Source organism: Hyla sarda, chromosome 6 (assembly GCF_029499605.1).
Source record: "Hyla sarda isolate aHylSar1 chromosome 6, aHylSar1.hap1, whole genome shotgun sequence".
In the NCBI taxonomy this organism is placed as follows: Eukaryota; Metazoa; Chordata; class Amphibia; order Anura; family Hylidae; genus Hyla; species Hyla sarda.
In genome coordinates, this window is record NC_079194.1 from 260,413,641 (window position 1) to 260,485,729 (window position 72,089).

The 72,089-nt window shown below is 44.5% G+C and overlaps 1 long non-coding RNA gene across 1 annotated transcript; it reads left to right on the forward strand.

Moving 5' to 3' along the window:
- The first annotated feature begins 34,002 nt into the window (after window positions 1-34,002).
- On the forward strand, window positions 34,003-37,771 carry LOC130276987 (uncharacterized). The gene is made up of 4 exons (XR_008845324.1): window positions 34,003-34,243; window positions 34,344-34,586; window positions 37,189-37,320; window positions 37,561-37,771. It is a non-coding gene; the product is annotated as an uncharacterized LOC130276987 (long non-coding RNA).
- The last annotated feature ends 34,318 nt before the right edge of the window (window positions 37,772-72,089 follow it).

Consider the following 72,089-nt stretch of genomic DNA (forward strand, 5'->3'; position numbering starts at 1 on the left):
GCCTTTTTTAAAGGTCGCGCAGAGGGCCTCATTATTCCAGGATAATTCTGAAGCAAGAGTACGGAATTGTACGGCATACTCGCCAACGGAAGAATTACCCTGGACCAGGTTCACCAGGGCAGTCTCAGCAGAAGAGGCTCGGGCAGGTTCCTCAAAGACACTTCGAATTTCCGAGAAGAAGGAGTGTACAGAGGCAGTGACGGGGTCATTGCGGTCCCAGAGCGGTGTGGCCCAAGACAGGGCTTTTCCAGACAGAAGGCTGACTACGAAAGCCACCTTAGACCTTTCAGTGGGAAACTGGTCCGACATCATCTCCAAGTGCAGGGAACATTGGGAAAGAAAGCCACGGCAAAACTTAGAGTCCCCATCAAATTTATCCGGCAAGGATAGTCGTAGACCAGAAGCAGCCACTCGCTGCGGAGGAGGTGCAAGAGCTGGCGGAGGAGATGATTGCTGAAGCTGTGGTAGTAACTGCTGTAGCATAACGGTCAGTTGAGACAGCTGTTGGCCTTGTTGCGCTATCTGTTGTGACTGCTGGGCGACCACCGTGGTGAGGTCAGCGACAACTGGCAGAGGAACTTCAGCGGGATCCATGGCCGGATCTACTGTCACGATGCCGGCTGGCAGGTAGTGGATCCTCTGTGCCAGAGAGGGATTGGCGTGGACCGTGCTAGTGGATCGGTTCTAAGTCACTACTGGTTTTCACCAGAGCCCGCCGCAAAGCGGGATGGTCTTGCTGCGGCGGTAGTGACCAGGTCGTATCCACTAGCAACGGCTCAACCTCTCTGGCTGCTGAAGATAGGCGCGGTACAAGGGAGTAGACAGAAGCAAGGTTGGACGTAGCAGAAGGTCGGGGCAGGCAGCAAGGATCGTAGTCAGGGGCAACGGCAGGAGGTCTGGAACACAGGCTAGGAACACACAAGGAAACGCTTTCACTGGCACGATGGCAACAAGATCCGGCAAGGAAGTGCAGGGGAAGTGAGGTGATATAGGGAAGTGCACAGGTGATAACACTAATTGGAACCACTGCGCCAATCAGCGGCGCAGTGGCCCTTTAAATCGCAAAGACCCGGCGCGCGCGCGCCCTAGGGAGCGGGGCCGCGCGCGCCGGGACAGGACTGACGGAGAGCGAGTCAGGTACGGGAGCCGGGGTGCGCATCGCGAGCGGGCGCTACCCGCATCGCGAATCGCATCCCGGCTGGAGGCGGTATCGCAGCGCCCCGGGTCAGTGGATCTGACCGGAGCGCTGCAGTGAGGAGAGTGTAGCGAGCGCTCCGGGGAGGAGCGGGGACCCGGAGCGCTCGGCGTAACAATAACCAGCAGTTCACACCATTCTTAATACTCTGTGACAGAGTGCAATTTTGGGTTTAATGCACTTTCTTTTTCTTGTGGTGCTGCACTGTTGTGTCCTACTGCTGTGCAAAAATACGTTTTTTCAGCGGACTGTAGTGCATTTTTCTGTCCTCATACGTGCAAACCACATACCTACATCAAAGCAGTGTACTATTTTGTATCTATAAATCTATAACAAGTCTAATTACTGGGAAAGTCCAGGCAAAAGTAATCACCAGCTGGTGTTTTACGAAAATACGTTTTCCAAGTGTAGTGTAGCACATTTTTTTTCCCTCATATGTGCATACCACATACCTACATCTAAGTAGTGCACTTTTTTGTACCTGTTTATTTGTAACAAGCCTACATACAGTGAAAGGCCAGGGAAAAGTAATGACTGGCTGTTGTTTCCTGAAAATACGTTTTCCAAGTGTACTGTAGCGCATTTTTTTCCCCTCATACGTGAATACCACATACCTACATCTAAGTAGTGTACCATATTGTACCTGTTAATCTGTCAAGGGCCTACATACTGTGAACATCCAAGCAAAAGTACTCACTGGCTGGTGTTTTTAAAAAAAAAATACAGAGTTTTTAGGTGTATTGTAGCACATTTTTCATCATTGCATACCGCATACGTACATCTAAGTAGTGTACTATTTTGTACTTGTTAATCTGTTAAGGGCCTAGATACTGTGAAAGGACAGCCAATAGTACACTATGTGCTCTATGGTCTCCTCATGCTATTGCTACCACCTCCAGGCTCTCTAATTCTTCTGCTCTATGGTCTCCTCATGCTAATGCTACCACCTCCACACTCTGTCATTGTGCCACCATATGGTCTCCTCATGCTGATGCTACCACCTCCAGGCACTGTCGTTGTGCCGCCATATGGTCTCCTCATGCTGATGCTGCCACCTCCAGGCTCTATAATTGTACTGCTTTATGGTCTCCTCATGCTGATGCTGCCACCTCCAGGCTCTATAATTGTTCTGCTCTATGGTCTCCTCATGCTGATGCTACCACCTCCAGGCTCTCTCATTGTGCTGCCATGGATACTGCAAAACATAATTAAGGTGCTGGTCCCCAGTTTCAGAAATAACCTACATTAGGGTCACTTACAGGACTCCTGATGCCACCTCCAGGCTGTGCCATTCAGCCTCTATATGGTATCCTCATACTTCAGCCACCTCCAGGCTGTGCCATTCAGACACTATATGGACTCCTTATGTTTTCTCCACCTCCAGGCTGTGTCATTCAGCCAATATATTGTTTTCTGATGCTGCTGGGACTGTCTTGGATATAACCTACAATTTTTTATGGTAGCACTATCAAACATACATGCTCAATAAAGATTTCAACATTGATCTTTTAATGTTAGGGGTTATGAAGCCCGTGTATGTACACATCCTGCTGCCTGATCAAGGCTGTGTGTTTCAGGAACTACTTGGCTTACTGATGCTGTTGGGCCTGTGGCAAATTTTTTTGCATGTTAGCACTAGCTAACATACATGTTCTATACAGATTTCAATATTCACCTTTTAATGTTACCCCTCTTGTGTACCCCTCTTGTGTACTTCTGCTGCTGCTGCCTGTTCCAGGCTATGTGTTTCAGCAACTATGTGGTTCAGTTATGCTGCTCATCCTATGCCTACATTTTTTTTATGTTAGCATTAGCTAACATACATCTTCTATACAGATTTCAACATTAAAATAATGTTAGGGGCTGTGAAGCCCTCTTGTAAACTCATGCTGATGCCAGCTCCAAGCTGTGTGTTTCAGAAACTACTTGGCTTAGTGCTGCTGCTGGGCTTGGGCCTTAAATTTTTGGATGTTAGCACTAGCTTACATACATTCTTAATTAAGATTTCAACATTAATCTTCCAATCTTAGGGGTTATGAAACCCTCTTGTGCACTCCTGCTGCTGACTCCTCCTGTCTGTGTCATTCATCTTTTATTCTGAGAGATTGTGAAGCCCTATTGTCTCCTCATCTGCCGCCAACTCCAGGCTGTGCCATTCAGACACTACATGGTCTCCATATATTGACTGTGTATTGTAGGAAACATGTGGCTATCCTTGAGTTACTCACCCAGCATTATTGCCATGTTGATACCAGACCAGTAATAAAAGCAATATTGCCAAGGACTAGCAGAAACATGGAACTGTGGATACTGACCACCGGCTGTTGGAATTGACTGACTATCCTAGGTGGTAGATTTACCATTTTGAAGTTTAACAGTTCCAGTAGGCTTTCAGTCGTTCATTCTTTGTTCAGTCGTTCATTCTTTGTTGTGGTTCAGTTGCAGAATTAAGTTGTATCATGTTTTCCTGTTCCTCCGATGAGCTAATGTCACTGGAACACACAATACTCATATTGTCATCTAATGAAGGATCCTTATCTTCAGAGAATGTATCTATCATTTTATTATTTTGAATGTCAGGTGGTATTCTGACAATTTCTGATTATAAAGGAATTTTTTAAGTATTTTTAAGCATACTGTAGCACATTGTTCTGCCCTCATTAGTGCATACCACATACTACATCTAAGTAGTGTACTATTTTATACCTGTTAATCTGTCAAGGGTCTATATCAGTGATTCTGAACTTGGGTTCAGAACCCCAGGGTTTCTGTGAGCCAGTCTCAGGGGTTCGGCGGGGGAGGCCCGCTGGGTGTTTTTGCCTCGGCACATCCCTGTGTTCCGAAACATGCTTTCGGAACACAGGGACGCCTCTGTTAAGTCCCTGCAGCCCCGCGTTTACTTTAAAAACGTGGGGACCGCTGGGCACTAGTGCACGCAGGGACGTCACTGACGTCCCATGCGTGCGCCTATGGCAACGGAGCACGGAGGAGAAGCTAGAAGGAGGCGCGCTGGCAGTTGGTAAAGGTTTACCAGCGGCGCTTCAGCTTTGGTGTTCCGACCAGTGATCCTCCGGTCCTGCTATGGTTGGACCAGAGGAGCGGAGATCGGACCACTGAAGTGGGGCAGTACACAGGCATAGAGCCTCCAGCCATACTGTATGGCTGAATGCTGGATGTCTGTGGGGGAACATACTGCTCCTAATGTGGGGGGAACTATACTGCCAACGTAATGTGGGGGAACATACTGCCGGCCTAATGTGAGGGACTATATTGCACCTAATGTGGGGGACTATATTGCACCTAATTGGGGGGAACATACTGCCAGCTTAATGTGGGGGACTATATTGCAATTAATGTGGGGGAACATACTGCCGGCCTAATGTGGGGCACTATATTGCACCTAATGTGGGGGACTATATTGCACCTAATGTGGGGGACTATATTGCACCTAATGTGAGGGGACTATACTGCTGGCCTAATGTGGGGGACTATATTGCACCTAATGTGGGGGAACATACTGCCGGCCTAATGTGGGGGACTATATTGCACCTAATGTGGGGGAACATACTGCCAGCCTAATGTAGGGGACTATATTGCACCTAATGTGGGGGAACATACTTCCAGCCTAATGGTGCGGACTATATTGCACCTAATGTGGGGGGACTATACTGCACCTAATGTGGGGGAACATACTGCCAGCCTAATGTGGGGGACTATATTGCACCTAATGTGGGGGAACATACTTCCAGCCTAATGGTGCGGACTATATTGCACCTAATCTGGGGGAACTATACTGCACCTAATGTGGGGAACTATACTGCACCTAATGTGGGGAACTATACTGCACCTAATGTGGGGAACTATACTGCCAGCCTAATGCTGGGGTCTATATTGCACTTAATGTGGGAGAACACACCTCCTATGTTTTGAATTTGAAAAAAATCTAATTTTATTTTTCCAATTAAGAGGGGTTCGGTGAATGAGCATATGAAACTGGTGGGGTTCAGTACCTCCAACAAGGTTAAAGGGATACTCCGCCCCTAGACATCTTATGCCCTATCCAAAGGATAGGGAATAAGATGACAGATCGCCGCGGTCCTGCTGCTGGAGAGCCCTGGGATCCCCGCTGCGGCACCCCGCTCTCATTACAGCACAGAGCGAGTTCGCTCTGCACGTAATGATGGGCAGTACAGGGGGCGGAGCGTCGTTACATCATGGCTCCGCCCCTCGTGACGTCACGGCCCGCCCCTTTCAATACAAGACTTGCATTAAGGGGACGGACCGTGATGTCACGAGGGGCGGAGCCATGACATCACGCTGCTCCGTCCCCCGTATCGCCCGTCATTACGCACAGAGCGACGGGCGATACGGGGGATAGGGGATAGATGTCTAGGGGCGGAGTACCCCTTTAAGAACCACTGGTCTATATACTGTGAAAGGACAGCCAATAGTACACACCTGCTGCTGTTCTAGACAAATACTGTTTTAAGCGAACTGAAGGGTATTGTACTCCCCTCATATACACAATAAGTAAGTCAAGCAGAGTAGTGAAATTTCAATTACTAAATCCATTATATCAATTTCAAAATCTTACATTTTTATTTAAAAATCATAGATTTCAATGGTCTTGTCATGATGCTGCCAACTCCAGGCTGTGCCATTCAGACACTATATGGTCTCCTCATGCTTCAGGCAACTCCAGGCGGTGTCATTCAGCCAATATATGGTTTACTGATGCTGCTGGGCCTGGGTCTGGGAATAAACATTTTTGTTATAGTAACACTAGCTACCCAAAATCTTCAGTTAAAATTTCAAACTTGGTCTTTTTTTCTTAGGAATTGTGAAGCCCTGGGGTCTCCTCATGCTTCAGCCAACTCCAGGCTATGCCATTCAGACACTATATAGTCTCCTCCTACTCATGCCACTTCCTGGCTCTGTCATTGTGGTGACATGGGACTCCTTGTTAAATTAGGTCCTTTGAACCCACACGCCGGGGACGGGTATACTAAAACTTGGGAGTTAAAAGTTCCATTTCAAAATCCTCAATTTCAATTTCAAAATCTTAGATTTCTATTTAAAATTATTTTATTTCAATGGTCTCCTCATGCTTTAGCCACCTTCAGGCTGTACCATTCAGACACTACGTGGGCTCCTTATGCATTGCCCACCTCCAGGCTGTGTCATTCAGCCAATATATCGTTTCCTGATGCTACTGGGACTGCGATATTAACTCCAAATATGTTCTGGTAGCACTAGGTAACATAAATGCTTAATTGGGATTTCAAGCTTGACCTTTCAATGTAAGGGGTTATGAAACCCTTGTGGGTACTGCTGATGCCTGCTCCTGACTGCTCCTGTGTCTTTCAGGAATTACTTGACTTACTGATGCTTCTGGGCTTGGGCCTTACATTTTTGGATGTTTAGCACGAGCTAAATACATGCTTTATAGAAATTTCAACATTGATCTTTCAATGTAAGGGGTTATGAAACCCTCTGGTGTAATGCTAATGCCTGCTCCTGACTGTGTGTTTCAGAAACTACTTGGCTTATTGATGCTTCTGGGCTTGGGCCTTACATTTTTGGATGTTTACATAGTTACATAGTTAGTATGGTTGAAAAAAGACTTACGTCCATCAAGTTCAACCAGGGAAGTGAAGGGAAGGGTGTAAGAGGATAAGGGGAAGGGATGTTGTTTTATAATTCTGCATAAGCATTAATGTTATTTTGTTCCAGGAATGTATCTAACCCTGTTTTAAAGCTATTAATTGTTCCTGCTGTGACCAGTTCCTGAGGTAGACTGTTCCATAAATTCACAGTTCTTATGGTAAAGAAAGCTTGTCGCCCCTTTAGACTAAACCTTTTCTTCTCCAGACGGAGGGAGTGCCCCCTCGTCCTTTGGGGGGGTTTAACCTGGAACAGTTGTTCTCCATATTTTTTGTATGGGCCATTTATATACTTATACAGTATACGTTTATCAAATCCCCCCTTAAACGTCTCAAGACTAAACAATTGTAACTTCTTTAATCGTTCCTCGTAGCTAAAATGTTATCATAGGCGTGCGCAGCCTATTGCATTAGGGTGCACCCTAAAGCACAAACTCATGCCGCGTGCATGCATATTATATATATATATATATAATCTCTCCAAAGGAAACAGCAGCAATCGCCAGGTCCAGTATAGTAGCAAACTGATGTTTATTGCATCAATAACAGCAACGTTTCGGCTAAAAGTGAGCCTTTCTCAAGCCTTTCTATGCTTGAGAAAGGCTCACTTTTAGCCGAAACGTTGCTGTTATTGATGCAATAAACATCAGTTTGCTACTATACTGGACCTGGCGATTGCTGCTGTTTCCTTTGGAGAGATTGTGAAGTGTACCCGTCTTTGGCATTCGGGTGGATTACGGGCACATCCCCAGTGGTCATCCAGTGCTGGCTCCCCTTGTGTATTTTCTTATATATATATATATACGCACACATACACACAGTTAGTATAGTTCCCCCACATTAGGTGCAGTATAGTTCTCCCACATTAGGTGCAGTATAAGTCCCCCCACATTAGGTGCAGTATAGTTCTCCCACATTAGGTGCAGTATAAGTCCCGCCACATTAGGTGCAGTATAAGTCCCGCCACATTAGGTGCAGTATAGTTCTCCCACATTAGGTGCAGTATAAGTCCCACCACATTAGGTTGGCAGTATAAGTCCCCGCACATTAGGTTGGCAGTACAGTTCCCCCACATTAGGTTTGCAGTACAGTTCCCCCACATTAGGTTGGCAGTACAGTTCCCCCACATTAGGTTGGCAGTACAGTTCCCCCACATTAGGTGCAGTTCAGTTCCCCCACATTAGGTGCCACCTAGTGTGGGGGAACTGTACTGCACCTAATGAAGGGGAACTGTACTGCACCTAATGAGGGGGAACTGTACTGCACCTAATGTGGGGGAACTGCACTGCACCTAATGAGGGGGAACTGTACTGCACCTAATGTGGGGGAACTGTACTGCACCTAATGTGGGGGAACTGTACTGCACCTAATGTGGGGGAACTGTACTGCACCAGTACAGTTCCCCTACATTAAGTGCAGTACAGTTCCCCCACATTATGTGTAGTATAGTTCCCCACATTATGTGCAGTACAGTTCCCCTACATTAGGTGCAGTATAGTTCCCCACATTAGGTGCAGTATAGTTCCCCCACATTAGGTGCAGTACAGTCCCCCACATTAGGTGCAGTATAGTCCCCCACATTAGGTGCAGTATAGCTCCCCACATTAGGTGCAGTATAGTTTTCTCTACATTGGGTGCAGTATATCTTTCCACATTAGGTGCAGTACAGTTCCCCCACATTAGGTGCAGTATAGTTCCCCCACATTAGGTGCAGTATATTTCCCCCACATTAGGTGCAGTATAGCTCCCCACATTAGGTGCAGTATAGTTCCCCACATTAGGTGCAGTACAGTTTCCCCACAGACATACAGCCTTCAGCCATATACAGTGTATGGCTGGAGGTTGTATGTCTGTGTACTGCCCCACTTCAGTGTTCCGACCACCGGTCCTCCAGTCCCGGGACGGGAGGACCGGTGGTCGGAACACTGAAGACGACGTGCTGCCAGCTCGTGTTGGTCACTTACCATTCCGGCCGGCGCGCGCATCCTCTTCCTTGAATCTCCGCTCCTCCGTTGCTATGGGCACACGCACGGGATGTCAATGACGTCCCTGCGTCCGCTACTTCCAGTGGCCCCTGTGTTTTTAAAGTTAACACGGGGGCCGCTGTAGAAAGGTAACCGGGACATCCTTGTGTCCCGAAAAGATCTTTCGGGACACAGGGATGTCCCGAATGTGACGGGGGGTCCTCTGCCGGCTTCTCATTGGTGGCCTCTGATGCCCCCCTGGGCTTGATTAGGGTGTGCCTGGGCACACCCGGCACACCCCGTGCACACGCCTATGAATGTTATAGTTACATAGTTAGTATAATTGAAAAAAGACATACATAAGGAGCTAAATACATGCTTAATGTTACACTGAGCGCTCCGGGCCCACTGCTTGCCTCGGAGCGCTCACAGCGTATGTCCCCAGTCAGCGCTCCAGCGGCTCGGCGTGTGCGTCCCCGCTCTCTAGGGCGCGCGCGCGCCGGGACTCTTAGATTTAAAGGGCCAGTGCACCAGTGATTGGTGCCTGGCCCAAAGTGGTTATTAAGGTTTGTGAGAGGCAGTGCTGTTTTGACTTAATTAGGCATTCACCTGTGCACTGCCTATAAATACCTTCTCCTCCCACTGCCTGATCTTTATGCCTTGTGCCTTGAGAAAGCATTCCCTGTTGTGCCAGTGTTACCCTGCCTGTTGCCGACCCGTTGCACGTGACTACCGCATTAGAACCTGTGCTGCCTGCCCTGACCATTGCTACGTCTGACTACGCTTCTGCCTATCCCTCCTGTACCGCGTCTATCTCAGCAACCAGAGGAGTTGAGTCGCTACAGGGTGGAACGACCTGGGGATTACCGCCACAGCAAGACCATCCCGCTTTGCGGCGGGCTCTGGTGAAAACCAGTAATCCCTTAGATTTCGTTCCCCTGGTACGGCCCACGCCATCTCTCCTCTGGTCCAGTGGATCCACCTCCTGCCATCTGACCAGACCGTGACACTTAATAGAAATTTCAACATTGATCTTTCAATCTAAGGGGTTATGAAACCCTCTTGTGTACTTCTGATGCCTGCTCCTGACTGTGTGTTTCAGGAACTACTTGGCTTATTGATGCTTCTGGGCTTGGGCCTTACATTTTTGGATGTTTAGCGGGAGCTAAATACATGCTTAATAGAAATTTCAACATTGTTCTTTCAATGTAAGGGGTTATGAAACCCAGGGCCAGATTAAGAGCATCATGGACCTGGTGCTGAGAATTTTTCTGGGCCTTTTTATGAAAATATTTACATAATATATAAAATGAAAACGCAAAGCAATTTAATTACTCGGCCGCACAAAGATATCAGTGACTACAGCACTGATGGGACACAGTCAGGAGAATACACAGTGATTTAAGTGACTGACAGGCAGGGCTGGACTGGGACCAAAAATAGGCCCGGGCATTTTTAAATAAGATGCCCATTTTTATGGTGGGGGTCAGACTGCTGGGACCCCCACCAATCCCCTCGGTTCAAGTGGCTCTCCAGCTGTTGCTAAGCTGCTACTCCCATCATGTCTGAAGAGACTCAGGAAATAAGGAAGTTGCCGTTTTGAAACAGCTGCAGAGCCACAGAATGGGGTAAATTGTCACCCATCATCACTACGGAACTTACAAGTGACTCCAGAGCTGATGGGACAGTCAGGAGAACACACAATTATATCAGTGACCTGAGTGATGTCTTCTCTGTTGTCTTTCCTTTCCTTCTTTATCTGGTCCAGACGCCAGGACTTCTTCCAGCTCCATCTTCTCTGCAGAGTCTGATGCCCGGACATCATAGGCTCCTCACATTGTCAGCAGATCCTCATCCTCTATATAATTACAATATTCATAATAACACATTATAATTCTGCCAAATACTGTACCCCCTGAATATAATACTGCCTACCACTGTACCCTCTAAATATATTATTGCCACACACTGTACCCCCTAAATATAATACTGCCACGTACTGTACCCTCTAAATATATTATTGCCACATACTGTACCCCCTTAATATAATACTGCCATACACTGTACCTCCTGAATAGAATACTGCCACACACTGTACCCTCTAAATATATTAATGCCACACACTGTACCCCTGAATATAATACTGCCACACACTGTACCCTCTGAATATATTATTGCCACACACTGTACCCCCTTAATATAATACTGCCATACACTGTACCTCCTGAATAGAATACTGCCACACACTGTACCCCTGAATATAATACTGCCACACACTGTACGTCTGAACATAATACTGCCACACATTGTACCCTCTGAATATAATGCTGCCACACACTGTACCCCCTGCATATAATACTGCCACACACTGTACCCTCTGAATATAATACTGCCAAACACTGTACCCTCTGAATAAAATACTGCCACACACTTTACCCCCAAATATAATACTGCCATACACTGCATACCCTTCATCCCATCTTCTGTCTTATCAACACCCCCACCCCATGCTTGGTTAGCTTATCATCCCAATGCCCCCTCCCCTCCGCCACATCCTCGCTATTCTCATGACTCCATATACCCCACCCATCCTTGGCTCTTCACTCCCGCACTCCATATTATTTCCCCCCCCCCCCATCCTCAGTCTCATCATTGCAAACCCCACCCCCCATCCTCAGTCTCATCATTGCAACCCCCCCGCACCTCATCCTCAGACTCCTCATCATCATAATTGAACCCCCCCATCCTCAGTCTCCTCATCATTCCACCATCATCATCATCATCATTGCACCCCCCCACACCCCATCCTCAGTCTCCTCATCATTCCACCCTCCTCCTCCTCCTCATCATTGCACCCCCCCACACCCCATCCTCAGTCTCCTCATCATTCCACCCTCCTCGTCCTCATCATTGCACCCCCCCACACACCCCATCCTCAGTCTTCTCATCATTGCACGCCCCCCAGCTTCCCCTCCTCCTCCTCATTATAATTCCATCCCCCCCCCCAACATTCCATCCTCGGTCTCCTCATCATTCCACCCTCCTCCTCATCATTGCACCCCACAGCATCCCCTCCTCCTCATCATCATCGCATTCCCCCCACCCCATCCTCAGTCTCCTCATCATTGCAACCCCCCCCCCCAGCCCCATCCTCAGTCTCCTCATCAGGGGCATAGCTAAAGTCTTGTGGGCCCCGATGCAAGGTGTCAACCGCCCCCCCCCCCCCCCCATATCTTTTCCCACCACCAACCCACCAACAGCCGGCCAACTGTGGGATTCACCCCCAGTACAATAAAACCACAAACTCACCATGTACACATATATGTCACCATAAACATACACAAAGAGGAAAAATTTGTAACAAATATTTTTTTTAATATTTAATCAGTCCCCTACCCCCTTAATCAGTCCCATGTCCCCCTTCACCAGTCCCCTGTCCCCCTTAATCAGATGCAGTATAGCTCCCCACATTAGGTGCAGTATAGTTCCCCCACATTAGGTGCAGTATAGCTCTCCACATTAGGTGCAGTATAGCTCTCCACATTAGGTGCAGTACAGCTCTCCACATTAGTTGCAGTATAGCTCCCCACATTAGGTGCAGTACAGTTCGCCCACATTAGGTGCAGTACAGTTCCCCCATATTAGGTGCAGTATAGCTCCCCACATTAGGTGCAGTATAGTTTCCCCACATTAGGTGCAGTATAGTTTCCCCACACTAGGTGCAGTATAGTTTCCCCACACTAGGTGCAGTATAGTTTCCCCACACTAGGTGCAGTATAGTTTCCCCACACTTGGTGCAGTATAGTTCCCCACACTAGGTGCAGTATAGTTCCCCACACTAGGTGCAGTATAGCTCTCCACACTAGGTGCAGTATAGCTCTCCACACTAGGTGAAGTATAGCTCTCCACATTAGGTGCAGTATAGCTCTCCACATTAGGTGCAGTATAGCTCTCCACATTAGGTGCAGTATAGCTCTCCACATTAGGTGCAGTATAGCTCTCCACATTAGGTGCAGTATAGCTCTCCACATTGGGTGCACTATAGCTCTCCACATTGGGTGCACTATAGCTCTCCACATTAGGTGCACTATAGCTCTCCACATTAGGTGCACTATAGCTCTCCACATTAGGTGCACTATAGCTCTCCACATTAGGTGAAGTACAGTTCCCCCACATTAGGTGAAGTACAGTTCCCCCACATTAGGTGCAGTATAGTTCCACCACATTAGGTGCAGTATAGTTCCCCCACATTAGGTGCAGTATAGTTCCCCCACATTAGGTGCAGTATAGTTCCCCCACATTAGGTGCAGTATAGTTCCCCCACATTAGGTGCAATATAGTTCCCCCACATTAGGTGCAGTATAGTTCCCCCACATTAGGTGCAGTATAGTTCCCCCACATTAGGTGCAGTATAGTTCCCCCACATTAGGTGCAGTATGGTTCCCCCACATTAGATAGGCAGTATGGTTCCCCCACATTAGATAGGCAGTATGGTTCCCCCACATTAGATAGGCAGTATGGTTCCCCCACATTAGATAGGCAGTATGGTTCCCCCACATTAGATAGGCAGTATGGTTCCCCCACATTAGATAGGCAGTATGGTTCCCCCACATTAGATAGGCAGTATGGTTCCCCCCACATTAGATAGGCAGTATGGTTCCCCACATTAGATAGGCAGTATGGTTCCCCACATTAGATAGGCAGTATGGTTCCCCACATTAGATAGGCAGTATGGTTCCCCACATTAGATAGGCAGTATGGTTCCCCACATTAGATAGGCAGTATAGTTCTCCCACATTAGGTGCAGTATAGTTCCTCACATTAGGTACAGTATAGTTCTCCCACATTAGATGCAGTATAGTTCCCCCACATTAGGTGCAGTATAGTTCCCCCACATTAGGTGCAGTATAGTTCCCCCACATTAGGTGCAATATAGTTCCCCCACATTAGGTGCAGTATAGTTCCCCGACATTAGGTGCAGTATAGTTCCCCACACTAGGTGCAGTATAGTTCCCCCCACATTAGGTGCAGTATAGTTCCCCACATTAGATAGGCAGACAGCCATAGCCCCCCCACATTAGCACAGCCCCCCCCCCAACATTAGCATAGGTCCCCCCATACAGATTGACAGACACAGACAGACGCACACATATACATACACATAGACCGGTGTTTCCCAACAAGGGTGCCTCCAGCAGTTGCAAAACTAAAACTCCCAGCATGCCCAGAGAGCCTTTGGCTCTCTGGGCATGCTGGGAGTTGTAGTTTTGCAACAGCTGGAGGCACCTGGGTTGGCAAACACTGCCCTAGGGCCTAACCCAGTGTTTCCCAACCAGGGAGCCTCCAGCTGTTGCAATACTACAACTGCCAGCATGCCCGGAGAGCCTTTGGCTGTCTGGGCATGCTGGGAGTTGTAGATCCGGCGTCGCTGAAAAGTCGCTTTTGATAAATTCAGCACCAATGCATTTTCCAATGCATTTCCCACTAAAATAGACTAGAATGCATCATGTTCTAAAAATCCTCTAGAGCAAAAGTCGCAAAAAAGTTGCACATATTTAGACTGCAACTTTCTGTGCGACAAATTAAGACAGGAAAATCCAGTCTAAATTCTTTGATAAATATCCCCCAATGTGTGTGTGTGTTCCACAATAACATCCAAACGGCTGAAGATATTAACATGAAACTTGGCACACATGTTACTTATATGTCAACAACAAACATAGGATAGGTAATTTACCCTTACTCACCCCCATTTGCCAGGGGCAGGTTTTTGTTTAAAGTCCCATACAAGTCTATGGGAAATATATGTTACTGCATAACTTCCAAACGGCTGGAGATATTTCGATAATACTTGGTCACATGTTACTTATTGGGCCACCCATTTGTGAGGGTCAGGGTTTTTGTATAAAGTCCCATGCGAATCAATGGGAAATGTATGTTCCCACATAACTTCCGTACGGCAAGAGATATTTCAATACCTAGTACACATATTACAGGTCAAGATATGAGGAAGGGATGGGAGGACAGGATAGGAGGTTGGGATGGTCGAGATAGGAGGTCGAGATAGGAGGATGGGATAGCAGGACGGGATAGGAGGTCGACATAGGAGGTCGAGATAGGAGGACGGGACAGGAGGATGGGATAGGAGATCGGGATAGGAGGTCGGGATAGGAGGAATGGATAGGAGGACGGGATATGAGGAAGGGATAGGAAGTCTGGATAGGAGGACGGGATAGGAGGACGGGATAGGAGGTCGAGATAGGAGGTCGAGATAAGAGGTCGAGATATGATGATGGGATAGGAGGACGAGATCGGAGGTCGTGATAGGAGGTCAGAATAGGAGGACGGGATAGGTGAACGGAATAGGAGGACTGGATAGGAAGTCGGGATAGGCGGTCGGGGTATGAGGACGAGATATGGGGTTGGCAAATGACAACAATATATGAGGACGGGATATGAAGCCAAAAGCTTCTTCTGTTGATTTTCCACCAGAACAAGGATTAGGAAGGAAAAACCGGGCAACGCCGGGTACTCAGCTAGTGTACATATATATAAGGAATATGCAAAAAGTAACTCATTACACCACCTTCTCAGGTAGCATGCCCTAAGATCAGCTCTGGCTCCAGTTACAAAGTCTCAGAAGCTGACTAGGATTTTTGCCAAGCCAGGATTCTCCCCAGAAGGGGAGAGGACCCATCTGCAGACAGCTGTTTCGGGGTGCTTTCCCATCGTCAGTACAGAGCAGGGTGTTCTGGCTTGGCTGAGGATGAGAGACCTGTGACTAGCTAAAGGGGTCAAGTATTTTCCTCAGGAAGAGGAACACCACTTCCGGTGTAAAACGGTGATTCAAAAAGGCCATTAGCACTCTCCCTGAGGAAAATACTTGACCCCTTTAGCTAGTCGCAGGTCTCTCATCCTCAGCAAAGCCAGAACGCCCTGCTCTGTACTGACGAGGGGCAAGCACCCCGAAACAGCTGTCTGTAGATGGGTCCTCTCCCTTCCTGGCTTGGCAAAAATCCCAATCATCTTCTGAGACTTTGTAACTGGAGCCAGAGCTGATCTTAGGGCACGCTACCTGAGAAGGTGGTGTGATGAGTTACTTTTTGTATATTCCTTATCCAGAAAGCCTGCGGAGTGCTAACGGCCTTTTTGAATCTACGATTTACACTAGAAGCGGTGTTCCTCTCCCTGAGGAAAATATTTGACCCATATATATATATATATATTTTTTTTTTTTTTTATTTTTTTTTTTTTAGGGGACAGTGTTTGTAGCCAAAACCAGATGTGAAACAGACTCAGAGAAAAACTATAATGGAGAGATACGCACATTATTCTATGTTTTGACAATAATATTACTTTGATAGCATTATAGGAGAATAACCTGTGCTTTTTTAATATGTGACATTCCAGTTTTTAAACTAGAAATAAGAAAGTTGTTTCTCTAGTGTTACCTGTTTTATGAGTGTTTTATGCAATGTTTTATGAGTGTTTTATTTTTTATTTTTCAGTGTCATAATAAAGTTGCTTTTATGGGTACAATATATTTTTGTTTCATGAGAACTTTTCACTTATAGGCTTTATTAGAAATTAAACTGACATCACACCCAAGCGCTTCCTAGCCTCAGTTACTTAAAAAACTACATAAAGGCCATAGAATCACATCAGTTTGTCTTAGAGAAGCACAGTACAATAAGCAACCCCCTCCCCATTAATGTTATTAACAGGAGTACTTAATTTCTCTCTAACTGCTATATGTCCCTCAGCTATAAGCAGGATAGAACCCCCGGTCATTCATCTTGTCATTGTATCCATAGAAAATGGCTAAAGATCTAAGCCATTATAGAGCGTGTTAAAGAAACAGACCAAGGGAGCTTCTTTTAGTGTTGCCAGGACATGTGCGATTCCGTAAAGGTATACGGATATAAGGATTTTATTGAATAAAAAGTGTTTCTAGGCAAAGCCCTTTCATCAGGCGTGAAAAAGACAAAATTACAAAATTACATTAAATAGTAAATGGGATGCCTGGGATTCACAGCCCACCCAGAAGTGGTAAATCATCTAAGGTAAAACTACACCCACAGCTTTAGATAACAGGTAAGTAAATAACAAACACATCAATATAAACACATCAATATAAATAACAAAATACAAAAGAAACGAAGGCTAACAAATTAGACCCACTTTCATATAAAAGGATCACCTACTAGTTCCTTCCATAGTAAAAAAGAGAGAAGTGGAGTGGCTCTTGCTCTAACTACAACCAATATAGACCTGGGATGCCCAATTTGTACACCTCTACCCACGGTGTACCAAGAAAATAATAATAATACTGAACAGCGGAATATTGGGGCTCAAGGTCAAGGATTTGAGGACACAGGTGTATATACAATAATTATTAGATTTTATTCTAATATAGTAAAATAAAATGCTGAACAGTACAACCAATAACACACAGGGCCCTTGTGTAATTATGGTGATAACTGTAATTATTAAGCAAACAATATATATATAATATATATAAAAATATTATTATTATTATTAATAATAATAATAATAATAAGACCACCTAAAATATAAATGTAGATATGGATATAAATGATAATAGTCTATAGCAGCAATGGCAATTTGAAAGTTCAATAATTGGTTAATCCTGCAATGAAAACATCCCAAAACATTTTTTTATCCAACAGTCATTGATGTGGTCACTGGCAACTTGTCACGATGCCGGCTGGCAGGAGGTGGATCCTCTGTGCCAGAGAGGGATTGGCGTGGACCGTGCTAGTGGACCGGTTCTAAGTCACTACTGGTGTTCACCAGAGCCCGCCGCAAAGCGGGATGGTCTTGCTGCGGCGGTAGTGACCAGGTCGTATCCACTAGCAACGGCTCAACCTCTCTGACTGCTGAAGATAGGCACGGTACAAGGGAGTAGACAGAAGCAAGGTCGGACGTAGCAGAAGGTCGGGGCAGGCAGCAAGGATCGTAGTCAATAAGGTAATAGCAGGAGGTCAAGTACACAGTATGGACAAACACAATAACGCTTTCACTAGGCTCTAAGGCAACAAGATCCGGCAGGGGAGTGCAGGGGCAGAGATCAGATATAGTCTGGGAGCAGGTGGAAGCCAATTAAGCTAATTGGGCCAGGCACCAATCATTGGTGCACTGGCCCTTTAAGTCTCAGGGAGCTGGCGCGCGTGCGCCCTAGAGAGCGGAGCCGCGCGCGCCAGCACATGACAGCAGGGGACGGGAACGGGTAAGTGACCTGGGATGCGATTCGCGAGCGGGCGCGTCCCGCTGTGCGAATCGCATCCCCGACGGCCATGACAGTGCAGCGCTCCCAGTCAGCGGGACCGACCGGGGCGCTGAGGAGAGAGAGACGCCGTAAGCGCTCCGGGGAGGAGCGGGGACCCGGAGCGCTAGGCGTAACAGTACCCCCCCCCCTTAGGTCTCCCCTTCTCTTTGTCCGGTAACTGCCTCCCCTGGGATGAGGACACCGGGAAAGAATGGAGGGATTCCTCAACGGCAGGCAGGAGTGGGAATGGGGAGGGAGGGCAGAGGGCGAGGCCTGGCACGGGGCAGTGTGACACCAGGACGAGGGCCATGAGGAGGCACCGAGGCTTGCCTGACTGGACTGGGAGGGGGGGAGAGGCACTTCTTATGGCAGGCAGAGTCCATAAAGACCTTAGGGAGACCGGATACAGGGGGAACCACAGGGTCACGGCAGGGAGTACTGGGAACCGGTTTAAGGCAGTCCTTGAAACAAGAGGTACCCCAGCTCTTGATCTCCCCTGTGGACCAATCCAGGGTTGGGGAATGGTGTTGAAGCCAGGGTAGTCCAAGGAGAATTTCGGAAGTGCAATTGGAGAGGACCAAAAACTCAATTTTTTCGTGATGAGGTCCGATGCACATTAGGAGGGGCTCCGTGCGGTAACGCACGGTGCAATCCAACCTGACTCCGTTGACCGCGGAAATGTAGAGTGGCTTGACGAGACGGGTCACCGGGATGCGGAATTTATTCACCAGGGACTCCCGAATAAAATTCCCAGAGGCACCAGAGTCCAGGCAGGCCACGGCTGAGAGGGAGGAGTTGGCTGAAGGAGAAATCCGCACGGGCACCGTGAGACGTGGAGAAGCCGACTTTGAATCAAGAGACGCCACACCCACGAGAGCTGGGTGCGAGCGTGCGTTTCCCAGACGTGGAGGACGGATAGGGCAATCCACCAGGAAATGTTCGGTACTGGCACAGTACAGACAAAGATTTTCTTCCCTACGGCGATTCCTCTCCTCCTGGGTCAGGCGAGACCGATCCACTTGCATGGCCTCCTCGGCGGGAGGCCTAGGCGTAGATTGCAACGGAGACTGTGGGAGAGGTGCCCAGAGATCTAAGTCTTTTTCCTGGCGGAGCTCTTGATGTCTCTCAGAAAAACGCATGTCAATGCGAGTGGCTAGATGAATGAGTTCATGCAGGTTAGCAGGAATTTCTCGTGCGGCCAGAACATCTTTAATGTTGCTGGATAGGCCTTTTTTAAAGGTCGCGCAGAGGGCCTCATTATTCCAGGATAGTTCAGAAGCAAGAGTACGGAATTGTATGGCGTACTCGCCAACAGAAGAATTACCCTGGACCAGGTTCAGCAGGGCAGTCTCAGCAGAAGAGGCTCGGGCAGGTTCCTCAAAGACACTTCGAATTTCCGAGAAGAAGGAGTGTACAGAGGCAGTGACGGGGTCATCGCGGTCCCAGAGCGGTGTGGCCCATGACAGGGCTTTTCCAGACAGAAGGCTGACTACGAAAGCCACCTTAGACCTTTCAGTAGGAAACTGGTCCGACATCATCTCCAAGTGCAGGGAACATTGCGAAAGAAAGCCACGGCAAAACTTAGAGTCCCCATCAAATTTGTCCGGCAGGGACAAGCGGAGGCTAGGAGTGGCCACTCGCTGCGGAAGGGGTGCAGGAGCTGGCGGAGGAGATGGTTGCTGCTGTAGCAGAGGCAGAAGTTGCGACTGAAGTTGCTGCACCATGGTGGAAACTTCCGACAGCTGGTGGGTTAGATGGGCGATCTGTCGGGATTGCTGGGCGACCACCGTGGTGAGATCAGAGATAGAAGGCAGGGGAACCTCAGCGGGATCCATGGCCGGATCTACTGTCACGATGCCGGCTGGCAGGAGGTGGATCCTCTGTGCCAGAGAGGGATTGGCGTGGACCGTGCTAGTGGACCGGTTCTAAGTCACTACTGGTGTTCACCAGAGCCCGCCGCAAAGCGGGATGGTCTTGCTGCGGCGGTAGTGACCAGGTCGTATCCACTAGCAACGGCTCAACCTCTCTGACTGCTGAAGATAGGCACGGTACAAGGGAGTAGACAGAAGCAAGGTCGGACGTAGCAGAAGGTCGGGGCAGGCAGCAAGGATCGTAGTCAATAAGGTAATAGCAGGAGGTCAAGTACACAGTATGGACAAACACAATAACGCTTTCACTAGGCTCTAAGGCAACAAGATCCGGCAGGGGAGTGCAGGGGCAGAGATCAGATATAGTCTGGGAGCAGGTGGAAGCCAATTAAGCTAATTGGGCCAGGCACCAATCATTGGTGCACTGGCCCTTTAAGTCTCAGGGAGCTGGCGCGCGCGCGCCCTAGAGAGCGGAGCCGCGCGCGCCAGCACATGACAGCAGGGGACGGGAACGGGTAAGTGACCTGGGATGCGATTCGCGAGCGGGCGCGTCCCGCTGTGCGAATCGCATCCCCGACGGCCATGACAGTGCAGCGCTCCCGGTCAGGGGGACCGACCGGGGCACTGAGGAGAGAGAGACGCCGTAAGCGCTCCGGGGAGGAGCGGGGACCCGGAGCGCTAGGCGTAACACAACTGCTGTTGTCTCCTATAGCAACAGTATGAGGAACCACTCACAGCGTTCTGTGTGGTCTCATATAATAGATTTTAAATGAAAATAATCAGCCGATTTGTTTCCAAATGGGTGATACAAGATGGTAAAAGACGCAAGATGTAGCCGGCATGCATAAACACTGTGTCTTTCAACAGTTACTAGTTGCTACTAATTGTAGCCAGTTATGCAGCAAGAGATACTTGTATGGCAGGAGCTACTTTTATGCTCACCGCTCCGCTGGTTACGGCAGGGACAGGATCACCGCTCTGACATCGGTCTGTGTGAGGCAGGTATCGGGTTCTGTATGAGATACTGTGATCTCCCCGGCAGTCTTTTTACTTTCACTTCGAAGTGTTAGGATCGTCTGTACCTCTCTCGGCAGGAGAGAACGCTACCGGAGACACAGCCGTCTCCTAAGCTGGCGGCGTCTAGGTGGCAGTGGGTCCCAAATGCGGATGCTCCAGCGCTTTCACTGAAGATGCTCGTCCGGTCCTCGTGGCGGTTGGGCGCGTGCACGGGACTAGCGTATCGGTAGGAGATAAAGTGGCAAAGTCTTTGATTAGCAGGATGTGAAAAATGGTTGTCGGGGTGGTCAATACTTCTAGCTGAACGCGTTTCAATACTTTCTCAGTATTTTCCTCAGCAGCAAATAAGTATGAGTCCGGTATAGGCACCTACATGGTCTTATATATAATTAACCCCTCCCATACTAAATCACGTCACTTCCAGTGTAAATAAACATTTGTAACAAATGGAAAAACATGAATGAGATTATAGAAAGAACTTATAGCTATGTACAAAAGGCACCTACATAGCTAATAAATACTAATAAATGATAGATGCCATACTACAATTATAGATAATAAATATTTTTATTTATACTGGAAGGCAATAAAAAATAAAATAAATATAAAAAATGAGGATAATAAGGACACAGGGTATATGCATAGATTTTACATATTACTCTTCTTTAGCTTCTCCTTGCATAAATAAATAAATAAATATGATCAGTAAATGAATAAGTAAGAATGGGAATAGATAGGGACATATATGTATACATGAGGTGTAGTGTGATGTGTTTTTGCGTGTCTGTATAATATACATATTGATGAAACAGAGAGTACGGAGGACCTCCCAGATATATAAAATAAAATAGCGTCCGCTGTGCAACATACATAGTGCATACTATGTCGACCACCATTTTACATATTCTGCTAATCATAGACTTTGCCACTTTATCTCCTACCGATACGCTAGTCCCATGCGCGCTCCCAACCGCGACGAGGACCGGACCAGCATCTTCAGGGAAAGCGCTGGAGCATCCGCATTTGGGACCCACTGCCACCTAGTTGCCGCCAGCTTAGGAGACGGCTGTGTCTCCGGTGGCGTTCTCTCCTGCTGAGAGAGGTACCGACGATCCTAACACTTCGAAGTGAAAGTAAAAAGACTGCCGGGGAGATCACAGTATCTCATACAGAACCCGATACCTGCCTCACACAGACCGATGTCAGAGCGGTGATCCTGTCCCTGCCGTAATCAGCAGAGCGGTGAGCATAAAAGTATCTCCTACCATACAAGTATCTCTTGCTGCGTAACTGGCTACAATTAGTAGCAACTAGTAACTGTTGAAAGACACACTGTTTATGCATGCCGGCTACATCTTGTGTCTTTTACCATCTTGTATCACCCATTTGGAAACAGCACAGTTGCCAGTGACCACATCAATGACTGTTGGATAAAAAAAACTTTTTGGGATGTTTTCATTGCAGGATTAACCAATTATTGAACTTTCAAATTGCCATTGCTGCTATAGACTATTATTATTTATATCCATATCTACATTTATATTTTAGGTGGTCTTATTATTATTAATATTTTTATAATTTAATAATTATTATTTTATATATATTGTTTGCTTAATAATTACAGTTATCACCATAATTACACAAGGGCCCTGTGTGTTATTGGTGGTACTGTTCAGCATTTTATTTTATTATATTAGAATAAATCAAATAATTATTGTATATACACCTGTGTCCTCAAATCCTTGACCCTGAGCCCCAATATTTCGCTGTTCAGTATAATTATTAGCTCCTTCAAGAGTTTCATTAAAGGAGATGTCCGGTAAGGGAAGTAGGAAGCAGACAGCCCGGCCGACTGATCAGCTGTAGCGGAGCTCCAGGGGAATGTAGGAAGGTAAGTGAAAGTTTGTATTCTCTTTTTTTGCAGCCCGGCAGGATGGAATAGGAATAGTCCGTACCGGACATCTCCTTTAAACTCCTCGGGCCAGAGCGTATTAATCTTAAAAATCCAAAAGGATTCTCTATTTACCAGTCGTTGTAAACGATTTGGGGAAAGTTCAGAATTAGATAAAAATAATAGACAATATTGCAGACCATAAGGCCTGTCACATCTCCACCGTGAACCAGTGCAATATGTCTGGATGATATTAAATCATAGTGTTGAGCGTGAATATACGAAATGCAAATTTTTACCGTGAATATCAACACTTCGTGATTTTGTGGATATTTAGAATATAGCGATATATATTCGTAATGACGAATATTCGTTTTTTTTTCTTCACAATACACATCACAACAATGAAGTGTACTGTGTAAAAAAAAAAATAAGTGATCCTCCCTCCCTGCTTCCAGCTTGTGGTCCAAAGAAGGCTACAATATTATTTACTGTGTGAGTCAGTGTGGAGCACGAATATTTAGTATATGCGAATGTGCAAATTTTCGGGAATATCGGTACTTCCAGAGGACACTGATCTCTCCCTTCTTTTAGGTGAAAGATATAATCGTGCATTCACACTGTGTTAATTTCATTACGAGTTTTCGCATGGAAAAAGAAAGGGAACAACCATAGCGAATATGCAAATTTTGCGAACATAGGACGAATATTCATCCATATATTAGATAGAAAACGTCTCCCCTATCCAAAGATAGGGATCTCCTGTTTGGAACCCCGACTCTCCTTCACAGCGGTGTGTCATGACTCCCGCCTGAAGCGACGGCCGCAACTTCCCCACCATATAGCTCTATGGGAGAGCCGAAGATTGCCGAAATGAACCCTTGCAATCTAAAACTTATCCCCTATCCTTCGTTTAGGGGATACGTTTTCTTACATGATACTTTAAAATGTCACATATTTTAAAAGTGCAAGAATTATAATGTGTTTCTTTTTTTCTCATATTGATTTAGAGCACTAGCCCTTTTAAAAGAATCCGTAATAATCTTCTTGGGATAGCCCTTTTCAATAAAACGATGATATAAAATATTTAAAACTTTGCACTTTGCACTTTAAAATCATGAGTGGATCGGCAATATTTTTTTAATGCATTGGTATTGCACAAAGGGAACATTTTTTGTCCACTTTGGTTAGTGACAACTATTGTAGTTAAAGGGGTTATACACCATAAGGTGATTTTAGTAAGTACCTGCCAGACAGCAATGGACATGCTTAGGAAGGATCTATGCTTGTCCTGGGGCTAAATGGCTATGTTGTGAAAGTAAGACGATGCTGATGTTTTTGTGAACTGGCTATTTCCTGTTGGAGTTTGTTCCCTTAAATTACAAGTCCCACGGTTCCTTGTTTGTAAGTGTGAGGTCACTTTTCTCCCTCCCACATATCAGCCACCCCACCAATTGAAACACACCTGTGATCCTTTCCATGCAATAAAATAGTGTTTTCTGACTAGGGTGCCTCCAGCTGTTGCAAAACTGCAATTCTTACAGAATGGTCTCCCTCCCACCCAGCGGTCGCTCCACCCAAAGACAGGCTCCCTCTGAACACCTGACTAGTGATGTAATGTCTCAGGCCACACTGCAACCTGGGAAAACTTGAGATGACAGTCATGACAGTCACAGCTTAGCTGTGAGGACCTGTGGACAGGGATCAGAACTACAGGAAGTTTCAAGAGCGGAGGAAAGAATTGCGTGATTATTCACAATTTTGGACTGCAAATAGTTGGACAAATCTCTGATATTGATTCTCCTGATAAATTTTTGGGGATTTATAAGATTAACATGCTCTGGTCCTAGGGGCTTTATGAAACTATTGAAATAACTAATAGCTCATCCTTTTATATGAAAGTGGGTCTAATTTGGTGGCCTTCATTTCTTTTGTATTTTATTTATAATGATGTGTTTGGTTAGGAAGGATAAATGCGATCAAGATGGTGATCCTTCCTCATTTGTTATACTTATTTGGCTCCCTCCCCATCCCTGTTCCAAAGCAGGAACTCCAGTGCCTGCAGAAGGAGGTTTTTGCCTTCATCTGGAATCATAAACGTCCCTGTATTAGTAGGTCTATAATGCATTAACATAAGAGGGTGGGGGGCCTTTCAGTTCCACACTTTCTTAAGTATTATTATTCTGCTAGGCTGGCGCAACTGTCCCTCACTCATATTCCAAAGTGTGCCCCGAAGTGGGTGGGTCTTGAGGAGTCTTATCTCTCCCTACTCTTATTCTGCTCTCATGGGGTCCTCCTGTCCCCTTGCTTCTTTGCTACCATCTTCGGCTTTACTTACTCATGTTCTGTCTCTCTGGTGGATGGTCCGATTAATGTTTTCTCTGCAATCTCCCCCCTCTTTCGGACATGATTACTGTCCAGTGCTTTTCATTGGTGGAAGGATGCAGAACTTGTTAGACTGACTGACCTGTTGGTGGGGAAGGGGGGGGGTGGCTGATTTCTTTAGATATGTTACGCACCCATCACTCAGTGCCTGCAGGAGAAATATATCATGCCCTGAAGATTCTCTGTTATTATTCCTCCCAGGGTCCTAGAGGTTTTGAGGTCTCTCCAACCTTTTTTGAGGCTTTTGTGTTATATAGTCTCATTTTGCCGGGCTTACTCTCTCATTTATATGCTCATATGAATGTACCCCTTGGGGAAAGAAAACTGAAATTTATGGAGACTTGGGAGGGTGATATACACACGTCCTTATCGCTTGTTCAGTGGAGGGAGTGTTGTTTGGCTGTGAGTCAGGGTAGCTGGCAGGTCTTCCTGGTGCAGACATCCCTTAAGGTCCACCTATATGGTCCCATCTAGGTTGAATGGTCTCTTACCCCAGGTCTCCCTGCTATATTTTTGCAGCTGCTCTACACATGGTACCATGTATCATGTGTGGTGGAGTTGCCCCGTTGTGGCAGACCTGTGGGAACAGGTGTTGGATAAGCTCACAACGGTCTGTGCATGTTCTGTACCTCGGACCCCATTTTTTTGTTTATTAAGTCATAAGCCTAGTAGAATGCCCTTTTGTGTGTTCAAATTGTCCCAATTTATACTGCTTGTCATCCATATTTTTTTTAAATAACTGTTTATTTTTGGAAGAAAAACCTTTTACATTCATCCAAGAAAAGATAATAGCATACAGGGGGAAAACAAAGATATGTCAACAATGTAGACATAGTAGAAATAAAGTCCTGTGTAGACTTCTAAGCAATGCTCAGGTGTGGGTATTCACCAATTGCAGCATTCATTTTTTACAAAATATTTAGACACTCACTGTTAGATGCTTGGCAATAGTTTTTTCTTTATTCGGTCATTTTTATAAAATTCAGAACTGTCACATTTAAAGCTTGCAGATGTTATATTTGGCATACAACCGTCCCAGCAGAGATGATATTCACTAGTCGGGATCCATCAGGGTCTGATGCGAAGTTTCGGGGAAACGCCCCCTCAATCATGCATACTAGAGCCTGAGATTCCAGGATATTTTAAGCAGGATGCACATCTTTACTCAATCAAGGAGTTTCTCTTAAAGGAACATTTATAATTATCTAGTACGATAGTTTTAGACGTAGCATTCTCCTAAATATCGTGGATTACAGTCTTATTCAAAATAAGCTTTCAAACTACAGACTTCATTCAAGCCTGATGGGGAAATCGTTTCCAGGTAAGTTATCCAATATGCTTCTCTTTGCAAGAGACGCATGCGGTTTAAATTGTCATTCGCTTCAGTGTGAATTTGTTCTAAGATTTGCCACCTCAACTCGTTCACATTGTGCTGTTTTTCAAAAAAAATTCCCACAACAGTAGTCTCACTAAATTTGGATGATTCACTCACCGATTTAGTATTTATAGCTTTCCTAATGTTATGTTTATGTTCCATTATTCTGACTTTTATTTTTCTGCTAGTCTGACCAACATAGCATATGCCACAAGGGCATTTGAGCATCTAAATAACATTATTAGAATTGCATGTGGTAAAAACCTTTAGGATGATGGATATTTTCACCTTTTATTATGTTATTACAGTGTGGACATGATAGGCATGGGTATGTTCCTTTTCTTCGTTTGATAACTTTTTTTACTTTCTCTGATGTCTCCTCTAATAAGTACATTTGCTATAGTTTTACCTCGAGTATATGCAAACATAGGGGGTTCTTTAAAAACTTTACCATATTTAGGATCTGAACTAATTCATGTCCAGTATTTGTTTACTGTTTATTTAATTAAATTAGTGTGTCTATTAGGTACTAATATACATTGGGGGAGATTTATCAAAAAGTTGCCCAGTTGCCCATAGCAACCAATCAGCTCGCTTCTTTCATTTTTAACAAGGCCTCTGTAAAATGAAAGAAGCGATCTGATTGGTTGCTATGGGCAACTAAGCAACTTTTCCTTTGCACAGGTTTTGATAAATGTCCCCCATTGTTCTTTCCATTTTTTTCTTTTTGATCTCTTCTTTTCTCTTCAGTAATTCTGTTCTATCTACATGTGCTACCTCTTGCTCTATTTTTTCTAATTCTCTTTCCAAATATCCTCCATTCTTGAATTTTTCTGTAATAATATTTTTATTTCTTTCATTTTCATCTTCCTTATTAATAATACGCTTGGCTCTAATGTATTGACTTTTAGGCAAACCTTTAAAAATGTTTGGATTATGAAAACTGTTTTTATGTAGCATATTATTTTTGTCTGGTTTTTTTTGACAAATAATGTGGTATCAAAATTGTTACTTTTGTTTTTCGTTACCTCAACATCCAAAAATTGTATCTTCTGGATATCGTAGGTAAGCGTAAACTTAATGGTATGATGTACCATATTCAATCTTCGCACAAAATCGAAAACATCTTTGAACAAATTCACACTGACGCGAATGAGAATTTAAACCGCATGCGTCTCTTGCAAAGGGAAGCATATTGGATAACTTACCTGGAAACGATTTCCCCATCAGGCTTGAATGAAGTCTGTAGTTTGACAGCTTATCGTTGAATAATACTGTAATCCACGATATTTAGGAGAATGCACACTATGTCTAAAACTATCGTACTGGATAATGATAAATGTTCCTTTAAGAAAACTCCTTGATTGAGTAAAGGTGTGCATCCTGCTTAAAATATCCTGGAATCTCAGGCTCTAGTATGCATGATTAAGGGGGGGTTCCCCCGAAAAGTCATATCAGACCCTGATGGCTCCCGACTAGTGAATATCATCTCTGCTGGAATGATTGCATGCCGAATATAACATATGCAAGCTTTGAATGTTACAGCTCTGAATTTTATGAAAACGACCGAATAAAGAAAAAACTATTACCAAGCATCTAACAGTGAGTGTCTAAATATTTTGTAAAAAATGTATGCTGCACAGCTCATGGATATGATAGTGAACAGAGCATAAATCTTGAAAACTTTTATAACACGGATGTGTTGGCATAGTATCATGGAAACACAGAAAACACCTCCTAAATTAAGTATTGGCAACTACACATTACGAGGTGGTATTAATCGGTTATATCATAAATGAAAAAATCCAAAAGTTTCCAATAAAGTGGGTCAATGGCATTCCTCATGAAGTCGAGTAGAACTAAACCAAGTTAACTATATAGAGTGTCTAAGCTGTAAATTTTTGTATCGGGATAAGGGATAATAGACGTGTGTACTAGACAGTTCCAGCTAGGTTGGTTCAGTAGAGGAGTAACATACTACCAGTCCACACAAGAGACAGGAAAAGGAATGGCAGTATACAGCTACCACCAAGGCAAAGAGAGTACAGAAAAAGGAAAGAAAAAAGAGAAGGACATGAACACAGGTCCGCACGACCCCGCAACATAGTTACATAGTTACATAGTTAGTACGGTCGAAAAAAAGACATATGTCCATCAAGTTCAACCAGGGAATTGAAGGGTAGGGGTATAACAAAGAAGAAGTTACAGTGACGGTCGATTACCATCCATAGAGTCCCATGGCAGCCAAATTTTTTGAAAGAGAGGCAACTTATTTTCTGTAATAGCAGAAAGATATTCCATCCTCTTTACCTCATTAATCCTGTTGATTAATGTCTGTATTAATGTCCAGTGTGAATGGAAGGACACTTCTGAATATACAGGATGGGCCATTTATATGGATACACCTTAATAAAAGCCTGTGCTAGCATTTCTCCTGCATTTCTCCTGCGGTGTTGCTATCAGTGTGTGAAGAGTGGAAGAAGAGGGTTGCATTAACAATCCAACACAATGGGCAGCACATTGAACACATTTTATAAGTGGTCAGAAACTTGTAAATAACTCATGAAAGAATAAAGTTACGTTAAAACCAAGCACATCATTGTTTTTCTTGTGAAATTCCCAATAAGTTTGATGTGTCACATGACCCTCTTGCTATTGAAAAAAACAAAAGTTGGATTCAATATGGCTGACTTCAAAATGGCCACCATAGTCACTACCCATCTTGAAAAGTTTCCCCCCCTCACATATACTAATGTGCCACAAACAGGAAGTTAATATCACCAACTATTCCCATTTTATTAAGGTGTATCCATATAAATGGCCCACCCTGTATATATAACTGCAATAGTGATTTACCGTAATTCACATTCAATGGCAGTTTGTATTCAATAAGAAGAATTCAACTGATGGTACTATGTACCGCTCACCGCTCCTTAAATAATTGCTGTCCACCACTCTGTAAAGGCTCCGCCGATGTATGTAAAAGTTGCCGGTATATAGTAAATACCTGGCAGGGTACACAGATGGAGGCAGCTGGAATAGTACCTGGCAGGGTACACAGATGGAGGTAGTTGGAAAAATGTGGAGGCAAGAGTGGCAGAATTTTCAATCTAATAGCGCTCAGATAGTAATCCAGGTAAAGTTCCTAAATAAAAAGTCCTTCCTTAGCACCTTGTTCAGACAGGGTGGCCACTGAGGAAGGGGCTAGTACACACTTGTCTATGCCCCGGAACCCGTTTGGCCTACCTATCCTGATTTTAATTTCTCGGACGAGAGGGGGGAAGTTATGTATATCTCTCTATAAAGAGAGAGTTATACATGGGGGTAAGCCGAATTCCTAGGTATTTCAAAGAATCATCCTTCCATCTATAGGGGTAATTGGATTTAAAAACCTTTAGGTCATTATCAGAAATGTTGACTGTTTTGCTGGCGTTGATTTTATTACCCGATAGTTTACTTTAAATAATCTAAAGTGGAGTGTACATTAGACAGTAAGGTGTGGGGGATAGATATAGTCAAAAGGACATTGTCGGCAAATAAAGACAACTTAAATTCCCTGGAATTTACCATGATCCCCTTGATGTTTAGATTAGAGCAGATAGAGGAAGCCAATGGCTCTATACTGAGGACAAAGAGAAGGGGAGACAGAGGGCAGCCCTGTCTCATTTTGTTAGAAATCTGTAATTTGGAAGGAGTGGCATGGGGGAGACAGACTTGAGCTGATGGTGAGGAATAGAGGGCGGAGACAGCAGAGAGAAAGGGGCCAGATATTCCATACGCTCTCAGGACTGAAAGCACAAAAGACCAGTTCAGTCTGTCAAAAGCCTTTTCAGCATCTAGACTCAAAAGCAGGCCAGATGCTTTCATTTTATTAATAATCTCAATCAGGTCAATGTTTCTTCTCGTGCTGTCTCCGGCCTGTTTATGTTGGACAAAACCCATTTGATCTTTGTGTACTAAACTGGGAAGGATATCACCTAATCTATCAGCTAGAATTTTAGTGAAGATTATTGAGTCAGAATTAAATAAAGAGATAGGACAGTAGCTAGCACAATCAGTGGGGTCCTTCCCAGTTTTCGGTATCACTATGATATATTAACAGCTCTGTTTCTATCTTTGCAGATGACACCAAGCTTTGTAGCACAGTACAGTCTATTGAGGATGTGCATAAGTTACAAGATGACTTGGATAGACTAAGTGTCTGGGCATCCACTTGGCAAATGAGGTTTAATGTAGATAAATGTAAAGTTATGCATCTTGCTAGTAATAACATGCATGCGTCGTATGTCTTAGGGGGGATTAAACTGGCAGAGTCACTGGTAGAGAAGGATCTGGGTGTACTTGTAGATCACAGACTACAGAATAGCATGCAATGTCAGGCTGCTGCTTCCAAAGCCAGCAGGATATTGTCATGTATCAAAAGAGGCATGGACTCAAGGGACAGGGACAAAATACTCCCCCTTTATAAAGCATAATACCAAGGGTACGCCCCCATCATCTCTTCATCATGTTGTGTTGGCTTGTAGACAAACAGAAAGCGCAGGACCGGAAGCCATGTCCGTACTTCCTGCACTCTCGCGATGTTTCTCAGAGCTGCCCGGGACCAGCCGACATCACAAGAGCTCACGCATGCGCCTTGTGTTCACAGATTCAAGCGGCCGGCCGAGCAAGGGGGATCTCACACTCCATCTTTAGCGCAGGCGCTGTGTGTGTTCTCCTGTCCGTGAAGCCATCTTGGATAGTGGAACACTACCATTGTTACCCACATATATTAGATCATGAAACCGGTATAGTATCTGTAAAAGCATTAAAGGGGTACTCCGGCCCTAATACATCTTATCCCCTATCCCCTATTCCGCATCCACCTTTGTGAGCTCAGTTACGCCCATCACGCCCCCTTCCACAGACTTGCATTGAGGGGCGGGACATGATATCACATGGGGTGGAGTTGTGACCTCACGACACTCCGGCCCTGTGGTCATCATGCTTCACACTCGGAGCCTCCAGCACTGCAGAGAGCTCAAAAGTTGGGTGCAGAATGACAGATTGCGGAGGTACCCAGTGGTGGTACCTCCACATTCATACATCTTATCCCCTATCCTTTGGATACGAGATAAGATGTATTAGGGCCGGAGTACCACTTTAAGGTCAATGCCTACTGAAGGAATTTCCATATGATGGCCAATGGTCATTGAGGTGCAACATAAACATCCCCCCATCCTGTACATCTCAATGTTAGACCAGAATCTAGAATGTAACTAGTAACTAGAATCAAAAATGTGAGGTATCTATAATACATCACAGCCCGTGATGTGTAACCTAGTGGATGTCAGAGGGGTGTACAGTATGTAAAAGAAGACAGAATGGGGACTCAATCCAATAATTCTATAATGTGTGCTGATCAGCATACCAAAACAACATGCAACAAAGAAGAAGAAAAGTGGAACACTGAAAAATGTATCAGCACACCAGTATATAATGCCAATATAACAATACTTTATTAAATAAACAACTGTGCAATATGGAGAAAACATGTTAAAAACAATTAAAAATGTGGTCTGAGAGATGTAAGCCCAAACACAACCCTAAGGAGGGGCCATGAACCCCCTCACATAGAAATGTACTTGTTACCTAAGATCCACAAGGACATGAGTCGACCACCGGGATGACCGATCGTCTCGGGGGCCGATTCAGTCCTGTATCCACTAGCGGTTTATGTGGATACATTTTTGTAGAAAACTGTGAAAAGACTGGCAAATTGTCTACAAGATACAAATTAATTCCTTGATCATATTACAGATATTGATATAGAAGGAACGATGTTACTATGCACACTCGATATCAAGAGCCTGTATACTAACATTCCGTCGGATGAGGGTATGCTGGCAATTAAAGAGGAGCTGATTAAAGACAACACTTTGGACAATACACAAATAAGGTTTATAATGGATCTGCTGGAACTTATATTGTATAAGAATCACTTTAGGTTTGGATAGGATTTTTTCCTGCAACAACGATGGGGTCCCCTGTCGCACCGAGTTTAGCGAACATCTTTATGAGTAGATTTGAGAATAAGTTTGTTCCAGCACATCCATTATCCAAATATGTAAAAAAAAAATGGCTGAGATATGTAGATGACTGCTTTGTTTTATGGACAGGTACAACAGATGGTCTTGATGTACATACAGTATTTGAATGGTTGCCATCCACTAATAGAGTTCACATGTGAGTATGATTCTAATACCATACATTATTTAGATGTGGAGGTCAGAGTTAAAAATGGGAAGTTTGAGACCACCTTATTTTCAAAAGAAAGTGACAGGAATAACCTGTTGCATAAAAAGAGTGGGCATTCCCCCCAACTATTTAAAGGGATTCCGAAAGGACAATTGATGAGAGCAAAGAGGATCTGTAGTACAGAGCAAGAGTTTGTGAAAAATAAGGAAAAAATAATTGAGAAATTTGCACAAAGGGGTTATGAAAAAACGGAACTAATAAAAGCAGGGGAAGAGGTAGAACAGATCCCTAGAGAAGCGTTAAGAAAAAGAAATAAGAAGAATGAAAATAAAAGGGGTTTCACGTACCTGTCAACTTATGATGGCCATGCGAAATTAATTAGGAGAGTAGTGAACAAATATTGGAGTATATTAAAAGCTGATGAAAAATATGGGTATTTATTTAAACAGAAGCCAAGATTTATTTATCGAAAGAATAAATCAATAGCAAACCATTTGATACGAGCAGACATTACAGAGAAAAAAGAGTCCAAACATAAATTTTTAAAAACACAAAAAATAGGGACGTTTCCATGTATGTCCTGTGAAAACTGTAGTAGCATTATTATGTCACGCATCCAACCCAAGGAAATAAAATTAAACTCAAAGGGTTTCATACCTGTAATTCTAAGCAAGACATCTACATGCTTAAATGTCCATGTGGCATGTCATATGTTGGACAGACATGTCGTACAATAAAAGTGAGATTAAATGAACATAGAAGCTCCATCAGGACTTAAAAGAAAAAGTTAGAAGAAAAAGAAAATGCAGCCAAGGAAAAATATGGTGAAATCAGTCTTGCCAGGCACTTTATCGAAAATCAAACCAGTGATCTGAGGTGGTTAATACTGGAGGAGATTGAGGGACCGAATTTAGATCAAATAAAAAAGAGATTAGATCAGAGGGAGGTATATTGGATACATCATTTAAATACTGTTACACCAAAGGCATTAATGAACAATGTAATTTTAATGTTTTCTTGTCAAATACTGTTGTGATCCTGAACTATTTATATGTATGTATATTGCTATATGTATATTTATATGCTTATTGATTTTATACTATTTTATATAGAAATGAAATCTAGCGAGAATTCACCTGTATTAGTAGAAGGTGATGGGTTCACGGAAGTTAGGTTGAGAAAGGGAGGAGACTCCTGAAACTGAAACTCCAGCTGCTCGCACGCCAGCGAGCTCTTCCACACCGTCGGAATCAGCGTCTCCATGCGGCCAGGAGTGAATCATCCTACTACAGCAAGCTCAGGATGAACCGCTCTTAAGACACCGCGCTGAGAGGATCTCTGCATTGTTTCTTGCATTGGGTGAATATGTTCATTTCTCTGTTGTAATGACTTTTTGAACAAGTGAGATTAAAGTGAACATTGCTGCAATTCCCAGAGTATTTATTTTCTATATTACAAGTCTGCAACTGGCAAGGAACAGAGACACAGAAGGGGATATAAAATCATCTACATCTAAAGGGAAAACACAGAATAAAGCACCTAAGGTTCGTTTTTTAGGGATAGAGAGGAATACAACAGCAGAAGGAGGCGACATACAAGAAGAGGTGGTCATAACAGAGGAAAAGAAACCCACTCGGGGCAACAGAGGGGGCAAGACGGGGACCAAAAAGTAGAGGGACCTCTCACTGAACATAGTCTTGTGGTAAATATATCATCTCATGTAATTTCTGAATCTGAATATAACATATTGAATCATGGTTTGTCTTTTTGTCCGACACCTGTTGTTGATTGGGTACAATTACAAGCTGATCTAACTGCATTTGTTAGAAGTATTAAGTTAAAAGTGTGGTTCTCCACTAATACTGCAGGGGTTACTAAACCATTGGATGAATATGTTAGTGAATTGTGTTTGAGAGATGTGAATCTCTATAACAAAAGTTACTTTGTTCTTCCAGTAACCTGATGCGATTGAGACTTTCATAGCATTGGTGGAGAAGGACATCTCAAAAATGAGAAAAGATGCAGTTATCAATAAACAATTTAACAATATGTCAAGATCTGAACATAAAGTTTTGCAGGAGATTGTCTATAAAGACAACATTGCCATCATGCCTGCCGATAAAGGCAGGGCGGTTGTCATTATGTACAAATCTGACTATTTGAGAGAGGTATTTAGACAGATACAGGATTCAGAGGTATACAGGTGTGTGAGTTGTGACCCAAAATTTATGATTGAACGTAGATTAAAAACTTTGGTCGACCATGCTTTAGCCATTGACATGATAGATGAGGACCTACATATCTTTCTGTTGCCTAAACACCCTAGGACCCAAATTATATATATATGTTGCCCAAGATTCACAAGAACCTGAATAATCCACCAGGGTGACCCATTGTGTCGGGCTGAGACTCGATAGTTAGTCCAGCAGGAATCTATGTAGATAAAATCTTCCGTGAATATGCAGTAGGTGCATCATCATATATTTGAGACGCCTCAGATTTTTTATTAAAATTAAAAGAGGTTAGGCTCCCCGAGGATTGCACTTTAGTCTCATTTGATGTGGTGAGCTTGTATACCTCTATCAAACATGATAGAGGGATACAGAGCATCACGAAAGTGTTAGACAACAGTTCACACTCTGCAGATTGTAAGAAATTTATACTGGGTTTGGTGGAAATAGTTCTGACCTGTAACTATTTTCTTTGTGAGGACAAGTACTACATATAATTAAGGAGTACAGCAATGGGGTCTAATATGGCCCCAACGTATGCCAATATTGTAATGGCTGGCATGGAAGAGTCATCTAATACATCTCACCCCTTTGACAAAGTGTTAAAGCGGTGGCGTTATATAGACGACGTCTTTGTGATCTGGAGAGACACTGATGACGATTTGAATACCTTTTTTAGAGACTTGAATGACATAGATGATGACATCAAATTCCCCATATCCTACTAGGAGTATCCACTTCACAATACATGGCCATCATCAGGGTATGTAATTCTTCAATGGGTGAGTAACGAGAGGTACATGCCCTGATAATGGCCATGTATTGTGAAGTGGAAACTCCTATTAGGATACATGAGGGGATATTGTCCAATTGAAGTCTATCCCTCATAATAAGGATGTATACGTGGACTTTGTTTTACTATATCATGTGGGATTTTGTGTTACCCAGTGTTTTTCTGGTATTGCATTAAGTTTTGGGGAATGTATATATTGTGCTAATTGTATACAGGGCCAGGAGATAGGTGTTTGTATAGTTGCATTTAGGGACAGGATATAGGCGCTATGTCGTTTGGGCCATTGCTAAATAGGTGGTTGGGAGTATATTTACTCCCCTGAAAGTAATACTGTATATAGGGCCTGCAGACCAGTGACAGTACTATTTTGTATGTAGGATTAGGATATTGGTGATAGGTTGCAGATTACTGTGTATAGGCGGGTGGGAATATACAACAGCCCCTTGTTATAAATAATATATATATATATATATATATATATATATATATAGTAATAATTATATATTTGTTATGTTTGGAGAAATCAGTATGTATTTTATATTGCAGAACACATGGTAGCTTTTTAGAATGAGTTCAGCTGAGGTGACCGATCGCATGATTCTTTCAAGAATTCCCCCCAATACCTCCTCTTGGGTGTCCATGATAACTATTTAACTTTTTTCATTATTATCATTGTCATTTGACTTTCCTTATTAATATGCATGATATTACACTGAGTTGGTAATGGGTATATATATATATATATATATATATATATATATATATTCTGTGTTCAGTTCTAACAGGATGTTATAGCAAGGGTATATGTAACTATATGAAATACATGGGATATTGCAATATTTATAAAAAAAAAAAAAAAAAAATTCTATGTTCTAATGGATATATTATGCTTTGCCCATAAGAGAGATGGCCATGCACTCTTTACAAACAGTAAGCGCATGCGTGAGTAAATTTCTGATACGTCTGTAATAACTTTATGTGCTTGCGCTAATTCGGCTGGAGCACTTGCGCCCGTGGAAATAGGAGGTGTACGCTCTGAAACGGCGATATTGTAAGACTGGCCAAATACAGACCAGCATGAGGTTACGATACTGCTGGGGAGTCACATGTGGGAGGAGTGGCGCGAGGTCATGTGATCAGAACATGGTATGATCTGCACAACAATTAGTAGTGTTAATATCAATTTGGCATTAGTAGTAAAATATTTGTAAGATATGTTTACACTATGTTTCATGTTAATATGTAGAATATGATTATTAATGGAGTTTATTCATGTGTAGGATCGAATGTGATGTTACAAGATACTACAGGAAGTGAATACATCCACCATAAGGTCACGTTATACACATGTAATGGGGTGATTGTTTGGCTACCAGGCCCTCAGCTGAAACTCAGTTACAAGCATACAAAAGGTGGGTTATTGTGGTTTGACATCACTCCCCTGAGGAAGCTGCCGTGAGCAACGGAACGCATGGGGTCTTGTGGAACACGGGCTTATTTAACAATTGCCACATTGTACAGGTTTAGAGACACTTTGATACTTGGTTTTGTGTCAGGATGGCACCATTGTTAATTGTGTGTACTATAGTATATACCTAGGCACCAGTCACTTTACAATTTCCAGAATTATTCATTGATTTATTTTATTACAGGTTCGGGGTTGCCAGGAATTATTACTTTGGTGTTGACACTTTGCTCCCCTGACAACAGTGATACATTTTATTATCGATACCATGCACTATGGACTTTGATCTGTATATTGTAAAACTATCCGTGCTCCAGGAGAGAGAGCATCTGGCCTCCTACAGTTTGTTCATGGTGTCCCTTGTATAGGACATTTCTACTTGTTTTTATATGTCTGTTTTGTATGTGATGGCTACATTATTAAAATTATAGATTTTTACATCATTATTGAGCTACTGTTTGGGTGTGCATTTACTATACAGTGTGTAGTGTTGTCTTTTTGGAAATTGTTTTGTATACACTCTGTTTGCTCCCCGGTGTATTATTCATTTTAGCCGAGCCCCCCAATAATTACATATATGATTTTGGCGTTAAGGACCAGGCCAATCTTATTTTTGCTTTTTGTTTTTTTCCTCCTCTCCTTCTAAAAATCATAACTCTTTTGTATTTTCATCCACAGACCCATATGAGGGCTTGTTTTTTGCGTAATCAAATTTACTTTGTAATGACATCCCTCACTTTACCATAAAATGTACGGCGCAACCAAAAAATATTATATATGTGGTATATATGTGGGGATATTTAAAAGAAAACCGTAATTTAGTAAATTTTGGAAGGTTTTGTTTTCAAGCAGTACACTTAACGATAAAAATGACATGTTTTCTTTATTCTGTGAGTCAGTATGATTAAAATGACACCCATGTTATATGCTTTTCTATAAATGTACTGCTTTAAAAATGTTTTAACCAAAACTATTTTAACAAAATTAGTATGTTTGAAATTGCCCAATTTTGACCACTTACCGTATAACTTTCAAATTTTTCCGGATATGGGGCAGTATGAGGGCTAATTTTTGCACCATAATCTGTAGTTATTGGTTCCACTTTTACTTACATTTTACTTTTTTACTCATTTTTTATAATTTAATTTTTTTATAAAATGTGACAAAAAAAAGCAGCAATTTTTGATTTTATTTTTTTTTTACATTTATGTCGTTCACCATACGGGATAATATACATTATATTTTGATAGTTCGGACATCTACGCATGCGGCAATACCAAATATGTTTATTAATCTTTTTTTTAACGCTTTTTGGGGGTAAAGGGAAAAAGGGGCGATTTACAATTTTATTGGGGGAAGGGGATTTTTCTTCTTTTTTTTTTTTACACTTTTTATGTCTCCATAGGGGACTATTTACTGCAATCAGTTTGCTAATACTGTTCAATGCTATGCATAGGGCATAATTAGCCGCAATCTTCTGCTCTGGTCTGCTCAATCTCAGACCAGAGCAGAAGACCCAAGGAGACAGATGGAGGCAAATGAGGGGACCTCCGTCCGCCATTATTGAAGATTGGATCCGAACATTCGGTGGTGGAGGCTCACACATTGCTTCCTTCAGCTTGGCAAATTTTTCCAGCCAAGCGGCCCAGGCCTGGCTAGAGGTAGTCAAATTCTGCAGAGCAATGATTGTTCTGTGCACCAACAACTGCACGGAGTGTCCTACCCCCAACTGGTAACTGTAGCCACTGGCCAGCAGGCAGTGATGAGGTAGTGTTAGCACTAGCCACCAGATAGTAGGCATTGGTGGACTAAGTATAACTTCTAGAGGCCTGATTCCTAAATCCAAACACAGCCTGTGCCTAACTTTTGCTCTGCAGATACAGCATTGTGCCTGCTTTCTTGCATCTAGTAACAAGTAAAATTTCCACACGGTGGGATACTGTAAATAGCTAGGTACATCACCACCCGAATGTGCCCCTGTTCTACAATGTTTTTTCTCAAGCCTTCAGAACCAGTACCAGTGTAACCGTCACTTGCTCCTGATCTGCTCAGAAAACCATCAACCATGATGCCTTCCACCACCAGTCTTACTAGTGCTATGCTCAGACACTACATCCTCCTCCACCCCCTCAGCAACACACTCCAAAGGCTGACCGAGAAATAACTCTTCCTTGTGGCTCGTGCTATCCATATGTGTATCAGTAAGGGGGAAACAAAGACAGAGCATCTAGGACCAACAATTCCTTAACCCCTTAAGGACGCAGGACGTAAATGTACGTCCTGGTGCGGTGGTACTTAACGCACCAGGACGTACATTTACGTCCTGTGCATAACCGGGGGCATCGGAGCGATGCCCGTGTCATGCGCGGCTGATCACGGCTGATGATCGCAGCCAGGGACCCGCCGGCAATGGCCGACGCCTGCGATCTCGCGGGCGTCCGCAATTAACCCCTCAGGTGCCGGGATCAATACAGATCCCGGCATCTGCGGCAGTGCGCGATTTGAATGAATGATCGGATCGCCCGCAGCGCTGCTGCGGGGATCCGATCATTCAGAACGCCGCACGGAGGTCCCCTCACCTTCCTCCTTCCGGCTCCCGGCGTCTTCTACTCTGGTCTGAGATCGAGCAGACCAGAGCAGAAGATCACCGAAAACACTGATCTGTTCTATGTCCTATACATAGAACAGATCAGTATTAGCAATCATGGTATTGCTATGAATAGTCCCCTATGGGGACTATTCAAGTGTAAAAAAATTAAAAAAAAAATGTAAAAGTAAAAGTAAAAAAAAAGTGAAAAATCCCCTCCCCCAATAAAAAAGTAAAACGTCAGTTTTTTCCTATTTTACCCCCAAAAAATAAATTTTATAGACATATTTTAGTATCGCCGCATGCGTAAATGTCCGAGCAATTAAAATAAAATGTTAATGATTCCGTACGGTGAACGGCGTGAACGAAAAAAAAAAAGTCAAAAATTGCTACTTTTTTAATACATTTTATTAAAAAAAGAATTATAAAAAATGTATTAAAAGTTTTTTATATGCAAATGTGATATCAAAAAAAAGTACAGATCATGGCGCAAAAAATGAGCCCCCATACCGCCGCTTATACGGAAAAATAAAAAAGTTAGAGGTCATCAAATTAAAAGGATTATAAACGTACTAATTTGGTTAAAAAGTTTGTGATTTTTTTTAAGCACAACAATAATAGAAAAGCATGTAATAATGGGTATCATTTTAATCGTATTGACCCTCAGAATAAAGAACACGCGTAATTTTTACCATAAATTGTACGGCGTAAAAACGAAACCTTCCAAAATTAGCAAAATTGCGTTTTTCTTTTTAATTTCCCCACAAAAATAGTGTTTTTTGGTTGCGCCATACATTTTATGATATAATGAGTTATGTCATTACAAAGGACAACTGGTCGCGCAAAAAACAAGCCCTCATATTAGTCTGTGGATGAAAATATAAAAGAGTTATGATTTTTAGAAGGCGAGGAGGAAAAAATGAAAACATAAAAATTTAATTGTCTGAGTCCTTAAGGCCAAAATGGGCTGAGTCCTTAAGGGGTTAACTATATTGTTAAAGATTTTGTTTGATATAACCAATAATATTCACGAAAAATTTGTTCACAGGGCAAATCCTTGGCAAGTGCTCGCCCTTTTTACTTTGCTGCTATTGCACAACTAGGAAGATGCAATATATGTTTGCTGAAACCAATAATATTCTCCAAAAGTGTTTTCACAGGGCTAATCCCTGTAAAATGTATACCCTTGTTAAGGCGCTGCTATGTCCCAAACAGGAACATTTGTTCAATTTATTTATCAATGATATAGAGGATGGCATTAACTGCTCTGTTTCTATCTTTGCAGATGACACCAAGCTTTGTAGCATGGTACAGTCTATAGAGGATGTGTATAGGTTACAAGATGACTTGGATAGACTAAGTGTCTGGGCATCCACTTGGCAAATGAGGTTCAATGTGGATAAATGTAAAGTTATGCATCTGGGTACTAATAACCTGCATGCGTCGGATGTCTTAGGGGGGATTAAACTGGCAGAGTCACTGGTAGAGAAGGATCTGGGTGTACTTGTAGATCACAGACTACAGAATAGCATGCAATGTCAGGCTGTGGCTTCCAAAGCCGGCAGAATATTGTCATGTATAAAAAGAGGAATGGACTCGAGGGACAGGGACATAATATTCCCCCTTTATAAAGCATTGGTACGGCCTCACCTGGAATATGCTGTTCAGTTTTGGGCACCAGTCCATAAAAGGGACACTGGAGCTGGAAAGGGTGCAGAGACGCGCGACTAAACTAATATGGGGCATGGAACATCTTAGCTATGAGGAGCAATTAAAGGAGTTACAATTGTTTAGTCTTGAGAAGGGATGTATAAGGGGGGATATTATAAATGTATATAAGTATAATAATGGCCCATACAAAAAATATGGAGAAAAACGAGGGAGCACTCCATCTGTCTGGAGAAGAAAAGGTTTAGTCTCAAGGGGCGACACGCCTTCTTTACCATGAGAACTGTGAACTTATGGAACAGTCTACCTAAGGAACTGGTCACAGCAGGAAAATTTAACAGCTTTAAAACAGGGTTAGATACATTCCTGGAATAAAATAACAGTAATGCTTATGAAGAAATATAAAATCCCATCCCTTCCCCAATATCGCGCCACACCCCTACCCTTCAATTTCCTAGTTGAACTTGATGGACGTGTGTCTTTTTTCAACCGTACTAACTATGTAATTATGTAACTATGTAACTATGTAATAGGTGTTTGCTTAAACCAATAATATTTACAAAAAAATGTTCACAGGGCTAATCCCTATCTTTATCCCGGTCTCTCCATTGTCCCTCAGACTGAGTGCAGAAAACAGCGTGTGAGCCCTTATGGTTGTGTAAACTGCCCTCCCCTTGCTGTCTCCTATTGGCCTTTAGGCTGATTGACACATAAAACCAGCAAATTATATGATTACCTGGGATTATCATGTGATATGCTGGTCACTCTGACATTAGACCACCACCCCCCTGCTCTTCCTGCTTTCTCCGGTTTGCAGCTTTTACCGGTTTGCACGAGTCAAACAAGTAAAAGCTCTTAAGTTAGGCAAGCCGCGCTAACCCCAAAATTCAGGTCAAACTTGAGTTAGCTGGGTTTGGCTAGCTCAACCCTAGCCATCAGGTGTCAGGTTTCAGGTATCAGCCATCAAGGGTCAGGAGTTATGTCTCTGTCATGTTCACCCTCACCCCCTCCTCCGAGACACATCAAGTTGTTAAATTGTAGGTAGTCTACAGCCCCCCCCCCCCCCCCCCAAAAAAAAACATTGGTTAAGTCACTGGATTCGTTTAGCTTGATTATTCCAAAGCATTTAATACTGTGCAACCTAAAAAGTTGGTACTTAAATTTAGAAAGCTTGGGGAAAAGGTGTGTAAGTGGGTAAGTAACTGATAGGAAACAAGGGGTGGCTGTTAATGGTACTGTGACGGTTCCTAGAGTCACCCTAACCATTCGCTATTGTTGCCTGGACCCCAGAGTGACTATAGACTATGGAAGAACGACACAGAATAACTCGGACTAGCTTCAGGGGCGGGCACAAGAAAGACCGGTACTTTGATGGACTTTAGGACATCATTATTTCCACAGTTTGTGCCCCTCAGTTAATGTTGTCTAGTGACATAAAGCTCCTTGTTTGATATCTTATTTAAATATCTTTATTTGATGTTTTCATAGTCCACCTTCTGCATACAGTCCACCTTCTGCACAAGCCACTAATTCTGCACAAGGCACTGTATAGGGAGAGCTAATTACCTTTACTTGATTATCTCCCAGACTTACTGTCACCTGTATTATCTTTACTGCACCTCCCCCTGTGATGTTCCTTCCTATAAAAGGAGACAATTGCTCCTGAATAAAGAGAGGTTGATTTTTATACATGAAGACTGGTGTTGCCTGGTTCTTTGGGTACGAGGATGCAATATTCTTTAGTTCTGCCTAGAGATAATGCCTGTGGTATGCTGGGGGCTTGTCATCTGAAAGGAGAAGTTGCTCTTGACGGAGGGGGACACCGAGAGGTCCCTGCTCAGTCCGTCACAGGTACATTGGGTGACTATTACTTTTTAATATATTTATTAATGTCGTTTTGAGGGATTGTATAGTAAAGTGTCAATCTTTGCAGATAATACTAAGTAGGGATGTCCCGATACCATTTTTTTAAGACCGAGTACGAGTACAGATACTTTAATTCTAGTACTCGCCGATATCAAGTACGAGTACTTTCATTTTAAAGGGAATCTGACACCAGGGTGACCCGGTCTCTGGCACTGCTTACCGTATGATATGTGGTTCCTTGTTTTGTGCAATGGAGGCGGCTGCTGTAATATGAGCCAAGACCTCTCTCTTCTCTATTGGACAGAACAGGGAATTTGCATTGGCGGTGAGAACGATGACCACATGGTGAGCAGCGGTAGAAACCGGGTCACCTGCATGATCTACCTACAGATTCAAGTTAGTGCAAGTTAGAGGTAACTCTGCTGTAAGATTGTCCTTAATAGTAGGTAGTATCCCCTTGCAGACATTAGCAGCAGCCTCCTGGCAGTCATTAGTAGCAGCCCCCCTATAGACAGCTGCCCCCCTGTAGACTGCAGCCCCCCTGTAGACCACAGCCCCCCTTTAAACAGTGGGTCCCCATTTAAACAACAGCAGCCCCCCTGTTTAGACAACAGCAGGGCCCCCCTTTAGACAGCAGCAGGGCCCCCCTTTAGACAGCAGGAGGGCCCCCCCTTTAGACAGCCGCAGGGCCCCCCCTTTAGACAGCAGCAGGACTCCCCCCCCCCCTTTAGACAGCAGCAGCTCACCTCCTCTGTCGGGTGCTGGTGCTGCAGCTCTGCTGCCCCGTTCTCCAGTCCTCCGTACCGCATCATGGCGTCCTATGGAGGAGAATGTGACATATATGTCACTCTGCTTCCTCCGTAGGGTTACGCTGGGCGCAGGGGAGGAGGAGGAGTGACGTGTGTGTCACATGCTCCTCCATGGAACACTATGATGTGGACGGGAGGATGGAAGAACGGGGCAGCAGAGCGGCACCAGGTATCGGGGACATTAAATGAGTCCACGATACCATGCAAATGGCTAGTATTGGCCCCGATACCAATACCAGTATCGGTATCGGGACATCCCTAATACCAAGCTCTGTAAGGTGGATAACACAATAGAGGACAGTGCACTTTTACAAATGGATCTGGATAGGTGTGAGGTTTGGGCTAAGAAGTAGCTGTTACGCCGAGCGCTCCGGGTCCCCGCTCCTCCCCGGAGCGCTCACAGCGTTCTCCTATTCGCAGCGGCCCGGTCAGACTCGCTGACCGGGTGCGCTGCGATAATGTCCCTAGCCGGGATGCGATTCACGATGTGGGACGCGCCCGCTCGCGGTGCGCATCCTGACCCGCTTACCAGACTCGCTCCCCGTCTGTGCTGCCCCGGCGTGCGCGGCCCCGCTCCCTTGGGCGCGCGCGCCGGGTCTTTGCAATTTAAAGGGCCGGTGCGCCACTGATTGGCGCATGGGTTTTAATTAGTGTCTTCACCTGTGCACTTCCCTATATTACCTCACTTCCCCTGCACTTCCTTGCCGGATCTTGTTGCCATTGTGCCAGTGAAAGCGTTCCTTGTGTGTTCCTAGCCTGTGTTCCAGACCTCTTGCCGTTGCCCCTGACTACGATCCTTGCTGCCTGCCCTGACCTTCTTCTGCGTCCGACCCTGCTCTTGTCTAATCCCTTGTACCGCGCCTATCTCAGCAGTCAGAGAGGTTGAGCCGTTGCCGGTGGATACGACCTGGTTGCTACCGCCGCTGCAAGTCCATCCCGCTTTACGGCGGGCTCTGGTGAAAACCAGTAGCAACTTAGAACCGGTCCACCGACACGGTCCACGCCAATCCCTCTCTGACACAGAGGATCCACCTCCAGCCTGCCGAATCCTGACAGTAGATCCGGCCATGGATCCCGCTGAGGTCCCGCTGCCAGTTGTCACTGACCTTACCACGGTGGTCGCCCAGCAGTCGCAACAGATAGCGCAACAAGGCCACCAGCTGTCTCAACTGACTGGGATGCTACAGCAGCTTCTACCACAGCTTCAGCAACCATCTCCTCCGCCAGCTCCTGCACCTCCTCCGCAGCGAGTGGCCGCATCCAGCCTCCGTTTATCATTGCCGGACAAGTTTGATGGGGACTCTAAACTTTGCCGTGGTTTTCTCTCGCAATGTTCCCTGCATTTGGAGATGATGTTGGACCAATTTCCAACTGAAAGGTCAAAGGTGGCTTTCGTGGTCAGCCTTCTGTCTGGGAAAGCCCTGTCATGGGCCACACCGCTCTGGGACCGCAATGATCCTGTCACTGCCTCTGTACACTCTTTCTTCGCGGAGATTCGAAGTGTCTTCGAGGTACCAGCCCGAGCCTCTTCTGCCGAGACTGCCCTGCTGAACCTGGTCCAGGGTAATTCTTCTGTTGGTGAGTACGCCATCCAATTTCGTACTCTCGCCTCCGAATTGTCCTGGAATAACGAGGCCCTCTGCGCGACCTTCAAAAAAGGCCTATCCAGTAACATCAAAGATGTGCTGACCGCACGAGAAATCCCTGCTAACCTGCATGAACTTATTCATCTGGCCACCCGCATTGACATGCGTTTTTCCGAAAGGCGTCAGGAGCTCCGCCAGGATATGGACTTTGTTCGCAAGAGGCGGTTTCTCTCCCCGGCTCCTCTCTTCTCTGGTCCGCTGCAATCTGTTCCTGTGCCTTCCGCCGTGAAGGCTATGCAAGTAGACCGGTCTCGCCTGACACCTCAAGAGAGGACACGCCGCCGCATTGAGAACCTATGCCTGTACTGTGCCAGTACCGAACACTTCTTGAAGGATTGTCCTATCCGACCTCCACGTCAGGAAAGACGTACTCCGACTCCCACAAAGGTGAGACAGCTCTAGGTGTGAACTCTGCTTCTCCACGTCTTACTGTGCCTGTGCGGATTTCTTCTTCTACCTTCTCCTTCTCAGCTGTGGCCTTCTTGGATTCCGGATCTGCAGGAAATTTTATTTTGGCCTCTTTCGTTAACAGGTTCAACATCCCAGTGACTAGTCTTGCCAGACCCCTCTACATCGCCTCTGTTAATGGTGAAAGATTGGACTGTACTGTGCGTTACCGCACGGAACCCTTCTTAATGTGCATTGGACCCCATCATGAAAAGATTGAATTTCTGGTCCTCTCTAATTGCACTTCTGAAATTCTTCTTGGACTACCTTGGCTTCAACGCCATTCCCCTACCCTCAATTGGACCACCGGGGAAATCAAGAATTGGGGTACTACTTGCCACAAAAAGTGTCTTATGTCTGCTCCCAGTCCTGTCAGTCAAAACCCTATGGCTCCTCCGATACCAGGTCTCCCCAAGGCCTATCTGAACTATGCTGATGTTTTTTGCAAAAAACAAGCAGAGACTTTGCCTCCTCACAGGCCTTATGACTGTCCTATTGATCTCCTCCCTGGTACTACTCCACCCCGGGGTAGAATCTATCCTCTGTCTGCTCCGGAAACACAAGCCATGACGGAGTACATCCAAGAAAATTTAAAAAGGGGATTTATCCGCAAGTCTTCCTCCCCTGCCGGAGCTGGATTCTTCTTCGTCTCCAAAAAAGACGGCTCCTTACGACCATGCATTGATTACCGCGGTCTTAATAAAATCACTATAAAAAAACGCTATCCCCTACCTCTTATCTCGGAACTCTTTGACTGCCTACGAGGCGCCAACATCTTTACCAAATTGGATTTAAGAGGTGCATATAATCTCATCCGCATCAGGGAAGGGGACGAGTGGAAGACCGCGTTTAACACCAGAGATGGACACTTTGAATATCTGGTTATGCCTTTTGGGCTTTGCAACGACCCTGCTGTCTTCCAGGACTTTGTAAATGAAATTATTCGTGATCTATTATATACCTGTGTTGTGGTCTACCTGGACGATATTTAGATTTTTTCTTCTAACCTAGAAGAACACCGCCGGCATGTCCGCATGGTTCTTCAGAGACTTCGGGACAATCAGTTATATGCCAAGATGGAAAAATGTCTCTTTGAATGTCAATCTCTTCCCTTCCTAGGATATTTAGTTTCTGGCCAGGGACTCCAAATGGACCCGGACAAACTATCAGCCGTGTTGGATTGGCCACGCCCCTCCGGACTCCGAGCTATCCAACGTTTCTTGGGGTTTGCCAATTACTACAGACAATTTATTCCACATTTTTCCACTATTGTGGCCCCAATTGTGGCCCTAACCAAGAAAAACGCTAACCCTAAGTCCTGGCCTCCTCAAGCGGAAGAGGCGTTCAACCGTCTCAAAACTGCCTTTTCTTCTGCTCCCATACTCTCCAGACCTGATCCATCTAAACCCTTCTCTCTGGAGGTAGACGCCTCCTTGGTGGGAGCTGGAGCTGTACTCCTACAGAAAAATTCTTCCGGACATGCTGTTACTTGTGGTTTCTTTTCTAGGACCTTCTCTCCGGCGGAGAAAAACTACTCCATTGGTGATCGAGAACTACTGGCCATAAAACTGGCTCTCGAGGAATGGAGGCACCTGCTGGAGGGGTCCAAATACCCAGTTATTATATACACCGATCACAAGAATCTCTCTTATCTTCAGTCTGCCCAATGGCTGAACCCTCGCCAGGCCAGGTGGTCGTTGTTCTTTGCCCGTTTTAACTTTGAGATTCATTTTCACCCCGCTGACAAGAACATTAGGGCTGACGCTCTCACTCGTTCCTCGGATGCCTCTGAAATGGAAGCCTTCCCGCAACACATTATTCCTCCTGACTGTCTGATCTCCGCTTCTCCAGCTTCCATCAGACAAACTCCTCCAGGAAAGACCTTCGTCCCTCCACACCAGCGCCTCAGGATTCTCAGGTGGGGACACTCCTCACACCTCGCCGGCCATGCTGGCATCAAAAAATCCGTCCAGCTCATCTCTCGTTTTTATTGGTGGCCTACCCTGGAAGCAGATGTTGCTGATTTTGTTCGGGCTTCTACAGTCTGTGCCCGGGACAAGACTACTCGCCAGAAGCCTGCCGGTCTCCTCCATCCTCTCCCTGTTCCTGAGCTACCATGGTCTCAGATTGCTATGGACTTTATTACAGACTTACCTTTATCCCATGGCAACACAGTTATTTGGGTGGTCGTTGATCGTTTCTCCAAGATGGCACATTTTATTCCTCTCCCAGGTCTTCCTTCTGCGCCTCAGTTGGCGAAACAATTTTTTGTGCACATTTTTCGCCTTCACAGGCTTCCTACGCATATTGTCTCGGATAGAGGCGTTCAATTTTTGTCGAAATTCTGGAGGGCCCTCTGTAATCAGCTTAAAATCAAATTAAACTTCTCGTCTTCTTATCATCCCCAATCCAATGGGCAAGTGGAAAGAGTTAATCAGGTTCTTTGTGACTATTTGCGACATTTTGTTTCCTCCCACCAGGATGACTGGGCCGATCTCCTACCATGGGCCGAATTCTCGTACAATTTCAAAGTCTCTGAGTCTTCCGCTAAATCCCCATTCTTTGTGGTGTACGGCCGTCACCCTCTTCCCCCCCTCCCCACTCCCATGCCTTCTGGTTTGCCCGCTGTTGATGAGGTGACTCGGGACTTCTCCACCATCTGGAAAGAGACTCAAAAATCTCTCATACAGGCCTCATCCCGGATGAAGAAACATGCCGACAAAAAAAGAAGAACTCCTCCAGTCTTTTCTCCTGGAGACAAAGTGTGGCTCTCCGCCAAGTATGTCCGCTTTCGTGTCCCCAGTTATAAACTGGGACCACGTTATCTTGGTCCTTTTAAAATCAAATGCCAAATCAACCCTGTCTCCTACAAACTCCTTCTCCCTACTTCTCTCCGTATTCTTAATGCTTTTCATGTCTCTCTCCTTAAACCACTCATTCTTAACCACTTCTCTCCTAAGGTTGTTGCTCCTACTCCTGTCTCCGGGTCCTCTGACATCTTCTCGGTTAAAGAAATTCTGGCATCCAAGACGGTCAGAGGTAAAAAAAAAATTCTTGTAGATTGGGAGAATTGCGGCCCGGAGGAGAGGTCATGGGAACCCGAGGACAACATCCTTGACAAGGACCTTATCCACAAATTCTCAGGTTGTAAAAAGAGGGGGAGACCCAAGGGGGGGTTACTGTTACGCCGAGCGCTCCGGGTCCCCGCTCCTCCCCGGAGCGCTCACAGCGTTCTCCTGTTCACAGCGCCCCGGTCAGACCCGCTGACCGGGTGCGCTACGATAATGTCCCTAGCCGGGATGCGATTCGCGATGCGGGACGCGCCCGCTCGCGGTGCGCATCCCGACCCGCTTACCAGACTGTACTGCCCCGGCGTGCGCGGCCCCGCTCCCTAGGGCGCGCGAGCGCCGGGTCTTTGCGATTTAAAGGGCCGGTGCACCACTCATTGGCGCATGGGTTTTAATTAGTGTCATCACCTGTGCACTTCCCTATATTACCTCACTTCCCCTGCACTTCCTTGCCGGATCTTGTTGCCATTGTGCCAGTGAAAGCGTTCCTTGTGTGTTCCTAGCCTGTGTTCCAGACCTCTCGCCGTTGCCCCTGACTACGATCCTTGCTGCCTGCCCTGACCTTCTGCTACGTCCGACCCTGCTCTTGTCTAATCCCTTGTACCACGCCTATCTCAGCAGTCAGAGAGGTTGAGCCGTTGCCGGTGGATACGACCTGGTTGCTACCGCCGCTGCAAGTCCATCCCGCTTTGTGGCAGGCTCTGGTGAAAACCAGTAGCAACTTAGAACCGGTCCACCGACACGGTCCACGCCAATCCCTCTCTGACACAGAGGATCCAACTCCAGCCTGCCGAATCCTGACAGTGGCAGAGAAGGTTCAACACAGATAAATGTAAGGTTCTACACATGGAAAGGAAAATCCAGGATAAAAATATGCATTAAATGGGAAAACACTGGGGACGACTGACATGGAAAAGGACTTTTAGTTTTAGTCAACAGTACATTTAATTGAAGCAACTAATGTTAGGCAGCTGCTACCAAGGCAAATAATATAATGGGATGCATCAATAGGGGCATAGATGCCCATGACAAGGAAATAATTCTACCGCTGTACAAATCACTAGTCAGACCACACATGGAATACTGTGTACAGTACTGGGCACCAGTGTACAAGCAATACATAGTGGAGCTGGAAATCAAAATTAGGGTTATTTAGTTTAGAAAAAAGATAGCTAAGGGGTAACCAAATAACTATGTATAAATATATCTGGGGGCAGTACAGAGATCTCTCAGACAGAACATTGATCCCGGGTTTTATTCTGATTGTCAAATTGGAGTTGGAAAGGAATGCTTCCCACTTGTATAGGGCATTTGGCAACAGCCTCATAAGGTTTTATTTGCTTTAATCTAAATCAACACAGTAGGGATGTAGGGTGAAATTGATGGGCATTTGTCTTTTTTCTACCTTATAAACTATGTAACACTGTAGATAAGGATTTAAAAAGACATATGTACCTCAAAATGGTAGCAATAAAAACTACAACTCACTCCGAAAAAAAAACAGGCCTTCACACAGGTGCACCAATGGATACATAGAGCATTCACTGGCATATAATAATGCAAATCAATTTTTAGATGGGCACTGTCACTTTAAAAGATTTTTTGCCATGTTGTAGACACTTTTTGTAGAAAATTTTTGATCATTGCGGGACTAAGTGTTCAGACCACAAACGATAGCTAGAACTAGCTGGGAGAAGAGCACGTTCCATTCCTTCTGAATCCACCTCTGGCTTTGGCTCAAAAACTGCAGTGCAGTTTAAAAAAAAAATCCAACCTTAGGGTACATTCACACGGGTGGATTACTGGCAGAAAATCTGCAGCAGATTTTGCTACCATTAACTTCAATGGGTCCGAAGGAAAATCTGTAAATCTGCCTCTATTGCAGATTTTCTGCAGACTCATTAAAGTCAATGGTAGCAAAATCTGCTGCGGATTTTTTGCAGCAAATATGCAGCAGAATTCCGCAGGTAATCCGCCAGTGTGAACATACCCTTAGGGGATTTTTGAGATGATAAAGTAAAGTTCCTCCATTGGGGCTTCCATAAATTCACCAAAGCTAAGAGCAGCTACAAAGTGCCTCTTGCTGTCTTGAGGAAGTATCATGTCTCAACAACTGATTGATTTAATTGGCATCATGTAATGCTTTAGTTCCCATGTGGCCACAGATTGTCATAGATTTCTTGGTGAAGAATGGTGATGAATCTCTTGCTATCCCCATAGAAAACCTCTCCTGCTCTGGACAGTTCTTAAAATGGACAGAGGTGTCAGCACAGAGCACTGTGGTCAGACAAAGGCGCATACAGCAGCTGGTAAATACTGGAAGGATAAAAGAGGTACTCCACTGGAAAACATTTTTTTAAATCAACTGGTGCCAGAAAGTTAAACAGATGTTTAAATGACTTCTATTTAAAAATCTTAATCATTCCAGTACTTATCAGCTTCTGTATGCTCCACAGGAAGTTCTTTTCTTTTTGAATTTCCTTTCTGTCTGACCATAGTGCTCTCTGTTGACACCTCTGTCCAGTTTAGGAACTGTGCAGAGTAAAAGCAAACCTCTCCTGCACTGGACAGCTCCTAAAATGGACGGAGGTGTCAGCAGAGAGCACTGTGGCGATACAGAAAGGGAATTTAAAAAGAAAAGAACTTAATGTGGAATATACAGCAGCTGATAAGTACTGGAAGGTTAAGATTTTTAAATAGAAGTAATTTACTAATCTGTATAACTTTCTGGCACCAGTTGATTTAATGTTTTCCAGGGGAGTACCACTTCAAGTTATGGTGTTGGAGAGAAGTATTTCTCCCCTTCATGGCCTTTAATGTTACAATTCAGTTTCTCAGCAGAAGTTCCTATAAAAGAATAAGAGCAACCAGCTGAGCCGTCTATTTCCGTGGGTTTTATTGATGCTGCATGAACTGCATCTATGTTATGTACACACTTGCTTAGTGATCTCCCTATCCAGTGTTCTCCTGCTTTTAAAGCCAAAACTAGGAGCAGATCAAGAAGGGAGATAGAGAAGATATATGAAACTTCTTTTCTTCTTCCAATCCACCCCTGTTTATGGCTTCAGTACCCAGATTAAAAAAACAAACACCTGAACAAAACCAGAAAACAGGCAGCCTTAAAATCATCTGTTAGTTCCATTGGGTGTGTCAACCTAATGGGGGAATTAGTTGCTTATATTTAAACTGTTCTCTAATTATATAGCAACATGATTACAGTGTTATATAGGGCGGTGTGTATATCATCATTTTCCTGAATACATTCTTCTTCTAAATCACAGCACATACTAATCTTTGCTGTAGGCTGTTGATATCTGCATTAGAAGACAGACAATCCTCCTTTGTCTCTTAGACTATCCTATCAAACATGGGAGCAAAAAGTTATGTAATTTGTGGTTGAAGAATCCCTGAAACATTAAAGTAATATAGAGGAGAGATAAAAAAACAACAAGAGGTGCGCCCCTAGAGAGGATTGTTTAACGGGTGTATCCGTAGAGAGACAAAGATGGGTTCTTACCCTTGGGTGTTGCGCTCAGGGCACAACACCTACAGTAGCATCTGGAGAGAGAAACGGCCGGACCGCTGCCACAAGGAACTTCCTGGGGGTGACGTCAGTCTTTCTGGTGGAACTGCAATATGGAAATTTTGGGAAATAAGTTCCTCTGAATTAAGGCACTGGTCCCCAAGTATTTTAATCATGTTTTTATTTGCAACGCGTTTCGATCCCGGACAGGGATCTTCATCAGGCATACAGTTTGCATGGAGAAGGCATCATGACGAGATCACCAGATTAAGATCTGAGATGTATACATACATGCTCAGAGAGATTCTCCATATGGTAAGTAAAGAATAAATAAAAATGGACGCATCTGTCAGATGAGCTCAAATGAATGGCATAATATAATGTTTGAGCAAGGATGGGGGCAATGAAACAGTTATATGAGAAATAGATATATTGTAACTGTGTGGAAAGGAATTATAGGGCAATGAGGAAGTTGTAGGAAATAAAATCAATGTATGAAAGGGACAACAACTAGTTTGTATCTTATACAGATGGCTGGATGTTATAAAGATAAGGAGACCATGAAATGATAGTGTAAATCTGACAGATGATAACAGCAGAATGTGAAGCTACAAGATTGCTTCAGAGAATTCATTAAGTCCATCCGGGACCAGAGTTCCCATTCTGTAAATCCAATAGACTTCTTTTCGCTTGAGCTATTCAAATCAATTTGAACAATCCTGTGTTATGGTTTCTAAAGGTGTAATTTTTATGGGGTGTTTGATGTCAGGGAGGAATAGGGCACAATGCCTGGAAACCCCATGAAGTTGGAATTAGTTGCGAATATTGTGGAGATGTGTAACACTCCCGTTTCTGAAGACAGGCACTCCGGTGTATGTGGATCCGTTGGACCTGTGTGGCAGATGACTCGGACCGTACCAGGGAGCGGAGTCTAAGGTGCCGCTGGTCTTCACCAGAGTCCGCCGCAAAGCAGGATGGACACCCAGCTGCAGGCGACACCCAGGTCGCTACCCCTGGCACGGCTCGACCACACAGGCGGCTCAGGAGATGCGAGGCACAGGAGGGATGAGACAACTCGTAGTCATGATAGCAGTAGGTCAGGGCAGACGGCACAGTAGCGTAGTCAGAACGTAGCAGGAGTTCAGTAGGCAGGCGGCAGAGGAGCAAGGTCAAGTCACAAGAGCAGGAAATCTGGTACACGGCAAGGCAATACAATGGAACGCTTTCTCTAGGGCACAAGGCAACAAAGATCCGGCAGAGATCTGAGGAGGGTGGAGGAATTTATAAATAAGCAACTGGTGGTGACACTAATGAGCGTACTGGCCCTTTGAATCTTAAAGCTCCGGTACGCACATGCCCTAAGGGACGAGGACACGTGCGCCGGAGCAGAGAGGCGGAGGCAGAAAAAACACCCGGAGAGTGACGGAGTGGGGCTCGCATGCGGGTGCATCCCCCGATGAGAGTCCCAGCCCCGTCGGCAGCAGAAGGTAAGGGGACCATGCGCTCACGGCCAGCGTGTGAGGCCGGAGCGCATAGCGTAACACGATGTTTATTTAATCTGCTGTGTAATGGCTGTGTTGTTCTTTCAACATATTGAAGGGAGCATATACATTGTAATACATATTACATAATCAGACTGACATGTTAATCGAGTTTTTATGCTGAAAATGTCACCAGTTTTTTTTTCTTTTTTTTAAAATAATGGATGTCTGGCCATGTGTAATTTCTTTACAGCACATACAGTTTTTTCTATTGCACTTGTAACTCCCTGGTTTAGTTAAGAAATTTGTATTCCTTGTATTTTTTTTGGAGATGGTGTTGTCACAATTGGAAGGCTCTTAAGGTTCGGTGCCCTTCGAAAAGTCAGTTGCGGCATCGCAGGTAGAGATATATTGAGGTGGCTATCCTGTTGTAGTATGTGCCAATAGCATTTTAGAATGTTTTTGATCGCTGTAGTGCTATTATTAAATGTAATAATGAAATTAGCAGCGAATTTATTGTTTTTTTTTCTCCATCACCTTTTTCCTCTTTTTTTAGGTATTAGACAGCTTTTTTAGTCTAAAAGTTTTGCTCTTTCAAAAGAATTATTGATGATCTGGGGTAGATCAAGACCATACCTTATCTACATCACACAGAATGTTTTTAATAAATTGTCTTAAATTTATTTTAGAAATAAAAATTTTTATCTATAAGAAAAAAATATATCACCAAGAAATTAGTACGGCGTTGCGTGCGAAAGTGGCACCTTCTTTCGCTAATCTGTTTATGGGATCATTTGAAAAATATTTTATTTGGGAGAACCCCCTTTTAGCACCCCATATCATTCTATACTGCCGTTTTATTGACGATCTGTTTTTTATTTGGGATGGCCCTACTGGATCTGATAAATTACTTTAAAGACCCTTAACAACAATGATTGGGGCATTTCATTCACTATGGAGTCTAATCCCGACAACATTACATTTTTAAATTTATGCATTTCCCATGAAGAACATATAGTCAGTACCGGAGTATAAGAAAAATCTGTACCAAAATCTGTACCAAAAATCTGTGACTTTTTTGCACAATCCAGAGTTTTAAAAGAACGATTCAAGTCGAAGAAATATCCACCCCAGATCATCAATAACGCTTTTGAAAGAGCAAAACTTTTAGACCAAAAAAGCTGTCTAATACCTAAAAAAGAGGAAAAAGGTGATGGAGAAAAAAAAATTATAAATTTGCTGCTAATTTCATTATTACATTTAATAATAGCACTACAGCGATCAAAAACATTCTAAAATCCCATTGGCACATACTACAACAGGATAGCCACCTCAATAAATCTTTACCTACGATGCCGCAACTGACTTTTCAAAGGGCACTGAACCTTAAGAGCCTTCTACCCCCAGCCAATTGCAACAACACCATCTCCCAAAAAAAAATACAAGGAATACAGATTTCTTAACTAAACCAGGGAGTTACAAGTGCAATAGAAAAAACTGTATGTGCTGTAAAGAAATTACACATGGCCAGACATCCATTACTTAAAAAAAAAATGGTGACATTTTCAGCATATAAACTTGACTAACATGTCAGTCCGATTATGTAATATACGTATTACAATGTATATGCTCCCTTCAATATGTTGGAAGAACATATTGTTCCAGGCATTGTGCCCTATTCCACCCTGACATCGAACACCCCTTCAAAATGACACCTTTAGAAACCATACCACAGGATTGTTCAAATAGATTTGAACAGCTCAAGTGAAAAGAAATCTATTGGATTTACAGAATGGGAACTCTGCTCCCGGATGGACTTAATGAACTCTCCGAAGCAATCTTGTAGCTTCACATTCTGCTGTTATTATCTGTCAGATTTACACTATCATTTCATGGTCTCCTTATCTTTCTAACATCCAGCCATCTGTGTAACATACAAACTAGTTGTTGTCCCTTTCATACATTGATTTTATTTCCTACAACTTCCTCATTGCCCTATAATTCCTTTCCACACAGTTACAATATATCTATTTCTCATATAACTGTTTCATTGCCCCCATCCTTGCTCAAACATTATATTATGCCATTCATTTGAGCTCATCTGACAGATGCGTCCATTTTCATTTATTCTTTATTTACCATATGGAGAATCTCTCCGAGCGTGTATGTATACATCTCAGATCTTTATCCGGCGATCTCGTCATGATGCCTTCTCTGTGCATGTTCTCAGCTCAGGCCATTTACAAGTTAAACACTTCTACAGTGAATACCCATTGCATTACAACACTGCCATCTACTGGTGGTTTCGCTGCATTGACACCACCCACTCTTCTTTCCCTGCCAAAATGAATGAATTTTATGAATGAATTGCAATGTCATTTTATATGAACCATTCATATTGTTTTTACCCAGCAAGGTTATGCACCAGTTTTTTTGTATACATTTTATGCACAGTACCATTTGTATCTTCACCTGTACTTTTTTTTTTTTTTTTTGCACACGGCTTTTTCCAGTAATCCGGAAGTGGTCATCGAACTGTCCATATTTATGTAAGTTTTTCCATGCAAACTGTATGCCTGATGAAGATCCCTGTCCGGGATCGAAAAGCGTTTCAAATTAAAACTTTATTAAAATATTTGGGGACCAGCGCCTTCAATGAGAGGAACTAATTTCCAAAAATTTCCATATTGAAACATTAAAGTGAGGGAGGCAGGGTGCATAGGCAGAGTAGCATACACCACAATTTTTTTTTACCGATCTTACTCAGATTTACTCGTATTTTCTGAGAGGGTTACAATTGTAAACAAATATATTCAAATTTTTGTAATAATCTAAAATAAAACAAAACTAGGATGATGCTGTGAATTGTACTAAACTGCAATACAGCTATAGAGTTATAGGAAACATTCTTCCAGTGAGAAAATCTTCCCTGACAAAACTTTTCAATATATCAGGGCTCTGTGCTGACATCCCAACCAATCCTATGAATGAAGGAGCAGAAACACCTCTGCCCCTTCTACTTAGCAATCGTGGGGTCTCAGCACCAAGACCTGACCGCTATCAAGTACAACTTCTGACATGTCTGCTGTGTCTCGGTACCACTCTTTATTAATTTTTTTGTATGGCAAATGAAGCGACCAAAAATGATCAAGTGACCAATTTTGGACTAGTATTTTTTCACGTGTACACCATTAAAACTAACCTTGATAGTTCGGACATTTACGCACATTTATTTTTATTTTTTATTACATTGTTTTATTTAAAAAATTGGGAAAGGGGGGTCAAACTTTTATTACGAATGGGGTTAATTCACTTTCATTAACTTTTTTTTATTTTAGTCACCATAGGGGGCTATTTTTTTTTTATTTATTAATTTTTTTTTTTTTGGGGGGGCGTTTTGCCCAAAAAAACGCCAAAACGGCTCCCATGGTTTTAACTTTGGCGTTTTTGCAGGCGGTTTTTATTCTTTTTTCCCCTGAAATTGTGGCGTTTTTCTCCCATAGAAGTCTAAACGCCATGTGGGTTTTAACTTTGGCGTTTTTGCAGGCGGTTTTTATTCTTTTTTGGACTTTAGCAATCCAAAAAAGAGATGTAGATACTTTTTTTTTTTTTATAAAATTTCATAGGGTACCATTAAAAAAATATATTAAAAAAGATACTGTAGTGATGGAAAAAATTGTATTTAACTAAATGTATCTTTTTTTATAATGACATTTTTATTAATTTTTAAACAGGGATCAATTTATGTGTGTGGGCAGGGCACTAAAAATGTAGCCGACAATAATAAAAAGGTAGCGTGTGTGTTTCTCACTTTTTATTCTTTATTTTTTTTACATTTTTTAGGTAGTACTACTATTCCCAGCATGAAACACACTGTTCCATGATGGGATTAGTAGCACCTGTGCTAATTGACAGATTGCCCCGGGTCCATTGTGATCCTTCTGTATAACGTATAGATGCGGCCGCTCTTCTATGGTCCCCTGCACTGCCGTACATATACACCTATTCATATTTCCCACAGAGAGCTGTGATTGGCCAGATGGTTCGAGCCAATCACAACTCTCTGTGGGAAATATGAATAGGTGTATATATATATATATATATATATATATATATATCTGGTAGGCTAATCATTAGCCGTATTTGTGGGAGGGGCAGCTTGGCTCCATAAATACAGCCCTCGTACTCACTTCTAGCTGACGCTCTCAGTTGGTCGTCTACGTCATCAGTGGGTATCTAACGTCTGTGCGCGGGACCAGCATATCGGCAGCTAGAACGATCCAAAGTGCTTCTACGTTCCGCTGCTAAAAGAGTAAGATCGGAGCCTGGGGAAGCGGGAGGTCAGACCCAGGGTGCTGGGGGGTAGGGCGGCACGGTACCTCAATGCTGCAGCTCACTCACGCCGTGGTATCGCTGTGGCTGGGTAGCGACATCGGCGGCTGTGCCGGGACACATGCTGACGACCCGCTGGCGGCGGCTCACAGGGGAATAAGTTCCAGCGTGCCGATGTCTAAAGCTCGGCAGGTTTATATGCCAGCATCACGTATTCACCGCGGCGATGTCTATACATCGCATCGGATACGTGGCGCCGAGCTCATACACACAGGGGCATAGTGGTAATGTTATACGCAGCAAACATCAAGGGTTAACCTCTTGTGACTACATAAAATAAAAAAGGGAAGGGGCGGGTATAATATAGAATTAGGGGGGCTGTTAGGTAAACAACAGATGCTTACGGATGGTCATGTAAACGCATACATGTTGGTCTCGTTTATGTTTTCAGGTGCACGTTCAGCATTCCACATATAATTCGCCTCAGCGGCGACCAAGTCATTTTGGTACGTGTTGTTGCTTGGTTTTCACCCCCATTTGTCGTCTCAGCAATTGATTATACATGTTGTCATTCCCAGGTACTTTAAATATACTTAACCCTCATGTTCACAATTGGCTCCGCCCTCTCTCAACGCTCATACGGTGGCAACCTGCCTCATCAGTTAACCCCTCGGGTTAACAGTTGGCACAGTAAGAAGAGGGTAGCCTACTCCAAGCATTTGCAAGGCTCATTTGCACACCATATCACAGTACCTCGTTGCTCCTCACAGGTTCTCGGCTTTTTTCTTCACCAGGCTACATAATTAGGTGTGTACTGATAATTAGGGATAGAATCTTACACAGTATACCAGATGCATACGCATGTTAACTATCTTTATTTAGGTGGACTCAGTGGGCGCCTACTCCTTTCTCTCAATGCTCTTTTTCATACTACGGCTTAAATCGGGTAGGTCATAAAAAAAATTATAATAATAATTAAAAAAAATAATAAATAAAAATAAAAAAGGGGGGAGGCGGATAGGCAGGCATGACACCGGGGCACATCCGCGTCACTCAGGGTGCTAGAGGTCAATTCTGATAAACAGGTTAGTAGGTTCAGGTTGGCACATAGGAGGTTCAGTAGGCGTCAACACATGGCTCAGTAGACACAGGTAGCATGGGGGCGGCACAGTTACAAGAGCACAACGCCACAGAGGAGCACGTTCAGCTACGTATCTGTTAGCTTCAATATCGGCATAAGCATGTGGCTCACGCACACAAATTTCATGGTTACATCTATCTCCTATCCTATCTCGTCTATAGGCACGTTGGTTACGTTTAGGCCTATCACGTCTATAGGCACGTTGGTCACGCTCAGTCCTATCACGTCTATAGGCACGTTGGTTACGCTTAGTCCTATCACGTCTATAGGCACGTTGGTTACGTTTAGTCCTATCACGTCTATAGGCACGCTGCTTACGCTTAGTCCTATCACGTCTATAGGCACGTTGGTTATGCTTAGTCCTATCACGTCGATAGGCTCTTACTTACGCATAAGTCCTATCACTTCTATAGGCACGTCGGTTACGCCGGGCCTTTCATGTCCATAGGTACGATTATAAACGCTGAATTCCGTCCGCATTGGCAGGCACAGGGGCTGCTAATTAGTCAATGCACTATCTCACGGGAGGCAGCACTAGTACAATCACAGTAACACGGGCTCACAGTGGCTACAGTCACTATCACCTTCGTTGCTCACGCAAGGTCTTTCGCAACTGGTGACCATGGTTACTCACGCTACGTTAGCAGGTTGGTTCGCTCGTTCCTGTCACGGCTACAGTCACGCGGGCTACATGCAACTTAGTTGCCACCGTTACATGTCACTTACGTTAGTAATCCTGTCACGACTACAGGAATACCACCACGCAAACACGCACTGCTTCAATATGGGCTTGTTATCAAATTGTCCCCATCACGGACACGGGGGACACGTTAACACTGTTATCACCTCATAGCGCGGGTTACGTTAAGTTAGCTGCTTCCCGGAACACGTTCAGTCTTTCACCTACGTAGGCACCAGGGTCTACCGCATGCAAGCACAGTCGCTCACGTCCGCCAAGGACACTTCACGGGCATGATCGACGACTCGTTCATAAGCTCACTGATAACCGGGCACTATTAGTTCTCCCGCACGGGTGTGGAACACATGGTTATGGCTTCAAGACCTAGCCTTCCGTAATTTTGATTAATTCCACCTTATGTTACTTTCCACAGTCAGTATGTCTCATATATCGGATTTAGAAGAGACTCCATCGCTACCAGACAATGCGGATCAGCAGTCCGACCACGATAGCATTCCATCCCTTAGGATGTGGACCATCCCGAAACTAACAGCGGAACTCCACAGGAGGCACATTTCTTATCCCGCAACTGCAAGAAAGGCCGAACTTTTCCGCCTCCTGGCGGCAGACAGGGCAGGCCCCAGCCAGGAGATAACCCCTCCGGACACGGTGCAGACTTCGTTGGCACAATTGCATGTTATGTTGAATACGGTGACTGCTTCCATCAATAGGATAGAATCCAGGATAGAAGCAGTGGAGAGTAGCAATCTCACCACACCAGCCACTCAGGATACCCCCATCCCCAGCACAGCTCAAACTAACGTACCAGGTGGGTTAGGGCGCTTCCTGAACGTAGCTCCGTCTCACTTAGATCCCAGTAATATCAGAAAAGAAATTCTGGAGGGTAAGCTGGTGAACCTGGCGTCTCTGCTGGTCGCATCACACGAAGTTCCTGATAACAAAACAATAGCGTGCGGCGAAGTGTCCATCATACTCAAATCCAGGAAGCCAGGTTGAACCGCAAACTTACACTGCCGGAGTTTGTCCTGTCATTTAGTCTGTTCCGGGACATTAAATGCTCCTCTAGTCCGAACCGGAGGGAAGAACTCGATTTATACATGTACAAGGTCGTGGACCTTGGCTACAAGTATGGGGGCTCCGCCTTCTATGAATATCATCGCTCATATGCGGCAAAAGCGGCGGCGGCATTAGTACAATACGACCATATCACCAACTGGGCCGAGGTAGACACAGAACTTTTCTGCCGCCACTTCGCGGGCCTCAGAGCCCCTGCTTGTAGTCAATGCCACGCCATGACTCACACCACTGACTGGTGTGGTGAGACAAACCTAGCTCTACAGGAGACACAACCGAGGCACAGCTATACCTCAGCAGCCACACCTACCTCTAGGACAGCACCAGCATTAGACAAACTAGGACGTCCCATCAGGTATTTAGGCCGCTCACAGATCTGTAATAACTTTAATTTTACATCCTGTCACTATAATCAATGCAGACTCCTGCATCTATGTTCGATTTGCTTTAGAGCACACCCCAGTGTCCTGTCCCCAGAAAGGGGCTACAGCATGACTAAGCAGGGTGCGCACGGGGCTGCTCTATGATTATTTACAGGGGCATCCGGACCAAGCCTGGGTCCAGTATCTGGTCAATGGCTTTATTGAGGGGTTTCATACAGGGTTACTGTCACTTCCCCAATCTTGTTTTCAATGTAAAAACTTGATGTCGGCCGTCAGGGATCCAGCTACAGTCACCGCCCTGTTGCAGGCAGAGTTGATGAAGGGGTTTCTCATCGGCCCTCTGACTTCTCAGCCATTCATCGCTTGGAGAATAAATCTAGTGGGTGTGGTTCGGGGGAAATTCTCCAATAAAAGCAGACTAATTTACGACCTCTCCGCGCCTCATTCTTGTCAAATACCTAGTATCAATTCTTTAATACCTTCCAAAGAGTTCTCCATGAGGTACTCCTCCATAGATGAGGCGATAGAGGTCATCATCTAGCTAGGCAAAGGCTCCCTTCTGTCGAAAGCTGACATAACGGATGCCTATAAGCTACTCCCCATTAAACCTAGTTTGTGGCAGTGGCACGGGATTAAATGGGACAAACTATACTACTTCGCCAATAAACTGACATTCGGAGCCAAGAGTAGCCCGTGGATCTTCGATCAGTTTGCCAGGGCTCTCCACTGGATCTTGCTCAACAGGGGTCATTGTAATTACGTAATACACTACCTCGATGACTTCCTGTTGATTGAACATCCAGCTTCTACACGTCGGGACATAGACACGCTACGCACGATCTTCTCCAACTTAGATGTCCCGTTGGCAACCAACAAAGTGGAGGGCCCTGGTACACACATCACTTTCTTAGGGCTACACTTGGACACATTGGAAATGCAGGCCAGTCTCCCACCTGATAAACTACAGAGAATCATGGCAGTCATTCACAAGGGGGTAGTGTCGCAGGTTACCACCAAGGTAGAGCTACAGTCTCTCCTCGGCATGCTCAATTTTGCCGTTAGAATCATACCACAGGGAAGGTCCTTTGTCTCCAGGTTGCTACAGCTACTACCTACAGCGCCCGAGCAAGACAGTACAGTCCGACTAGACAGAGAAGTCCTAGCCGACCTGGCCATGTGGAACAGGTTTCTATCACAATGGAATGGCATTTCCCTGTTTACTCCCAAAGCTTCTTGTCTTTCACCGTGCGTGTACACGGACGCAGCTTCTTCCACTGGTTTCACGGCCACATACCACAACCACTGGTTGTCCGACACCTGGCCAGAAGAGGTGCACAGCCTGACAGGATTCGGGCAGGTTTCTGCCCTATTCGAGATATACCCAGTGGTAGCAGCCGCGCAAGTTTGGGGTAAAGAATGGGCTAATTCCCCTGTCATTTTCTTCACGGACAACGCTGCAGTGGCGGATATCTTAAACAGCGGTAGATCTAAGTCCAAAGAGATTATGTCATTTGTTAGGCGCTTTATATGGTTATCCTTGATCCATCACTTTAGGTCTGTTTGTGAGCATATTAGTGGTCGCAGGAATGTCGCAGCAGATGCATTGTCTCGCGGTAACACGACTCGTTTCTTCCAGGTGTGCTCAGAAGCCGACACTGTAGCTACCCCGGCGCCTCATCTCAGGTCATTGATGATGGACTAACACGACACATAATCTCTGCTCAAACCCTTGTGGCACAGTCACTCTCCGTCAACAGCCGCAGAATATACAGCACAGCTCGGAGATTGTTCGCTAAATTCCAGTTACAACATCCCCAGCGAGAACTCGATCAAATACCTACTAGCCTTCGCTGCCTTTTGCCACTTAGAGCTCAGACTATCTCATAACACCATCAAGCTCTATCTGTCAGGGATCCAGCACTTCAGGTCTCTAGAGTTTCCATATAGACCCTCAATATTATCTGCTCACCCAGTCCGCGCTATCCTTAAAGGGATTAGCAAACACCATACAGCCTCTGGGGTCAAGCGGCAACCGGTCTCCGGGCAGCTCTTCAGGTCAATATCACAGTCGCTGGATGGTTTGCCATTTGGGTGGGTCCGTAGTTTGATGATTAAGACTGCGATATACATGGCATACTATGGGTTCCTTAGGCCAGGGGAGTTTGGTAGAGCTAACTCCTCTGCCACCTTCCTGTGTAAGGCTCAGATTGCCTGGAGTGATAACTGCTATGTCCTCTCACTACATTCCTCCAAAACACTCTCTCCCGGTCAGGTAGATTTAGTGAGATACTTTGCTACGGGCAATGTATGGTGCCCAGTGTTAGTCATTCGAGAATGGTTGGGAGTCATTGACAAGCAAGTTCCAGACTCCCCATTATTCTCGATCTTGGGGAGCCCTATGTCAATCACGGTTTTCATGAACCACGTTCGAGTGTTGTTAAGTAGTTTAGGGGTCAACCATAGATCCATCACCGGTCACTCCTTCCGAATAGGAGCTGCATCAGCAGCCTCCAAAAATAACACGCCGGTGCACATTATAAAAAGAATGGGTCGGTGGAAGTCCGCCTGTTACTCTAGATACATACCAAATCCGCATGTTGAGATGATGTTGGCATTGAAGCTGCTGGTTTTGTAAGTCGCGCTGTTTCAATAAATACTCACTGCACCTAACCTAATGTTGTCTTTGCCCTCTTTTTAGGCATATCTGTCACAGCAGTTATGGCACAACTCAGACTGCTTAGCTCAGGTTAGGTAGGTTCCAGGTTCGTTCTGATAGTTGGCCTGACCACAAGTGGTAGGCTAATCATTAGCCGTATTTGTGGGAGGGGCAGCTTGGCTCCATAAATACAGCCCTCGTACTCACTTCTAGCTGACGCTCTCAGTTGGTCGTCCCTCCCACCCTACCCTTACCACATATTCTACTATCAGGGCATGCCCTCTTTTTAGGCATATCTGTCACAGGTGTTATGGCACAACTCAGACTGCTTAGCTCAGGTTAGGTAGGTTCCAGGTTCGTTCTGATAGTTGGCCTGACCACATATATATATATATATATATATATATATATATATATATATATGTATATGTTGTCAGTGCTAGAGATGAGCGAATCGAATTTGACGAAGTCGAATTTGTTCCGAATTTCAAGAAAAATTTGATTCGGACCGAATCCGAACTTCTGTATAACCAAAATACCTCCTAGAGGGTCTACGGGCGCTTTAATCAGATACAAAAAACCTTGGGGATACAACTCCCCTCAGGGTAATCCCTGAATAGAGACTCTCTCTGGTCTAAAACTTAACTTTTAATTTATCAAATAATAACTATATTGCTGTGCTCAAAATTGCCCACTAGGTGGCAGTGTGTGATTTAAAATTACAATCCCGTATTCATTTATTTTCAGTTTTGTGGCATATTATGCTTGGATGTATCAGACCGTGGGGCTCTGTCTGCAGTGCTCTGCTCGGATGCCGTCTATATACTTAGCATCTCAGAGCTCCGTGGTCCATCCATATGTTACTGCCGGGATTGAGCTAAAATCTGTTCTCCTCTATATCAACGTTTCGCCGGTGAGACACGGCTTTTTCAAGACTCATGAAAAAGCCGGGTCTCACCGGCGAAACGTTGATATAGAGGAGAACATTGATATAGTCAGGGGCAACAGCAGAAGGTCTGGAACACAGGCTTGGGACATACACAAAACGCTGGCACAAGGCAACAAGATCCGGCCATGCTGTTAAGGGGAAGTGAGGTTATATAGGCGTGGAGCAGGTGGGAGCTAATTACACTGATTGGGTTAGGTACACTGATTGGGTTAGGCACCAATTAGTGGTGCACTAGCCCCCTAAATCTTAGAGAGCTGGCACGCGCGCGCCAGGACATGACAACCGGGGAACAGGACAGGTGAGCAGATTGGGATGCGACCCGCGAGCGGGCACGTCCCGCTGTGCGGATCGCATCCCCGCCGGCAGTGTCAGTGCAGCGCTCCCGGTCAGCGGGTCTGACCGGGGCGCTGCAGAGAGGAGAACGCCGCGAGTGCTCCGGGGAGGAGCAGGGACCCGGAGAGCTCGGCGTAACAATGAGTATATGCCATACATATATATATATATATATATATATATATATATATATATATACACAGTACAGACCAAAAGTTTGGACACACCTTCTCATTCAAAAAGTTTTCTTTATTTTCATGACTATGAAATTTGAAGATTCACACTGAAGGCATCAAAACTATGTGGAATTATAGACAAAACAAAAAAGTGTGAAACAACTGAAAATATGTCATATTCTAGGTGGAAAGTGTCCCCAAGTGCAGTCACAAAAACCATCAAGCGCTACAAATAAACCGGCTCACATGCGGACCTCCCCAGGAAAGGAAGACCAAGAGTCACCTCTGCTGCGGAGGATAAGTTCATCCGAGTCACCAGCCTCAGAAATCGCAGGTTAACAGCAGCTCAGATTAGAGACCAGGTCAATGCCACACAGAGTTCTAGCAGCAGACACATCTCTAGAACAACTGTTAAGAGGAGACTGTGTGAATCAGGCCTTCATGGTAGAATATCTGCTAGGAAACCACTGCTAAGGACAGGCAACAAGCAGAAGAGACTTGTTTGGGCTAAAGAACACAAGGAATGGACATTAGACCAGTGGAAATCTGTGTTTTGGTCTGATGAGTCCAAATTTGAGATCTTTGGTTCCAACCACCGTCTCTTTGTGAGGTGGTAGTAGTTCTCTGGCTGAGTGAATCTGCCAGCAGCTGGGGAGGCTACATTAGTGTAAGGTCCATGATGGGGGTTGTAGTACGGGGGATAAGGGATTGATCGCACCGGGTCTCACTTCTGAGACCCGATGCGATCAGCAGTTATAAGGAAGGGGAGCGAGCAGCAAGCTCTGCTCCCCTCTCCTACGATGTATATACCACTGTGAAAGCTTTTATTTCAGGGCTCCTGGTGGGGTTTTTAAACTTACAGTGTGCCTAATTAGGGATATGTCTCCCCTGTGCGCTACTTCAGTCATTCACCGCCGCCGACACTTCCCCACTGCTGCCCTGCTCCAAGTCCAATCAGAGTGCACAGCGGGGACATGTCAGTCTATTCCCCCCTGAGCAGAGGGGAATAGACTGACATGTCCCCTCTGTGCACTCTGATTGCGCTTGGAGGAGGGCAGCAGCGGTGGGGAATATATGAATGAGGCAGCGCACAGGGGGTACAGGTCAGGTTCCGGTGGCGGGGAAGGGAGCTCTATAACAGCGCACAGGGGAGACAGGTCCCTTCATTATCCGCTGCTCCTCTCGGTCAGATACGGAAGTGAGCAGCAGGGAATGGAATGGCATGCGCCTGCTGTGCGTTGTGACAGCGCTAGAAGATGACCAGGCAGCAAGCAGGGAGGAAATCATGCATATATACATGGGGGGAATAAAATAAATATACTTAAGTCAGGGGTAATGTGATTATACAGTAATTAGGCACACTAAGTTTAAAAAATCCCACCGGGAGCCCTGAATGGCTCCTCGGTACCGGCCATTCAGGGCTCCCAGCGGGGAATTTAAAAATGAAAGTAAAAATACATCGTACATCACAAAGGGGTGGAGCATGCCACCCACTCCCCTGTTTAATAAATTATGATCGCATCTGGTCTCAGAAGTGAGACCCGGTGCGATCAATCCCTCAGTCCCAGTACTACAAACGCTAATGTAGCCTCCCCAGCCACTGGCAGACTCCTGCAGCGGGGGAACTACTACTCCCATCATGAAAACAAGTATGTTCAATGATGGGAGTAGTAGTAGTCCCTCAGCACTGCAGAAGTCTGCTGCTGCCACCTCTTCTGAGCATGCCCAGAAGTAATAACAGATATTATAAACCCTTGAAGGCTCATCTGTTTGCCATAGACTTCAATGTTAAAATTTTAACTGCCGTTATTCCAACATTATTTTTGACGGAAGAAAAATGAGTGCATGTGCATTTTATTTTCCATCACAAATAACGTTCGTTATTCATGACAGGCTATAATGTGTCTTAACAGATAATCAAAAAATCCCATCAAATTTAATTGGATTTTGTAACTGCCATTTAACATCCATTTTTTAAGGCTTTTCTAAGGCTTGGTCCACGCCACGTTTTTGCAATACGGTTCCATATACGGTTTTAGTGTAAAATCGTATGGAACCGTATTGCAAATCATATGTATACGGCAGCGCACTAGCAGCCTGCATTTATCGCAAGGCTCCCCGCCATTGCGGGTATAGCGTGCCGTCCTGGGATCGCGGATATCGGCAGACTGGAACTGTTTCTGGAAAATATCCACGGCACAGTGGCCTGATACAGACAGTCTTTGCCGTGATCTCTTAGTCACATTGGTTTGTGTATCTACTTATAGTGTGCTTTTAGTACCACAACTTTGAGGTGTCTCAAGCTTTGTCTTTTGTCTCTCCTGATGACGCCATATTATTAGTGGCAGAAACGCGTTGAGAGCGACACCCTGAATGCTTGACATTGCTTCTGGTGTGAGATTTATACCGCAACCAGAACATTCATTTATTTATTTGTTTGGGTCATTTGAGCACTGATATAATTTGGTGACGTTTTTAACTTTGTAAAATTAAAAGTTAAGTATTACATGCACCTCCCCAGGGATTCTATTTGATTTATCCCCCTTATTATTTCTCATATATTGCTGGGAGTCTACTTTTGCCCCTTGCAGGCACTACACTCAAATAGCAAGTTCTATGTTAATTGTAATTTTCAGTGATGGCTAGCTTTGTATCTGGTACACCAAATTTGGCTGAATGGTTATGTGAAGCTAGGGAGGTCTTCTCAGAACGAGTTTTCACACAAACTAAATTCACTCCTTCTTTAAAAATTGCACTTCGTGATCTGATCACCTGCTACAAACAATACGCAGTCTCTTTCTGGGAAATCCAGGGATTTGAGAGTTATTTAAAACATCAAATTGTACCTAGGGGCCTCCGAATTCCAGTCCTCCCAGCAAGTAGGCTGAGGACTCCAGCGGTCCTAAAAAAGTGGGAGACTGAAGCGACGAATACGTCTCTAAAGTTTATCCAGATTCTGCTCGAGGAAGAGAAAGCTAACCTAACAATAGCCGAGAGCAAATTGAAGGAACAACAGGACATAGTCCTCAAGTTCAAGGAGGACCCTGACTTTCAGACTAAAGAGACACAAGCTAAAAATACTATAGAACGATTCCAGTATCAGTTAAAAGAGCGCAAACACGCGCAATTTATTCGTGATCTTCAAGAGTTTAGGGAAAACCGTGCCTATAGTGTTCTAACTAAATCTATAACAACAAGGGACACTGAAACCGAGGTGTCATCCTCAGATACTGATCAAGGTGATACAGATAGGACCTACACTCAGTCAGGCAAACGTGGTAAGGGTAACCCCAGAAATCGCCGGGGTAGAGGCTCTACCAGAGGAAAAACGGGTACAGGGAGAAACCAATACAAGAACACAGAATGGTCTGGAGAATCATCCTCTGCCTCACATATGGCTTCTTTTTCTGGGGATACCAATCGGGACAACAGGGATCCTTATCCACTCAGAACCAAAGAGAATCGCCAATGACCCCTAATGACACAGGTGACTTGCAGGTGATCAATCTGTCGAGTGAGAGACTTACGGATGCACAGGTGAGGGTCCTAGCCCGGGGGCTTTCATATGTACCAACTACTAATTTTGACCCCTTTATATGGACTAAGGATCTTCACCTCTTCATCCGTAAGCTAAAATGGCACAAATATCATGCACTACGTGACAAAAGAGAATGTCTAGAACTAGGCATAGGTGTAAATGAACTCCCGATGGTAAGAAATTTAGCATCCCTGTTGGAAGATGGCGAGAGACCACGATATGAGGGTCCATTCACCAACTGCAAAAATAGAAACAAAACGTTTCCACCTGTGAGTGACACAAATTGCTTGGATGTCTTCCTCGAACTGGTATCCCGTGATATTAAAGCCCTGTCCTTTCCCCCCTTGTCGGCAAACAGGAAGAATCTTTCCAATTCGGAACTTGCTGCCATTAAACAACTACGGCGCAAAGATAACTTAGTTATCAAGTCTGCTGACAAGGGGGGAAACATTGTAGTCTTGGACCGTGACAAATATATTCTCATGTGTAAAAAACTATTGGATGACAGGTCCACCTATGAGATATTGAGTGGTGACCCCACTTATAGGTATAAAAAAGAATTATTGGAGATTGTAGCTCTGGCCAAAACCGATCGCCTACTAAGTGATCAGGAGTGCGAGTTTTTGATACCACAAAATCCTATTGTCCCGACCTTCTATGCCTTGCCCAAAGTCCACAAGGGAACTACACCTCTTAAAGGGCGTCCTATTGTGGCAGGCATAGGAGGTCTGGGACAAAATATAGGAATTTATATCGACAAGGTGCTAAGGCACTTTGTTATGGCATTACCATCATATATACAAGATACTACGGACCTACTTAAACGTTTGGAGGGAATTGTTGTAGACAGAAACACGCTATTGACCAGCATTGATGTTGAGTCTTTGTATTCAGCGATTCCACATGAGGTGGGCCTATCAGCTATAGCATACTATTTGTCTTTTAGGGACATCAATATGCAGGCCCACAATGAACTAGTGCTTAAATTGATGCGGTTCGTTTTGACGCACAATTATTTCCTTTTCAACGGTACTTACTTCCACCAGCTCAGGGGAACGGCGATGGGGAGCCCATGCGCCCCCACATACGCCAACCTTACCCTGGGCTGGTGGGAGGCCACCGTAGTATTTGCAGATACAAGGGAACATTTTAGTGAATCCGCCCTGGTATGGGCTAGATTCATAGATGATGTCCTTATCATGTGGCAGGGTACTGCCCAGGCCTTTCAGGACTTTATCAAATCCCTAAATAGCAATGGGCTAGGACTTTTTTTCACCTTTGAGATACAGGAGAAATGCCTAGCTTTCTTGGACATTATGATTTACAAACAAGACAGTGGTACCTTGCGGACCACCGTGCATAGAAAAGCCACTGCCACCAATAGCCTCCTGAGGTGGGAGAGTTGCCACCCGGGACCCCTTAAACGGGGTATCCCGCGTGGACAATATCTCCGCCTCAGGAGGAACTGCTCGGAGAGGTGTGATTTCGTGGAGGAGGCTGGAAAACTTCGTACACGGTTTAAAAATAGAGGCTATCCCTCACACGTCCTCTCAGCAGCATATCAACATGCACTTGCTACACCCAGGGAATCATTACTTATATCCCGACCGAGGGAAGATCAGTTAGGGGAGATCACGAGAATAATTGCGACATTTGATCAAGGGTCCACTAAAATGCGTGAGATCCTTAACAGACATTGGGATATACTCAGAATGGACCCTGACATACGTGATAAAATCCCAGAGGTACCCCTATTGACTTTCAGGAGAGGTCGTAACTTAGGTGACATACTTACACAAAGCCATCTACCACCGAGACCACTGGGAAACACCTGGTTAGAACAAAGACCTAGACAATCGGGGTGTTTTCCGTGTGGACACTGTAAGGCCTGCATTAACATCAGCAGGTCTCAGTTATTTGTTAATGAATCCACTGGAGAAGAGTTCAGATTGAGAGAGTTTATCAACTGCTCTACAATATCGGTTATTTATCTGGCTACTTGCCCTTGTGGTAAAAAATACGTGGGTAAGACCAGGAGAGCATTTAAGACCAGGATTCTTGAACATTTGGGGGACATCCGACATCGTAGGGATAAGCCCCTTGCAAGGCACATCAATGACTCTCACCAGGGCCGAACAGATAATTTAAAATTCATGGGTATAGAAAAAGTTTGGCCATCACCTAGAGGAGGGGATCTGGACCGTGTACTTCTACAAAGGGAGTGCAGGTGGATTTACAAGCTAGACACCTGCACTCCGTCTGGCCTGAACGAACAGGTTAATTATGCTAGTTTCTTGTAGATCTACCTGGGGGTACCCCCCATTCTTGGTGACTATAGG